Source organism: Arachis hypogaea, chromosome 11 (genome assembly GCF_003086295.3).
Source record: "Arachis hypogaea cultivar Tifrunner chromosome 11, arahy.Tifrunner.gnm2.J5K5, whole genome shotgun sequence".
NCBI classification, from domain to species: domain Eukaryota; kingdom Viridiplantae; phylum Streptophyta; class Magnoliopsida; order Fabales; family Fabaceae; genus Arachis; species Arachis hypogaea.
Genome location: NC_092046.1, coordinates 128165782 through 128237870, shown reverse-complemented (window position 1 = coordinate 128237870; position 72089 = coordinate 128165782). Strand labels below are relative to the sequence as shown.

Here is a 72089-nt window from a genome sequence, read left to right as displayed (position 1 = left end):
TTGGTCTTAAATTTTTTGAAAAATTAGCTGTCAGGAGTATATTTGATGCAAATCGAAAACTTTTGGGACAGAATTGGAACAAAATAAAACTTAAGGATATTATTGAAATTTTTATCAAATTTTAGGGACAAAAAATATACTTTATCCTTTATTAAATGATGTAGTTTTAGTGAAATTTACGGTGACCGGGTTAGGTGAGCCCAATATTTGTCATTTTAAGATGGCACTTCATGTGCCACATAGGCATGCTCCGTTAACCCCAGAGACAGATTATTGACAAAGAGACTAACCAGTCACACAAAGTTAATTGTAAGAGGCCGAAAAGGGAATTTATTTTTAATAGGGGCCTAATTGTCTTTTGGTGTAATTTTTAGGAGTCGTTTAGGATTTTTTCTCCACACAATAATAGTAGAACTTGTTGTGATAAGGTTGAATAGGTGGATGTCCATTCTCAAGAGTGAATGAATTTAATGAGAGTTTGAAAACAAGGAATTTTTGCATGTATAAATAGAGGACAAATCGTCAAGCAATATACACTACAATCAATAACAAATACTATTCTCTCTCTCTTTATACATAGCAATAATACTCTTTCTATACATTACTAATATTTTTTTCTTTCTTTTACGTTGCTACATATATTTAAATATATGAATTATTTTTATTATATTGAGTAATTATATTGGTAGATATAATATTAATATTAAGGCTATCTATTTATGTTTCATTATTTTATATCTATTTCCTCTTCCTTATTTATTTATTCTACAACAGAACTAATCATTATAGGAATTAATAAATAGGGATGCGTTTGTTTCTGAGAACAGGACAGGACAAGATACTGAGAATAAAACAGGACAAGATACTGAAGGACAGAGACATAAATTTTTGTGTTCTTGTATTCTGTTTGGTGAAAAACTAGAACAAATTATGAAAATTCAACTTATTCTCAGTTTTTTCATTTAAAAATTTGAGATGAAAAATATAATAATAAAAAATATAATCATGAAAAATTAATAAGAATAATGAAAAAAATATAAAATAAGTTGTGTCTTTGTGTCCTTTCTGTCAGGATGGACACAAAATGCACTAATTCAGTGTCTCTGGACACATTGTCTATGTCCATGTCTCTTCTGCCAAACATGATTATGTGTTTCTGTGTCATTGTTTCAGTGTCCTGTCTCTGTAAACAAACATAGCCTAAGAGACACTTTGATACAAAGTGAAAGAGTGCAGAGATATAAAAAGGGTAAGAATAACATATTTTATAAGCCTCTTTAGTTTTTTCAATAGGTACTATACTATAATCTTTATATCCTATATATGGCATAAATTTGTATGTGAGTATAGCTCTTAATAATTAGATATAGAAAAAATTATGTAACCGACACTACCTTAAACTTACACCCACCCAAACACTACTCTAACATATACTCATACTCGCTAATCAACTACATCTTCTTCCAACTCTCTAATGACATAACCCCTTCCCTCTACAACTTTACCTAATACCTACTCTCTTCTATAACCACCATAGATTGAGCTTGGTTATTGGTGATACCCGCCCACTGCTGCTTCAATTTTACACTTATCACAAAAAAACCAAATGGGTATAGATAAAATCAGAGAAGCAAAGGATGCTCCCTAAGGACGAAGACGTCCTCTCTGACATGGGCGCTCCACCTCAAAAGACGGGATATAAAAAGAAGTTGTATGAGTGCTTCGAATAAGTCTGAATCTCTTCTTATGTTTTCTTTAATTTCACAAATTCCTCCATCTGTTGATATGATGATCTTCACACTGAATTTGGTGTAACCAAATTTCTTGGAATTGGATTTGCTCCTATCCCACTTGGGCATGGTTTGTTAATGAAGGAGAAAGGTGCTTCTTTGGCTTCGGACATGATGATGTTGCGGATAGGGACAGGCAGTTCCGTGCACCACTATTGGCCTAGATTTTCCGATTCTGCTCGGATTGCCACCTCATGTACCAATTTATTTTCCTGCCTCGAAGTTCATGTGAATCAACTATTTGAAATTGAGCTGGACAAATCCTTGATATCCCCTAGTATTGGTTGGATATCTACTATTGATCCCTTTGACTTCATCGCTTGAACCAGGTTTAAACTATCCAATTCAATAATCACATTATGTAACTGCATATTTTTTTGCCAAAATTAAAGCCTCTCTAATTGCTAATGCTTCTGCAGCTAAGGTTGATAACACATCTACTTTCAATGCAGAACTATGGAGTACCTTCCATAAGTGATCTCTAAAAACTACACCAACAGCCACTTCCAAAGTACTCTTTTTAAACGAAGCATTAACATTTTTTTGATCCAGTCTCTCGGAGGAGGCTTCCAGGTAATATTTCTACTGCTATTTCTTAATTCTATTGTGTTGTTCTGTGCTAATTTGTTGCTTTATTATCATATATGATCTGTATACTCAAATTCCATTAAATTAGCTCTAAAAATTGTTAATCTTGGATTAACTTCCACCCTGTTGTGAATTGCTTGATTCCGTGTCTTCTATATCTCCCAAGTTAGGAAGCCAGCTTTGCATATATATGATTTGTGATGGTCTCCCCCACCTGATTTTATTTTCTGAATAATTCCAAAAGCCAGTTTTCAAATGTTGAGATCGTCTGGGCACTAGGGCAGATTTGTAGTTGGGATCCAAACCAAACTGTTCTTGTCCAGAGACACAACAGTAAAGTATGCTCTACAGTCTCCTATTTCTGCAGACATAAAGGACAGATTGAGGTGTTATTAATTTTTTTAATGTTAATTAGTAAAAACTAAAATTATATTGTGAGAAGCTCTCCATAGGAAAATCCTAATTTTCTGTGGAACATTTAGACTCCAAATCTCATCCTATTACTCTCTCTCATATCCTCACTTAATGAAGGTTTATAATTTTCTCCTGTCCTCTGTTCATCTTTGGGAATATGATATCATGTTCGCGCTGAATATTTTCCATCACTTCTATGCAGCTAGATAAATTTATCCCTTTTATTGACAGTGTTTTAAAATAGTGGCCATGGCGGCGCTATGGCGGAATGGCGTGGCGGAATTTGGCCTCGCCGCCATACATAGGCCACTGCAACGTGCTTATCATGGTGGGGCAAAAGGCGGCCGCAATTGCGGTGGTGCCATGGCGAACCACCATGAAAATGGCAAAAATGGCGGGTTTTTTCGGATTTTTCAAAAAAATTCGAGGCTAATTGGGTAAATTAGCAAAACCCTAAATGATATATGTAACCCAGTTCAGCCGATGTAATTCAAAAATGACTCTTCCTCTCTGAACGTCCAAAACGGCTCTTTATCTCTGTTCTCTTTCTCTCTTCTCTCTGCCTCCCATCACCGCCGATCTTAGCCACCGCCTGTCGTCGTCTGTCGCCGCTGCCTGTTGCCGTTCGTCGCCGACCGTCGCCGCTGGTGGTCACCGCCCCTCATCACCACAGTTCCCTCTTTTTTCTGGTTCGTAGAAGGTAGAAGTTACAGTTCCTTTTTTTCATTCAGTTCACTCACTTCACTGTCTCCTTCTCTTCCCTCATAAACCTCTCTTGCTCTAATTTTTTCCTTTCAGCTCAGTTCACCATGTTAACTTCTAGACCAGCCCATAATTCTGATGCCCCTGCCTCTGCCCCTGCCCCTGCCACTACCTCTGCCTCTGCTGGCCATGCTGCTGGAACTGCTGCTCGTCTTGCAGCTACTGTCCCTGCCACTAGGATTGATCCAGGGTGGAAATATGTTAGTGCTGTAGAAGAAGGAAATACCAATGACACCATATGTAATTTTTGTGGAAAAATTATGAGAGGAGGAATTACACGGGCAAAAGAGCACTTAATGATTAAGCCTGGGAATGTTGTTGGATGAAAAATGGTCCCAAAGGATGTTATTGTTGAATTATGGGAGTTTTACAACCAGAAAAAAAAATTGAGGAAGACAAAGTTCTACGTAGGCAAGCACCAAGGAACATAGTGTCAATGCTAGGGAGCTTGATTTAGATAGTTTGGTTTTGGATTGTCAGAGGAAGATGCTCAAGAAATTGATGAAATTCCAAATCCAACTCCAATGGCAGCAGCTAAAGGGGGGAAAGTTCTATGAGAGGTCAAATGGACGTGTTTATGAAAAGACCCGAAACTACCATTACAAGAAACAAAAAGGAGAAATTGAGGCAACAGAATATCAAGGAAGCATGTAATAAGGAAGCGGTTCGTAGAGTTCATCGATACATAGCCCGGTGGTTCTACCAAGATGGGATTCCATTGAATCCAGTGAGGTTGAAGAGTTTTCAAGAAATGTTGTGGGCTGTTGGAAGCTTTGGTCCTAATTTACCTGCTCCCACTTATCATGCTCTAAGGGTTCCATTCCTTAATGAGGAATTAGAATACACCAAAGACTTGTTGAAGGGTCATAAGGAACAATGGAAAAAGTATGGCTACTCTATTACGTCAGATGCTTGGACGGATAAGAGACAACAGAGCATTATCAATTTTCTTGTAAACTCTCCTGCTGGAACAATGCTTTTGAAGTCTATTGATGCCTCTGATTATGTGAAGACGGGTGAAAAAATGTTTGAGCTTCTTGATGGTATTGTTGAGGAAATTGGGGAGCAAAATGTTGTTCAAGTTGTAATTGACAACGGGAGCAACTATGTTCTAGCTGGTAAGTTGCTGATGGAGAAAAGACCGAATCTGTTTTGGACCCCGTGTGCTGCCCATTGTTTGGATTTGATGCTTGAAGACATTGGGAAGTTACCATTAATCCAAAAAACCATAAAAAGTGCCATTTCTTTGGTTAGCTTCACTTATAGCCACTCTAGCACTTTATCCATGTTGAGACAATTCACAAATGGCAAGGAATTGGTGAGGCATGCAGTCACACGATTTGCCACTTCATTTCTCTCTTTGGAAAGGCTTTATAAGGAGAAAGGAAATCTAAGAAGAATGTTTACTTCGGATGAGTGGGTAAGGAATAAGTTGTCAAGGGAGGCAAAGGAGAGGGAAGCAACAAAGATTGTTATTAGGCCCTCCTTTTGGAATCATGTCAAGTACACCCTTAAGATCATGGGGCCTCTTATTCGGGTGCTTCGACATATTGATGGGGAGAAGAAGCCACAAATGGGTTATATATATGAAGCAATGGAGAAGGCAAAGGAATGCATCAAGAAAACATTTTCTAATGATGTGAGAAAATATTCTGAAGTTTTTAAAATCGTTGACAACAGATGGAATTGCCAACTTCATTGTCCGTTGCATGCAGCTGGTCATTTTCTGAAGTTGTTTTATGAGTGTAATGAGTGGTTAGTGGGATAAATTGGGACTGCCACCTTTCGAGATGTGATAATATGGATGATGATACTGATTTGGTTCATCAAGATGACAACACTTTAAGTTGGAACCTTGTTTTTGAAGCAATGGGAGAACATGAGCCTATGACATATACTAGAAGACAACAAAAGAGAAAAAGAAAAGAACCTGTAACTGCAAGAGGTGGTGCAAAGGGTGGACCAAGTGGGTCTAAGGCTTCAAAAAAAAGAAAAGGAAAAGCAGTAATTGTGGAAGAGGAAGAAGAACCAGAATTTGAAGATGAAGAGGATTTTGAAAATGAAGAAGAACAAGAAGAGGAGATTCAATTCAATGATACTAAATCAGAGGATGATGAGGGGGTAGAGGGACACGATAATAATCGTGTTAATTTGGATGAATTTGATGAGAGCTAGAATGTAGATAGTTTATAGTTTTTATGTTTTATGTCTTCTATTTTATGGCTTGCTTATGATTTTTGAGTTATGATTTGAACTTGATGTTATATTTATTTGCTAAATTTGCTACTATATTTGCTATATTAATTAGATATTTTATGACTAGAAAGTTGCTTATATAGATAGATTTTATAGTTTATTATATTTATAATTTTTCTGCATGTTTTTTTGTACATATATGTGTATTTTAGGTAATCCGCCATTTTCGCCATTTTCCGCAACGCCATCCGCTATAACTTTATGGCGGATTTTTGGCTCACCGCCATGAGCCGCCACCCGCAATCAAAAACTATGTTTATTGGTTAGGCTGATAGGAGTTCTTTTTATTTTTTCCCAATGTCCTCTGTGAAATTTGTGTTCAGCTTGTGGATATTCCAACCGTTTCCTTCATTAATCAACTCATTCACTAATTTAGTATTCTCATTTTTTCCTTGAATTTTTTTCCGCTCCAAGCACCCACCTATCCTTCCAAATTCTGATCTTTTTGCCATTTCCTATAGCTCATCTCCCATTTCTAAGTAAGAACTCTCTTCCTTCTATGATACTCTTCCAAACGTATGATGAAGTTGTCCTACTTTTTGCTTCGGTGAAGTTGCAAGATTGAAAATAAGTTGCCTTTAATACCTGCACCCATATTGCATTGGGTTCTCAAAGGTTCTCCAAGGTTACTTTGCAAGAAATGCTAAGTTTTGAGTGTGTAAAGCCCCCATCCTATTTTCTTATACATAATTTTGTTAAACTTCTCCAATGAATGTCCCTTTCCTTGCCACCTAAATCCCATAAAAATCTAGCTACCTTGTTTTGAGCCTTTGATAGAGCTCTTTTAAAAATCTAACTATGTTCGTGGCGTAAGCCGGGCTACCCTGAACAACTACTTTAATTAAGATTTCCTTCCCTGCTTGATTGGGAAGATTTCCTTCCAACCCTCAATTTTATTAATGACTCTTTCCTCAATCCATTTTAAAACCTTGTTTTTAGATCTATCCTACTGAGTGAATAATCCTAGATACTTTTCAGGTTTGTCCCATGTTGGCATACCAAGAATATCCTTAATGTTTACTCTAGTTTGGATAGAAATATTCTGGCCAAAGGTGATCTTAAATTTTTCTAAATTTATTTTTTGTCCCAATGTCTCTGTGTATAAGTTGAGCATATTAATGAGTTAGTAAACGTCCTCTTCGTTTATCCTAAAAATATAATACAATCATCAGTAAAAAGAAGGTGAGTAATAACTAGAGCAGTAGGAGCTATCTTTAAACTTGAAATCTTTTCCTCTTGAAAAGTGTCATTCATAAGAACAGTAAAAATCTTAGCTGCTATGATAAAGAGATAAGGCGAAAGTGGGTCACCTTGTCTCAGACCTCTTTGAGGTCTGGTTTCTCTAGACAAAATACCATTAATCTTAATTTGATAATTTATCTTCCTAACACATTCTATTAGCAAATTGATCCAATGTTGATTAAGACCAAAGGCCTTAAGGGCTGCTTCAATAAAATCTCACGCTAACTTATCACATGCTTTATTCATATCAATCTTAACAACTAGGTTATTGGATATTTTTCTACCTTTTTCATTGAGATAATGAAATATTTCTTGCACAATGAGTATGTTATCTTGAATTAATCTACCCCTAACAAAGTATTTTGTATAGGAGAGACAATTTAGCAATGATCTTTTTCAACTTTAATACTAGCATTCTAAAAATAATCTTATCTATCAAGTTACAACAATTAATTGGCCTAAGCTGATTTAGAGATTCGGGATGTTTAACTTTTGTTATCAAAACTATGGTAGTTTCGCAAATGTTACCTGGCAAGGATCTTTCCTGAAAAAATTGATTCACTACATCATATACCTCTTTGCCGACAGTGTCCCCATGCTTCTGGAAGAAAAGACCATTGAGCCCATCCAGTCAGGAGCTTTCAGTCCCCCATCCTACTACTTGCTCTCAGTTAGCTATTCTTCCTGTAAATTAAGGATCTCTCTCTTCAGCTTGTTGATCTCCATATCAGCCTAGGAGTGGAAATGGGTAAGATATGGTAGGATTTGGACCCAACCCTAACTCTACCCATAGGTTAAAAACAACCCAACTTTAACCCTACCTACACTTTACCCGCGGGTATCCGACCCTATCTGCGGGTTAACGAAAAATACAATATTATTATATAACCTAAAAAGCATACAAATTAAAAATTTAATATAAACAACACAAATTATCCCACAAACAATACAATCATCCCATATGCAACATAACCATCAAATCTTCAATTTCACATAAAAAATATTTGCTTAAATTAATAACATAAACACAAATAAAATCATTTAACTCCATGTCTCCATAAGCATTCCATTTGCTGCAACAACACCATCACTAATCTATGACTTCAAATACAACAGCAACATCATCATCATTTGTAGTTTAATAATAAGGTTTTTTACCTAAAAATAAAAGATAATAAATTTATTTATTAATTAATCTCTATATAAATTTAGAGTTATGCAAAGTGTACACTAAAATCAATCACCAAAATCAGCCACTAGTATAAAAATACATCTATACACTACAGTATTCTAAAACTAAAAACTCAAGCCCTCCCTAAAGGCCCAAACTACGCAGTTGTACACACAAAACACAATGAAGACACTTTCTCCTACACCTCCTCTCTCGGCCACTATTTTCACCGTGATTGCATATTTTTTGTTATTCTTCGCCGCATTTGTATCTTCGTCTTTGTTGTTCTTCATGCTTCATGGTCTTCTCAGGCCTCTCTGCTTGCTTTTTGATACATTCACGCGAAGAAGTTACCAATAAACAAAACAAAACCTTTGTGAGATTTTTCTCTTCTCGCTGTTTGATTTTCACTCAAAAAACACTTCATACAGTTTTGCTCTGAACCAAGTGTTATCATGTTTAGTTGTTTGATTCACAATTATTACAGCATAAGAAAATACAGGGAGGCATTGGCTATAGTTTGGGAAAAGGAGGCTTCAAACTGTGTCTTCGATCTTCCGGCTTATTGTTGTTGTTTTGAATGATATACCTAGAGACGTGAGATAGTTTTCAAAGCTTAAAGAAGCTGGGTTTTCTCCCACTTATGACATATGCAAGAACTTGCTTGGAATCTACATGGCCTCCGGGAGAACCACGAAATGCAAGGATATTTGGAAGGAGGCAGAAGAAGCGGGATTCAAGTTGGATAAATATTTGGCTTCACATGATGATTCGATGAATAAAAAGCAATAGATTTTAATAATCTTAAAGCTTCTAGTTGTTTATATCATTTATCATACCTTCTTCATAATGTAATAGTTACTAAGTTATTATGAGCTTCCATGTACATTTCATTATCAAGGGAGAGAGGTAGAGAATTTTGTTGTATACATGTAGCTATTGAATTGTGAAAACCATTTGTATCTATTGTAATATTCATATCCTAAGTATGTTTGGTTATTATCTTTAGCAATGTTTGATTATAATGTTGTTATGAACTTTGATTTGTATTTGAGTTTGATTATTAGCATATTTGACACCTTTATTGTGAAAGTGGTTATTATGAGCATTCTGTTGCACTTGAGCACCAAATACTTGTGAAAATGTTTGAACTAAGATATGCCTTTCTTTCTTGTGATTTTGATTTTTGACCTATTAATAAACTTGGCCTAATCTTGTTTCATATCAAATATACATTAGATTACTTTGATTTAGGTCTTAGTGTTTGGTTATAGTTGGATTTCGAATTATGATATAAAACGAATTTGATTATAATTTGATTTTTGAACTTTGATTTGGATTCTTAAGTTTAATTATTATCTTTAGTGTGTTTGATTATAAATGAATTTCAAATTATGATTTAGACGATATTTGATTATAATATATTTTTGGATTTTGATTTAGATTTGTGAGTTTGATTACAACCTAGAGCATGTTTGATTATAATCAAATTTTAGGGTATGATTCGGTGCGTGTTTGATTATAATCTATAAATACAGAACGAAGTTTTTTTAATAATTTTTTTACACTTTTTAAAAACAATATTTTTCTACATTTTGATACCTTGCTTTCTAAAACAACAATGTTCATATTTTGCTTTTGTGTCTACTGCTATTTTTTTAGAATTTGGAGTATCATTCCATGTTAGTTTTAGAGGGTCACTATTTCATTTCTTTGTATTCAATTAATGCTTTTAGCCATATGATTACACTATTTTTACCCATGGTTGGTGTTGGCATTCTCAGCCTTCCTTATGCCATGGCACATATGGCATAGTAGGTACGTGCGTAACGATTCTAGTTAGTGTGTGTGTGTTTGTCTATATATATATATTATATATATATATATATATGGTACTTGAAATAATAAAATTGTTGAACATGTAGGGGTCTTAAGGAGAAGTGGAAAAGTGGAAGGAAGAGACTCAAGTAGAAGGAAAAGTGGAAAACTCTAGGCAAACTACAATACTCAAGGAGAAGTTGAAACAGTTGCGGACCATGGCCAAGGAGGAGCTTTGCGAGCCAGAACCTCCTGCCATGGAAGAGAAGCGGTGACAAAGGAGGAAAGACCAAGACAACTTAGTGAACCAGATCTAGAACTAAGTAAGGAGATCGAAACCAGCAATCGAAAATAAGTAGAATAGAGACGAAGGAGGCGGTTTGACATGGAGAAAGATGAGGTGACAAGCGACGAAAAAGCAAAAACGACCAGGAGGAGCGGCAAAAAACCAAGAACGACCATTGTCAGCGGTGAGCTGTCCGACCTCTAGCATGGCGGTGATACAAGGATGATGGTGGTCGACAAAGAGACGGATCAAGGAAGCAAGGATCTGAGGGAGGCGGCAAGATCTGAAAGAGAAGGGAAGGCATGAGATCTTATTTTAGTGTACATATAGTATTTTTGATAAATTTAACATTAATATAAACAAATAAAAAATATTTATGTAACAGAAACAACATGAAGCCATGAACTCCTCTCTCTCTAATTTCTTAATATTTAAATAAATTTTTGAGAGAAATATAAATTTATGACAAATAATTTATATGTATATAACAGAAATAGCATGAAGTCATGAACTCCTCTCTCTAGTTTCTTTACTTGTTAATTATCTAATTTGCATATGTACTTAGGCTAGGTTGATAAATAATCATTGATTAATCAAATTCTCAGTGTTTTAATAAGTTCCCACTCCACAAATTAAATTAAATCAAATTAAATAACCACTTATCTAATCTGCATATGTACTTAAAAATTTCAGTGATCAAGGCAGAGTAACATACTTTCAAGCAAAGCGAGCACGATGAGTAGATGCTGAAGTCTGAATGAACATGGTGGCAGGAGGAGCGCTGAATGGCAAAACAAAGTACGCGAGCAAGCCGACGGATGGTGGGGACATGAGCAGCGCCACAACGAGAGTGGGGCTAGACGCTAGTAGGGTACAGTAGCGCCGATGATGCGAGTGAGGGTAGACATGGGCAGGGTGCAACAGCGACAGCGACGTGAGTAGGGCAAATGCAGCTAAGGTGCAATAGCGCTGGTGACGGGAGTGGGGGCAAATGGGGGTAGAGTACAACAGCGGTAGGGTGCATAGAGATTGAGATTTGAGAGAAGAGGATTAGGGTTCATTGTGTTCTTGGGGAGCTGTGAAATGTGAATCTGTGATCCGAGGACTAAGGCTAGGGTTGATGATGTTTTATTTAGGGAAAAAAAACAAATAGGTCCCTAACTTTTTGTTCCGCAGACATTTTTATCCCTGAAGATTGAAAAATACATTTAAATCCCTGACCTCTTTAAAAGGTGGACATATGTATCCCTCCATTCCATTGGGTCTGTCAGACTCAACAGAAAAGTCTGACGTGGCTCTTGTTACGCTGACCTGGCTGTTGTAGATGCACATGTGGAGGAAAACCTTTTAAAATGGGACAAATTAGTCCCCATAATTCAAAACGGCGTCGTATGCACTCACAGCATCGAAGCTGAGTTTCCCAAACAACAAGAAGCAATCTTCAATCCCTTTTCTTCTCAGAAGACCCTTGCTCATTCTTTTTCCTTCTTCCAATTTCCATTCCTTCTATCGCTGCCTCAACGCCTCTGCTCCGACGATGCTAACAGCACCGACAACGGCAGTGGAAACAACTTCTGATGGGACGCCATCCAGGACTTCGTCAGGAATGCTATCAAGCAGTTCGATTCTCTTATCAACTCGCTCTTGAAGGAAAATGCGGTGATTGAGGGTAGTGGTAAGAAGGAGAAAGAGTGGGATTGCAACCGGTGGTGGCTGTACTTATGTAAGTTTTATTTAGTTTTGGTAGGGCAAAAAAATAGAGAAAATGTTGTAAGGTTTTCTTTTAAGGGGTTAAAGCCAGAGAGGTATATTAGGTTTGAAATTGCAGCAAAACCGTTTGAGAGCCCTTCATTTCCCTTAGCTGTAGAGAGAACAAGAAGAAAAGACCCTCTTGATGGCTTCGAAGTCTATACAAATAGATGGAATATCACTGACCACCATTATTGGACTATAAGTTCATCAAAACTTTTATTAGTAGTTTGTTTAATTCTGTGTTTGCTAAGCATTGTGACTTAAGTTTCTTGCTCTTAGACTTGTATATGAATTTTCCTTTTATTAAAAAGGGTGGAGCTTTTTAGGAAAAGTGAGTAAGAAAGGATCATTCTTGTCTTTGAAAGGGTTACATGGAATGATGATAACCATATTTTCTTTGGGGCCTTTTGTAGCTTTATGCAAAATGCAAATGCCTAGATGATGAGCGGATAATTTATATGCTTTCTGGCATTGTTTTTACATAGTTTTTAGTATGATTTAGTTAGTTTTTAGTATATTTTTATTAGTTTTTAAATAAAAATCACATTTCTGGACTTTACTATGAGTTTGTGTGTTTTTCTGTGATTTCAGGTATTTTCTGGCTGAAATTGAGGGACTTGAGCAAAAATCAGATTCAGAGGTTGAAGAAGGACTGCAGATGTTGTTGGATTCTGACCTCCCTGCACTCAAAGTGGATTTTCTGAAGCTACAAAACTCCAAATGGTGCGTTCTCAATTGCGTTGGAAATTAGACATCCAGGGCTCTCCAGAAATATATAATAGTCCATACTTTTCTCGAGTTTAGATGATGCAAACTGGCATTAAACGCCAGTTCCATGTTGCATTCTGGAGTTAAACGCCAGAAACAGGTTGCAAAGTGGAGTTAAATGCCAGAAACAGGTTATAAACTGGCGTTCAACTCCAAGAAAGACCTCTCCACGTGAAAGTTTCAATGCTCAGCCCAAGCACACACCAAGTGGGCCCCATAAGTGGATTTCTGCATCATTTACTTATTTCTATAAACCCTAGTAACTAGTTTAGTATAAATAGAACTTTTTACTATTGTCTTTACATCTTTAGTTTCATCTTTAGATCACATTTGGGGGCTGGCCTCTCGGCCATGCCTGGACCTTCATCACTTATGTATTTTCAACGGTGGAGTTTCTACACACCATAGATTAAGGTGTGGAGCTCTGCTGTTCCTCATGGATTAATGCAAAGTACTACTGTTTTTCTATTCAATACAAAATTATTCCACTTCTAAGATATTCATTCGCACTTCAATGTGAATGTGATGATCATGACAATCATCATCATTCCCAACTTATGAACGCGTGCCTGACAACCACTCCCGTTCTACCTTAGATTCAATGGGTATCTCTTGGATATCTAATACAGGGGACCGAGTTCGAGATATTAGAATTTTCGTGGTATAAGTTAGAACCCATGGATGGCCATTCCTGAGATCCAGAAAGTCTAAACCTTGTCTGTGGTATTCCGAGTAGGATCTGGGAAGGGATGGTTGTGACGAGCTTCAAACTCGCGAGTGCTGGGCGTAGTGACAGACGCAAAAGGATCAATGGATCCTATTCCAGTATGATCGAGAACTAACAGATGAATAGCCGTGCTGTGACAGAGCATCTTGGACCATTTTCACTGAGAGGATGGGAAGTAGCCATTGACAACGGTGATGCCCAGCATACAGCTTGCCATGGAAAGGAGTAGGAATGATTGGATGAAGACAGCAGGAAAGCAAAGGTTCAGGAGGAACGAAAGCATCTCTATACGCTTATCTGAAATTCTCACCAATAAATTACATAAGTATCTCTATCCCAATTTATATTTTATTTATGTTTTTATTATCAATTCACCATACCCATTTGAATCCGCCTGACTGAGATTTACAAGGTGACCATAGCTTGCTTCAGGCCGACAATCTCCGTGGGATCGACCCTTACTCACGTAAGGTTTATTACTTGGACGACCCAGTGCACTTGCTGGTAAGTTATGCGAAGTTGTGATAAAGAGTTGAGATTACAATTGTGCGTACCAAGTTGTTGGCGCCATTGATGATCACAATTTCATGCACCAAGTTTTTGGCGCCGTTGCCGGAGATTGTTCGAGTTTGGGCAACTGACGGTTCATCTTGTTGCTCAGATTAGGTAATTTTATTTTAATTTTAAGCTTTTTGTTTTTATTATTTTTATTTTCGAAAATTCTTCAAAAAATACAAAAAAAAAATTATTCTATGTTCTTCAGAATTTTTAAGAATGAATTCTAAAGTTTCATGAAGCACGTTGAAGCCTGGCTGGCTGTAAAGCCATGTATGATTCATTTGGACCGAGGCTTCCACTTATCAGCATATGAAGTTGGATGAAGTATCAGCTGTTGTATTTTTTATTTGTATCTGCTGAAGCTTGGCTGGCCATTGGCCATGTCTAGTATTTTGGACCGGAGCTTTCACTGAAAGCTTGGCTGGCTAGTGAGCCATGTCTAATTCCTGGACCGAAGCTTTAGACTAACATTGCAGATTCCTGGAATTCTTATAAAAAATTTTGAAATCCTTATTTTTTATTTTTTAAATTAATTTTCAAAAAATCCAAAAAAATTAATAAAATCATAAAAACCAAAAATTTTATGTTTCTTGTTTGAGTCTAGTGTCAATTTTTAAGTTTGGTGTCAAATTGCATGTTGTTACTTTTCTTTCATTTTCGAAAATTCATGCATTGCATTCTTCATGATCTTCAAGTTGTTCTTGGTAAGTCTTCTTGTTTGATCTTTAAAATTTCTTGTTCTATGTCTTTTCTTGTTTTTCATATGCATTTTTAATTTGTTAATGTCTAAAAATTAAAAATCTTTAAGTTTGGTGTCTTGCATGTTTTTCTCTTCTTCAAAATTTTCAAAAATAAGTTCTTGGTGTTCATCTTGACATTCAAAGTGTTCTTGGTGTTCATCTTGACATTCATAGTGTTCTTGCATGCATCATGTGTTTTGATCCATAATCTTCATGTTTTGAGTCTTTTTGTTGTTTTTCTCTTTCATCATTAAAAATTCAAAAATCAAAAAAATATCTTTCCCTTTTTCTTCTCATCAAATTCGAAAATTTGAGTTGACTTTTTCAAAAAATTTTAAAATCTTGTTATCTCTTATAAGTCAAATCAAATTTTCTATTTTAAAATTCTATCTTTTTCAAAATCTTTTTCAAAAATCAAATCTTTTTCAGTTTCCGTTTAATATTTTCGAATTCCTTTTTAAAATTTTTCGAAATATTTTTCATTTTTTTTTAATGTTTTCGAAAATATTCAAATTAATTTTCAAAATCTTTTTCTTATTTTATTTTATAATTTTTGAAATTACTACTAGCATTTAATGTTTTGATTCAAAAAATTTTCAAGTTGTTACTTGCCTATTAAGAAAGGTTCAATCTTTAAATTTTAAAATCATATCTTTTAGTTTCTTATTAGTCAAGTAATCAACTTTAACTTCAAAATTCAAATATGTTTAATTTTCTTTTCAAATCTTTTTCAAATTAAGTTTCAATCATATCTTTTCAAAATTAATTTTCAAATCCTTTTTTTTTTGTAATCCTATCTTTTTGTTTTAATCATATCTTTTTCAAAACTACCTAACTAACTCTCTCTCTAATTTTTGAAAATCCCTTCCTCTTTTTCAAAAATTCCTTTTTAAATAATTAATTGTTTTAAATTTAATTTAATTTCATTTTTCTTTTTAAATTTTTGAATTTTAATTCTAACTTTAATTAAAAACAAAAATATTTTTCTTTTCTTTTTATTTAATTTTTGAAATTCTCTCCCCCTCATCTCTTTCTAATTATTTTATTTATTTACTAACACTTCTCTTCATCTAAAAATTCAAACACTCTCTTCCTCCTGGTGTTCGAATTTCTTTTCTTCTACTCACATAAAGGAATCTCTATACTGTGACATAGAGGATTCCATATTTTCTTTGTTATTTCCTTCTTTGTCATATGAGCAGGAACAAGGATAAGAAAATTCTTGTTGAGGGTGATCCTGAACCTGAAAGGACTCTAAAAAGGAAGCTAAGGGAAGCTAAAGCACAACTCTCTGGAGAAAATCTGACAGAAATTTTCGAAAAAGAAGGAGACATGGCCGAAAATAATAAAAATGCAAGGAAGATGCTTGGTGACTTTACTGCACCCAATTCCAATTTACATGGAAGAAGCATCTCAATTCCTGCCATTGGAGCAAACAATTTTGAGCTAAAACATCAACTAGTTTCTCTGATGCAACAGAACTGCAATTTTCATGGACTTCCATCTGAAAATCTTTTTCAGTTCTTAACTAAATTCTTGCAGATCTGTGATACTGTTAAGACCAATGGGGTTGATCCCGAGGTCTACAGGCTTATGCTTTTCCCGTTTGCTGTAAGAGACAGAGCTAGAGTATGGTTGGACTCTCAACCTAAAGATAGCCTGAACTCTTGGGATAAGCTGGTCACGGCTTTCTTAGCCAAGTTCTTTCCTCCTCAAAAACTTAGTAAGCTTAGAGTAGATGTTCAGACCTTCAAACAGAAGGAAGGTGAATCCCTCTATGAAGCTTGGGAGAGATACAAGGAACTGACCAAAAAGTGTCCTTCTGACATGCTTTCAGAATGGACCATCCTGGATATATTCTATGATGGTCTTTCTTAATTATCTAAAATGTCATTGGACCATTCTGCAGGTGGATCCATTCACCTAAAGAAAACGCCTGCAGAAGCTCAAGAACTCATTGACATGGTTGCAAATAACCAGTTCATGTATACTTCTGAAAGGAATCCTGTCAGTAATGGGACGCCTATGAAGAAGGGAGTTCTTGAAATTGATACTCTGAATGTCATATTGACTCAGCAAGTCAATATAATTTCTCAGAGTCTGAATGGATTGAAGGAATCATCCAACAGTACTAAAGAGGCCTCTTCTGAAGAAGAAGCTTATGACCCTGAGAACCCTGCAATAGCAGAGGTGAATTACATGGGTGAACCCTATGGAAACACCTATAATCCCTCATGAAAAAATCATCCAAATTTTTCATGGAAGGATCAACAAAAGTCTCAACAAGGCTTTAATAATGGTGGAAGGAACAGGTTTAGCAATAGCAAGCCTTTTCCATCATCCACTCAGCAACAGACAGAGAATTCTGAGCAGAATCCATCTAGCTTAGCAAATATAGTCTCTGATCTATCTAAGGCCACTTTAAGTTTCATGAATGAAACAAGGTCCTCTATTAGAAATTTGGAGGCACAAGTGGGCCAACTGAGTAAAAGAGTCACTGAAACTCCTCCTAGTACTCTCCCAAGCAATACAGAAGAAAATCCAAAGAGAGAGTGCAAGGCCATGGATTTGACCATCATGGCCGAACCTACAAGGGAGGGAGAGGACGTGAATCCCAGTGAGGAAGACCTCCTGGGACGTCCAGTGATCAATAAGGAGTTTTTCTTTGAGGAACCAAAGGAATATGAGGCTCACCTAGAGACCATAGAGATTCCATTGAACCTCCTTCTGCCCTTCATGAGCTCTGATGAGTATTCTTCCTCTGAAGAGGATGAAGAAATTACTGAAGAGCAAGTTGCTAAGTACCTTGGTGAAATCATGAAGCTGAATGCCAAATTATTTGGTAATGAGACTTGGGAAGATGAACCTCCCTTGCTCATCAATGAACTGAGTGATCTGGATCAACTGACATTTTTTCAGAAGAAACAGGAACCTGAAAAGTTCTTAATACCTTGTACCATAGGCACCATGACCTTTGAGAAGGCTCTATGTGACCTTGGGTCAGGGATAAACCTCATGCCACTCTCTGTAATGGAGAAATTGGGAATCTTTGAGGTGCAAGCTGCCAGAATCTCATTAGAGATGGCAGACAACTCAAGAAAACAGGTTTATGAACAAGTAGAGGACGTGCTAGTAAAGGTTGAAGGCCTTTACATCCCTGCTAATTTCATAATCCTAGACATTGGAAAGGAAGAGGATGAATCCATCATCCTTGGAAGACCCTTCCTAGCCACAGCAAGAGCTGTGATTGATGTGGACAGAGGAGAGTTAGTCCTTCAACTGAATGAGGACAACCTTGTGTTTCAAACTCAAGAATCTCCTTCTGTAACCATGGAGAGGAAGCATGAAAAGCTTCTCTCACTGCAGAGTCAACCAAAGCCCCCACAGTCAAACTCTAAGTTTGGTGTTGGGAGGTTCCAACAAAGCTCTGATTATCTGTGAGGCTCCATGAGAGCTTACTGTCAAGCTACTGACATTAAAGAAGCACTTGTTGGGAGGCAACCCAATGTTACTTAATTATTTTATTTTATTTTTATTTCTATGTTTATTTCATGTTTTATTAGATTGATGATCATGTGGAGTCACAAAAAAAACTACTGAAAAATCAAAAATAGAATGAAAAATAGAATGAAAAAACAGCACACCCTGGAGGAGAGCAGTCTGGCGTTTAAACGCCAGAAACAAGCATCAGTCTGGCATTTAACGCCAGAAACAGGCACCAAGCTGGCATTTAATGCCAGAAACAAGCTACATTTGGGCGTTTAACGCCAGAAACAGGCAGCAGTCTGGCGTAAAATGCTAGGATTGCACAGCAAGGGCGTTTTACACGCCTAATTGGAGCAGGGATGTTAAGTCCTTGGCCCCACTGGATCTGTGGACCCCACAGGATCCCTACCACTTCTTCTCTCATCTTCACACCTTTTCATAACATTCTTCCTCAATTAACCTCCACTAATCACCTCCATTACTCCTCCAAAACCATCATACAACCCACCTGCAACCACCCACTTAAATTCAACCCATCACTCCTTCCTTTTCACACATCATAACCACCTAAAACCCCCTTGACCGAACCATTTACACACCTCCATCTCCTCCATTTTCTTCTTCTTCTACTCACTTCTTTCTTCTTTTGCTCGAGGACGAGCAAACATTTTAAGTTTGGTGAAAAGCATTGCTTTTTTATTTTTCCATAACCACTAATGCCTCAAGGGATGCACTTCCCTCCACAAAACTATTGGGAGTAAATCAACACCTCCCTAGGAGAATTAAGTTCCAACATGGGACAACTAAGGGTGGAGCACCAAGATCACTCCATCATCCTTCATGAAATTAGAGAAGATCAAAGAGCCATGAGGGAGGAGCAACAAAGGCAAGGAAGAGACATAGAGGAGCTCAAAAGTACCATTGGTTCTTCAAGAAGAGGAAGACGCCACCCTCACTAAGGTGGACTCATTCCTTAATCTCCTTGTTTATTTATTTTCCTATTTTTCGATTTTTGAGCTTTATGTTTATTTATATTTGTGTCTTATTACATGATCATTAGTGTCTAAGTGTCTATGCCTTAAAGTTATGAATATGAATCCATCACCTCTATTAAATGAAAAAATGTTTTAATTACAAAAGAATAAGAAGTACATGGTTTCGAATTCATCCTTGAAACTAGTTTAATTATTTTGATGTGGTGACAATACTTTTTGTTTTCTGAATGAATGCTTGAACAGTGCATATGTCTTTTGAAGTTGTTGTTTATGAATGTTAAATATGTTGGCTCTTGAAGAATAAGGAACAAGGAGAAATGTTACTTGATAATCTGAAAAATCATAAAAATAATTCTTGAAGTAAGAAAAAGCAGTGAATACAAAAGCTTGCAAAAAAAAAGAAGAAAAAAATAGCGAAAAAAAAGAAAAGAAAAAGAAAAAGAAAAAGCAAGCAGAAAAAGCCAAAAGCTCTTTAAACCAAAAGGCAAGAGCAAAAAGCCAATAGCCCTTAAAACCAAAAGGCAAGGGTAATAAAAAGGATCCAAGGCTTTGAGCATCAGTGGATAGGAGGGCCTAAAGGGATAAAATCCTGGCCTAAGCGGCTAAACCAAGCTGTCCCTAACCATGTGCTTGTGGCGTGAAGGTGTCAAGTAAAAACTTGAGACTGAACGGTTAAAGTCAAGGTCCAAAGTAAAAACAGAGTGTGCTTAAGAACCCTGGACACCTATAATTGGGGACTTTAGCAAAGCTGAGTCACAATCTGAAAAGGTTCACCCAGTTATGTGTCTGTGGCATTTATGTATCCGGTGGTAATACTGGAAAACAAAGTGCTTAGGGCCACGGCCAAGACTCATAAAGTAGATGTGTTCAATAATCAACATACTGAACTTGGAGAATCAATAACACTATCTGAACTCTGAGTTCCTATAGATGCCAATCATTCTGAACCTCAATGGATAAAGCGAGATGCCAAAACTATTCAAGAGGCAAAAAGCTACAAGTCCTGCTCATCTGATTGGAGCTAAGTTTCATTGATATTTTGGAATTTATAGTATATTCTCTTCTTTTTATCCTATTTGATTTTCAGTTGCTTGGGGACAAGCAACAATTTAAGTTTGGTGTTGTGATGAGCGAATAATTTATACGCTTTTTGGCATTGTTTTTACATAGTTTTTAGTATGATTTAGTTAGTTTTTAGTATATTTTGTTTTTAAATAAAAATCAAATTTCTGGACTTTACTATGAGTTTGTGTATTTTTCTGTGATTTCAGGTATTTTCTGGCTGAAATTGAGGGACTTGAGCAAAAATCAGATTCAGAGGTTGAAGAAGGACTGCAGATGCTGTTGGATTCTGACCTCCCTGCACTCAAAGTGGATTTTCTAGAGCTACAAAACTCCAAATGGCACGCTCTCAATTGCGTTGGAAAGGAGACATCCAGGGCTTTCTAGCAATATATAATAGTCCAACTTTGCCCGATTTTAGATAACGCAAACTGGCATTAAACGCCAGTTTCATGTTGCATTCTGGACTTAAACGCCAGAAACAGGTTGCAAAGTGGAGTTAAACGCCAAAAACAGGTTAAAAACTGGCGTTCAACTCCAAGAAAGACCTCTCCACGTGAAAGCTTCAATGCTCATTCCAAGCACACACCAAGTGGGCCCCAGAAGTGGATTTCTGCATCATTTACTTATTTCTGTAAACCCTAGTAACTAGTTTAGTATAAATAGAACTTTTTACTATTGTCTTTACATCTTTAGTTTCATCTTTAGATCACGTTTGGGGGATGGCCTCTCGGCCATTCCTGGACCTTCATCACTTATGTATTTTCAACGGTGGAGTTTCTACACACCATAGATTAAGGTGTGGAGCTCTGCTGTTCCTCATGGATTAATGCAAAGTACTACTATTTTTCTATTCAATACAAACTTATTCCACTTCTAAGATATTCATTCGCACTTCAATGTGAATGTGATGATCGTGACAATCATCATCATTCCCAACTTATGAACGCATGCCTGACAACCACTCCCGTTCTACCTTAGATTCAATGGGTATCTCTTGGATATCTAATATAGGGGACCGAGTCCGAGATATTAGAATCTTCGTGGTATAAGTTAGAACCCATGGATGGCCATTCCTGAGATCCAGAAAGTCTAAACCTTGTCTGTGGTATTCCGAGTAGGATCTGGGAAGGGATGGCTGTGACGAGCTTCAAACTCGCGAGTGCTGGGCGTAGTGACAGACGCAAAAGGATCAATGGATCCTATTCCAGTATGATCGAGAACCGACAGATGAATAGCCGTGCTGTGACAGAGCATCTTGGACCATTTTCACTGAGAGGACGGGAAGTAGCCATTGACAACGGTGATGCCCAGCATACAGCTTGCCATGGAAAGGAGTAGGAATGATTGGATGAATACAGCAGGAAAGCAGAGGTTTAGGAGGAACGAAAGCATCTCTATACGCTTATCTGAAATTCTTACTAATGAATTACATAAGTATCTCTATTCCAGTTTATATTTTATTTATGTTTTTATTATCAATTCACCATACCCATTTGAATCCGTCTGACTGAGATATATAAGGTGACCATAGCTTGCTTCAGGCCGACAATCTCCGTGGGATCGACCCTTACTCACGTAAGGTTTATTACTTGGACGACCCAGTGCACTTGCTAGTTAGTTGTGTGAAGTTGTGATAAAGAGTTGAGATTACAATTGTGCGTACTAAGTTGTTGGCGCCATTGATGATCAAAATTTCGTGCACCACTAGATGAGCTTCTATCAAAAGATTAAACATTAAAATTATTTTTTTGTGATGTTTATGGGAGTTAGGAAGGAAAGGTAAAGGGAGAAATAAAATTTTTATTTCAAAATTTAGAAAGGATAGAACTATAATTTTATGTTTTGATCATCTAAAACTCTCTATTTGGAACAAGCTAAAATTTAACTATAACATGCTATAGAATTCACAAGAGACAGAAGGATTGGTAACCCTATTCAACCAGATTGGGTTGGGTTGGTAGAATGTGTGATGCCAGGCTTATATCAACCCTTTTGAAGGTTCTTTTACTCCATCTCGACAATTCTCTTTTGCACTCAGTTATTTTTTGTGTCAAGTCTACTCAATTATCTCCTCCTTCTTTCTTTTTGTTGCTCCAACCCTTCTTGACGATGTACTCACAATCCTCATGATCCATCCAATAAGCTTCAAATTTGAAAGACTTTGTTATTCAGCTTTTTGGTTCAAGATCCAGTAGCAAAATACTGTGATCAAAACTAATAGCAGGTAACCCATACAACACCGCATGTTGAAACCATTTTCTCCACTTCCAATTTACTAGAGCTCTATCAAGTCTCTCCTTAGTGACAAAGTCATTTCTGAGATTACTAAACCAAGTGAATTTCATGCCTTTTAATTCTATATCCATGAATTCATATTCATCTACAAAAGCTCTAAAAGCCTGAATTTGATTTAGAGGCTTGGGGTGCAAACCAATTTTTTCATCTTGAGACAAAACATCATTAAAATCACCCAAAAATAATTTAGGCCCCTGCAGGTTCTGGCTTCTCATAGTAAGCTCCCTCCATAGCTCTTTTCTTCTTTTAGGATTGAGGTGCCCATAGGTAAATATCCTCTACCAATAATCAAATCCATTATAATTAATATTAGCTATAATATAGTTATGGCACCATTCATAAACATTAAGATTTATATTAGCATTCCAAAATAAATGGAAGCCCCTGGACAAGCTCCAGGGTTCCACACAAAACATCTTGTCATATTTTAAAATTCTCCTAATCATATAATACTATTACTATAAGCTTTAGTTTCTGAAAGAAAAACTATATACAGGTTAAATTTTTTACACAGACTCAAAAGCTCTTTAACTGTCGCAGGTGCTGTCAACCCACGATAGTTCCAACTCAAGATCTTCATGGCTGTGGGTGGGGCATGTGTTGGCTCGCTTGCTCAGCCATAATAATATCTTCTAGCTTTATCCTTGTCTTGCTTGCTTCCTCTATTCCAGTAGTCACTATATTTAGCTCCTCTCCCTCTTTAAACATAAGCTGGTCCTTTGGTTCTCTCTTTCTCTTCAGATTTAGGCAATTCTCTATGTTCTGAGCTAGCTCTATTTCCCAGTTTTTTCCTGTCCTCTCTATCACCGCATTACTCCTTTCCATTATATATTCTTTTACTGCTGCCATATCATCCTCTTCCTCTGCCAATTCCAGGAAATAAATTTCACCTTCCTTAGTTACGTGTGTTGACGCTTTACCTTTCTTTTTCTCTACACTCTTCAGTTTTGGTCTTCCTCTAATGCTCCAAATGATTTTTTCTGTCATATTTGATTTTTTGTTGGTCTCCAGTGCTACTTCTTTGCTTGGATTCCCCTCCTCAACTTTCTTCCTGGCTCACATTGTTTCTCTTAAAATTTCTATTATAGTTTTGACCTTATTATTGCCTAAGCCTTGAACCACATTTTTTTGGGCTTCCTAATGATTTTTCTCTTCTCCAGCAATAGGGCTACCCTTCGTTGTATGTAGTTAGGCTTATTTGTTCTTTTTCCTCTGATCCAAAGTGTGTGAAATATTGGGCATATTAGCCTAGAATCCATGTTCTCTATTTTCTATCCCAGCTTTTCTTTCCTTGAACCTTCCCATAATCTCTTTTTTCTCTTAACTAAACCTAATTCTTTCTTTTTATCTTTTATGTCATTTATTAGCATGATTTTTGGAATTACATCCACCTACTCCCTTGATCCTTGACTTTCCTCACCTACTCCTTTTAGATTGTCGTGCATAGCCTCTCTTAGTCCTTGTTCTCCTGCTTCTACTCCCCACCCAGTCCCACTTTCTTCGGTTTATTGCTTTTCTTTACTCTCTTCCACAGCATGTGCAGATTCACGCGCCTGCTCTGCCATTTTTTTGCTTCTAAGTTCTTCTTTACTTGTACGTTCCTCACCCTTTGGAGAAAGCAGTTTAACTCTGTTGACTCTTAAACCTGGTCCATACCTTGGAATGCTTGGGTTCCATACTGCCATAGCTATGGGTCTGTTGCAATCTTTCTTTCCATGGCCAAGTATACCATAGTTTAAACAATAACTATCTTGTATTCTTTCGTATTTGAACTCTACTAGGCTTTTGGAAGTTTATCTCTGGACAGCTATATCCCTGTGGGTAGAGGTTCATTTATATTAATCTCTACCTTGACTCTCAAGAAGGTTCTTTCCAAATCATTACCCCTTCTAGGATTCTTGGATTCCACTATTGGTCCTAGCTCTTTGCCAATGATTTCAGCTGCATTTGCACCCATAACAGCATGTGGTTATGCTTCACATCATAAACTGATTGATGTTGATCCCATATTTGTAGGTTGATGAGTTAGTCTCGAATGCTCCATGTACCTCCATCCAATATTTGAATACCCCTCTTCTCATTGCTGAAGCTAATCACCATTTTGTTTTTGCCTACCTCAGAGAAAGCCACTCCTTTCTTATTATCCCACATCCCTAGCCGAACGTTCTTGCTTGTCTTGAAGTTTATCTCTTTGTCAGAGATTATTTTTCCTACCAAATTGAGGCTTTCCTAACTGTAAGTTTCCTCCGATATGCTTTTAATGGATAACACTTTGCCCTCTATAATTTGATTTCCTTCATTTTCCATAATGCTTCTCCAATTCCTGTAGTGGTAAATATGCTAGTGTATGTTGAAAAGTTTGTTGATGCCATTAACTAAGCGAGCAGGTGTAAAGATGATGTAACTTGTATGCTATTTTTCAAACTTTGAATTTCTATTACTGATATTATTATAGGTTGTGTGTGAAGATAAGTGAGAACGCTAAAATAAGGTAAAGAAGTTGGAAGACAGAACCTTTAGTTTTGTGTGGCTCTTCTACAAAGAGAAAGGACTCTCAATAAAGAACTCTCCTCCAGAGAGAACTCAATACTCAAATTTTTTCTTCATTACCTCTATTTCATTACTAGGGGTTGATTGGATAAGATCCGTGGATCTACGGTATTTATCCGCATCCGATCTACACTCCATTGGGATCAGATCATGGATATCACACCTGTATTTGCAAATCCGCACCCCATAATTAAAAATAAATTAATAAATATATACTAACATAGCAACAAACCCTAATTTCTTAAACACCCCTCTTTTGGTTCTAGACGGCGCTTCTCTCTCTCTCTCCCTATATATATATATATATATATATATATATATATATATATATATATATATATTGCTGGCATCAAATTCAATTGAGAAAGTCATATCAAACAAAAAATTAAACAAAATAAAATAATATAGAAAATCAAAATCATTATGCTGGAGCCGGACCCCTCACTTCTAGCACTCTTCCTCTTGTCAACCTTGTCGTTCGAATTTTTTTCATCATCGTTCCATTTCTCTTTTGCGGTGTTCGTTGATAGCATTTCGCGTCGTGGTTCATCTATTCTCACCCCATTCCTCCAGTCCATTGCCTTTCACCGCCTCCTTCATCGTCGCACCATCACCTCCTTCCTCGTCGCCTCACCGCTACTTCAGCTTGCCATCCGTATTTTGTCCTCTTATCTTACCCTCTGATCTATCCCCTGTTCATCATGGTTCTTCTGTTCTTGTCATCTTTTTGTCTGATGTTAATTTTTAAATTTTTAATTTTAGGATTGTCTTGTCCTTCTGATAAGTGATTTTAATTTTTTACTTGTTAAGTTGCTCCTATGGTTGATTTAATTTTAGGATTGTCTCGGATGTCTAAAAGTTTAAATTAATAATTATTGGTTATATATGTTGTATTATTTTGATTTTACTATAAAAGTTTGTTTAATAATATTTTAGGATTAATGAAAAAAGGTTTTAATTTTTTTAGCAATAAGCTTTTTAATATATTTTTTTCGTGGATATATCTGATATCCTATCCTATTCGCAAATGTGCGAGTCGAATATAAGTTTAAAAAGTGTGGATATTAGATCTGATCTGATCCAAAAAATCTAGTGCGGATCGGATCGAATTTTTACCCATATCCAATTCGATCCGATCCGTGTGCAACCCTATTCATTACACAAGAGTCATGCATGATGGAACCATGCGAGCCAAAGAGTATAGAAGCCCAAGTTGAAAATTATTTGGATCAGACCTGCTACACATACAAGCCTTTTTGGCTTACAAGTCCTACAAGTTGGGCCAAGCCAAACAAAAAGGACACTCACCCATACGAGCGTGTTAACACGCGTGCTACTCAACCATTTCCATAGCGCGTTAACTCACCATTATGAAGGACGCTTCTTCTTCCTCGATCAAAACCACAACCGTCAAGATTCAAACCACGTTCGAAAATTTTGAAGAAACTGTCAAAATCGTCGCCAACACTCGAGAAAATCAACAAGAAAACTTCCAAATATCCATAAAAAAAACCAAAATATTATTCAAGGTACTGTTTCACTAATCTTCCATGTTTTTCACTTTTCTGTTCATTTCGAATGCGAAACATTATATCATCATATTTCTATTTATTAAGTAGATTCATTATGTGTTCTTGGTTGAAAATACATGTTACTGATAAACTCCATTTTTAGGATTTATCTTGTGTTAAATTTAGAGGGTCTTGTCAACTTTTCTCCCATTAATTCACTAAAATAGCACGGTTTTGTAAGTTCTCCTTTAATTGTGCTTAAGAGTGAAAACATGCTTTTTAGGTCTTAAAATAGCTAAATTTAATTCACCTTGATTCCATTAGATTCCTTGATATGTTTGTTAAGTGATTTCAGGTTTAGGAGGAAAAGATTGGATTGAGGGAATGAAGAAAAAGCATGTAGAAATGGAGAACTCATGAAGAAATGAAGGAATCGCAAAGCTGTCAATCCTGACCTCTTCGCACTTAATAGATTATAACTTGAGCTATAGAGGTCCAAATGAGGCGGTTCTAGTTGCGTTGGAAAGCTAACATCCGGGGCTTCAAAATGATATAAAATTTGCCATAGTTGCCTAGCGTATAGGGATGCGTACGCATGGGGAAGCTGCACGTGACTCACTAAAGGCAACTCATGGCCAGCAATTTCTGAAGCATTTTGGGCCCAATCCAACTCATTTCTGATGCTATTTAACCCAAATATTGAAAAGGGATGAACCAATTAGTTACCAATTAGTTTTAGTTTGAGTTTTGGAGGGAAAGTTAGTTTCTAGAGAGAGAAGCTCTCTCTTCTCTCTAGAATTAGGATTAGGTTAGATCTAGATTAGGATTTCTTAGATCTAGGTTAATTTCATGCTTTGATTTACTTTTCCTTTATCAATTCTTGTTCCTCTACTTCTCCTCTCTCTAGTTTTGTATTTTAATTCTTGTAATTCTCTACTTTTATGTTGATGCACTTTTGTTTCCTCTATTTTTCTTTTAATGCAAATTATGATTCATGTTCCTTTATTGTTGAATTGCTTTGTTGTTGTTTAATTCCTTGCAATTGAGTAGTATAGATTTACTTTTCTTGCAATTTTACTATGCTTTCCTTTTATGCCTTCCAAGTGTTTGTCAAAATGTTTGGTTGAATTTTAGAGTAGGTTTTTCTCCTCTTGGCCTAGGTAGAGTAATCAGTGACTCTTGAGTTATCTAATTGTTTTGTTGATTGATAATTAGAAGTTGCTAATTGACTTGAATGCCACTAAACCTAGTCTTTCATTATAATTTGGCTAGGACTTGTGGAATCAAGTTAATTCATCCACTTGACTTTTCTTCATAGTTAGAGGTTAACTAAGTGGAAGCAATGGACAATTCTCATCACAATTGATAAGGATAACTAGGATAGGACTTCTAATTCTCATACCTTGCCAAGAGCTTTTCTAGTTGTTAGTTTATTTGCCATTTACATTTCTTGTCTATTACCTCAAAAATCCCAAACATACTTCATAACCAATAACAAGAACACTTTATTGCAATTCCTAGGGAGAACGACCCGAGGTTTGAATACTTTGGTTATTAATATTATGGGTTTGTACTTGTGACAAACAAATTTTTGTATGAAGGGATTATTGTTGGTTTAGAAACTATATTTGCAACGAGATTTCATTTGTGAAATTCTAAACCGTCAAAACTTCATTCATCAGTTACTGTTCTCATCAAACTATTCAAATCGATGATAACTGGTTTATGTACTCTTTCCCGAATAATGTATATTTTAATGTGTTTTTTGCATGTTTGGAAACTGAGTTTGTATGAATAGAAACTTTCGACTGTATTTCAAGTAAATTCGACTATAATTGGTGCTATTATTATTTAATATTATGTATGTGGCTAGTATTTGGGTGTATATCATACGTATTTGAGTGTAACTGGTGATGTTTTATGTGTATATCATGCGTATTCGAGTGTAACTAGTACTATTTTGGGTATATATCATGCAAATTCGAGTGTAACTGGTGTTGTTGTCCTATACCATGTGTAACAAGAAATAGAGTATTGTCCTTGTACTTCTGGTGTCATTTTATACATGTTTGGTTGACTTGAATATCATTTTAAACTCATATAATGTTGTGTAAATCCAAAAATTAATAGAGGTGTATGTTGCTGGTATTTGGGTGTATATCATGCGTATTCGAGTGTAACTGGTGCCGTTGTCCTATACCATGTGTAACAAAAAAATAGAGTATTGTCCTTGTACTTCTGGTGTCGTTTTATGCATGTTTGATTGACTTGAATATTATTTTGAACTCATATAATGTTATGTAAATCGAAAAAATAATAGATGTGTATATAGCTGGTATTTGAGTGTATATCATGCATATTAGAGTGTAACTGGTGCTGTTTTGGGTGTATATCATGCAAATTCGAGTGTAACTGGTGATGTTTTTATCTATTAACAATATTTTTTATTTCTTATAGTAAAAATGGCAAGTAAGAACCCAGCTGGAAAAAAAATACAATGTAAGCACATATATCTTAGACCAACTCAATTTTTTCTTTTATAAATATAGCTTATTTAAATGATTTTCGTTTGGTTTGTTTACAGCAAACCAAGGATTTGAGATGCTCCATAAGACTACTGAATGAAAAGTTCCAAAAAATGATTAAAGTAAAGAAGGCCATCGTCCGGGAATTAGGATTTGATGATTTGATGCACATCCCTCTGATGAATGTGCCACATAAACTCTTGAAGGAGTTGGCATATTCCTTTCATTTGTCAAAAAACAAATTGGACACCCGGCACAATGCATTGAGCATTAAACCCAAAATAAATAGGAGCTGCCCTTGGCTTGAATGCATCAGGTAACTGATTATACAAAACCTTCATACTTGCATTCTTTGTAATATATTCTTCTGATCTCATGTAATCATAAAATAAATTGAGGTGTATATGGCTGGTATTTTGGGGTATTTCTAGTGATTTGGAGTGTAATTGGTGATCTTTTTTGCTACTTCTGTAGGGGGCCTATTTCCCCAAAAATTTAGTTTTAAAGAGCTATCTGAGGAGAACAAAGAACTTTATAGAAAGTTCCAGGGGAAAACTTTGAAGAATCTGAATGATGAGATGATAGATATTGGTGTTGACACAGATCAAGATCGCTTGATGTTCAAGAGGATTTTCATTCTTTATATTCTAATGGCATTCTTGTTGCCGACTACCATAAACAAAGTATCTCATATCCACATGCCTCCAATTTTTTGACTGGACAACATAAGGGAGTGGAACTGGGGTAGCCGTGTCCTTGATTTCATCATCAAGGGCATAAGCCAACACTACTTGAAAAAGAAAAAATTCATTGATGGCTGCCTCTATGCCTTGATGATTGTATATTTTCATGAAACAAAACACAGAAACAAGAAAGCAGATGCAATCCTTGGACCACCCTGGGTGATGCATTGGGATATGGAGCTACTAGTTTAGAGGATCAAAGCTGAAATTGATGGTCATATGGTAACTGAACAGAATACTTTCTCTAAATTGAGTGTATTTGATTTATGTAGATGGTGTGAACTAATATTTTAACTATTTCAGGGCATCGTCAAGAGGGTAGAACTGAAAAAGAAATTGAAAAAAATGAAAAAAGAAGAAAAGAAAGAAAAAAAGAATAAGGAAAGTTCATCATAGAGTGATATTGCTATTTCCTCTGAGTCTGAGTCTGAACAAGACTCAGAGGAAACAACAAAAACAAGAAAACAACTAACCAGAACAGCAAAAAGGTAAGTAACATTTTTGGGTGTATTTTGTCATTTTTAGGGTATTTTTTGCTAGTGATTGTTTGCTGTTCAGAATGGTATCCAGAAAGAGGAAGCAGATTGTGGAGGATTCCTCTTCAGAAAGTAAAAGCGGATTGATGATGAATAAAATTCTGAATTGTCATTGCATTACTATATTTTCTGTTTATATCTAAATTTTATGTATTAACAAAGTGTTTCTCATTTATTGTTAGAAGTGAAGAATTGGAACTAATAATTAAAAAAAAATCAAAGAAAAAAGTTCAGACTCCACCAAAAAAGTATGCATTGATTTTAGGTGTATTTTATCGTCAATTTTGTTGTGTTTGTCTGATTGATACTTCTTTGATTTCCAGGAAGTAATCCAGAAAAAGAAAGCACATTGTTGAGGATTCCTCTTCTGAACAACAAACTGAATCCTATGATTTGTAAGATACGTTGTAAAGCTATCTTACTCTTTTTCATCAAAATTTTATTTCTTTAACATATTCTTTTGCATGTACTGTCAGAACTGAAGAAATACAAGAATATTTTAGAGAATCAAAAAAGAAAAAAATAAATGAAAAGACTGCACAGGGGTATGTTGAATTTGGGTGTATATTGCCACTTTTAAGGTATTTTTGTTGCTGGTGATAGTTTTTGCTTTCCCAAGATGAACGAAAAAGGGCAGACATACCAGAAGTTGGGATCCCCTCGACAGAAGCTCACTATGATTCATCCAAAACGTAAGATCCTTTATTTAATAGAATTTTATAGTTTCTGATGTAATTAAATAGTCTACTTATACTTAATGATGTTTATTTTATATTTAGAATGCCAGAGGTGAACTTGGAAAGTGAAAATGATCCTGTGTTTCAAATACAGACGGAATAAAGCAGTGTAAACAAACCCAGTGATAGCATGTAATTTCTGTTTCTATTGCCATTTGCTTAATTTTTGTGTTACCATCTTCTGCTTCTGATTGTGTATATATTTTTTAGAAAAAAAAAAGCCCTTTAATATTTTATTCAAGAAAAAAAAGACAGGAAAAAAACAGAGGTTGTGTTTCTATTTAATGTTTCAGGTGTATTCTGACATGATTTTGGTGGATTTTAGGTTTGGTGTAGAAGAAGAATCATTCAGTGACCCGGCTCAACAACAGATGATCATTGTTCAGAAGGAGACACATTCGCAATCTAAACTGCTTAAGATGTGAGTTTTACAATTATATTTCAACCTTTTAATGTTCTATTTTAAGAGAGTTTGTTAAATTTTTATTTTTGTCTTGGTTGGAGTTTCGCTTTAAGTACGTCTGCCTCCGTCGGAGACGAGAGCACCAAGCCCTATGGAGAGTGAACCAATCCCTCTAAAGTCTCCGAGCAAAAAAATTAGAGAAGAAACAATTAAGGGGTAAGAAATAATATTTGGTTACATGTCTTTTATATATAGGTGTATTTGGTTCTTATTTGAGTGTATCTCTAGTGAATTAAAGTGCATTTGGTTTTTTTCTTATTTAAAACCTTTTCTTTAACCGTGTAATACTTCACAACCCCATCAACCTGTTGATGGCACACCTACAATGCCAGCAGCTCCTTCTAAAATATAAGTTCTACACAATATATATAACTCTCTTTTGATATCATTCATCTATTCTTATTCTTATAGTATTTTATATGTCAACATGCAGTCAACTAGCTCCTCAAGTCACTGCTGCATTGATGATGATGGCTAGGGCAGTATCCTTTGTACCGAAAGAATTTCCCGTGCCATCATTCAGCCTTGCCTTTACTGATTCAAGTCAGGAAGAGACACTGACTCAGGAGGAACGATCGACGTCTGAAAAGGGAAAGAGTCAAGTGAGTCCGATTCTGGTTGAAGATTTAGAAGAACTGGTGGAGCAAGTTGCAAACACAGGGGTTGCGGCGGCTTTGAATTTTGTAGAAGATAGAAGTCCCCCGCTCCAAAAGTTTGAAAAGTTTGAAACTCCTGCGAGGATGACTGAGGTGTCGGGGGACCTAAAAAAAAGTGCTTCCTCTGGGCTACTAATATAAAAACCTATGCAGATGGAAGCACTAATGAGTGGGAGTCAATGTGCATCCTCAATGCTCAACAACTGATGGAAATAACAAAAGGCCACTTTGCGTCTTTAAAATCTAGTACATATTGAAGCTAAGGCAATCTTAGAATAAGATTAATGATTTTATTATGAGTTATGACTACAATGTTGATGTAATTAATTTGAATTTTTTGTTTTTCTAGATTGTGACTACAATGTGTCTAATTCTCAACAAAACAAGAATAAAAAGATTTGAAGAACAAGTTTACTGCTTTCCCCCTGATATTGTGGTAAGGTGTATTAAGCTCAAATTTTGGTATATTTATGTAATGTACTGTGTGTAGTAACTGTTTCTTTCAGTGTTATACAAATTCTGCAGAATATGGCTTTGGGGAATCATGGCGGTGGCGAGTTCTTACATTCAAAAACAAAAAAGCCCTTCGACATTCAAGACTACTCAATGTTCATCCCTTATTTGGACATGCGAAAATTGGCATCTCATTCATATGTAAGTTTTCGTTTCTAAAACTTATCACAATTCTTTCGTTAGGCGCCAATTAAACTAAAACATCGTTCTGTCAGGCCAAACTTCAGATATTTACCCCGGTTTGCTATTTTATTTTGCTAATTTATTTTTGTTTTTAGCTTTGATTGTGCTATTTATGTAATGAAATGGCTCGAGGTACTTGAACTGGAAAATATTAAAAAGGAAAAATACGACTGGGAGAATTGGACGCAGGTAATTATGTTTAAAAATATATAATTCTGTATTACTTTGCTAAATTAACAGAGTTTAGTAAAAAGAAATTTTTTTAAACTGTAGGCGGAGGTGGACCATTTCAGAGTTGAATAGCTTCGCAGATTCTGTTTCATGAGATGAATCAAGATAGAGATAGAGCCATTCGAGAAATTGAAGGAATCAGATTGTCCAAGCCTTCTGCAGCATTGTTGAGTCCATATTGTCAGTTAGGTTCAAATGATATTGACAATGATTGAATGTTGTATAGTTTGTGATTAGTGATGGAAGAAAAATGTCGGTAAAGATTTTTTCACAAAAATTATCATGTTGCAAGTATAGTTCTAAACCGACAATTAACCCTCAATCAATGTTTAGATTGTTTATCACAAATACAAACCCAATAAAATTAACCGAAGTATTCAAATCTCGGGTCGTCTCTCAAGAAATTGTAGGGAAGTATATTTATTATTGGTTATGAAAAAGCATATTTTTGGGGTTTTTGTAATAAGGAATAAGAAAATATAGATTGCGAGAAAAATAAACTAATAACTAAGAAAGCTCTTAGCAAGGATTGAGAATTAGAAGTCCTATCCTTATTATCATCATCAATTGTGATGGTAAATATGAATTGCCTTCACTTAGTTAACCTCTAACCAATGGAGGAAAGTCAAGCGCATACAATTAACTTGAGTTCACAAGTCCTAGTCAATTCATAGTGAGAGACTAGCTTTGGTGAAGTTCAAGCTAACCGACAATCTTCAATCGCCAATCAACAAAAGACTTTTGATAACTCAAGAGTCTCTAAATAATCAATCCAAGTCAAGAACATAAAAATCTAAATTAAAATCCAACCAAATATTTTATCAAACACTTAGAAGGCGTAAAATAAAAACATAGAAAACTAACAAGACATAGCAAAATCTAAGACTAACAATTGCAAGAGGAAACAATAACAACAAATTAAAGAAAGCAATCATAAATATAAAAACATAAATTGCATTAATATGGATTAAAGGAAACAAGAAATATTCATAAACTAAATTGGCAACATAAGGAAATCAACAAGAGAAATAGATAAACTAAAGTACTAGAACAAATAAAAGTAGAAGAAAATTAAATTAAAGTAAGGTAGAAATCTGAATCTGAGAAGGAACAAGACTAGAAACCTACATGTAAAACCTAAAATTGTGTGAATGAAAGTTAGTCTCCCTTCCAGCTCCACTCTGCAGCCTCTAATCTGTATTTTCGGGGCTGAAACTGGGTCAAAAGCAGCCCAAAAATCGCCCCCAGCGAATTCTGTTTAATGCAGCATGTGACGCTCGTCACGCATACGCGTCGAGGCCAGCTTCCCAATACTTCACTTTCTTGTGTTCCTTCCACTTTTGCATGCTTCCTTTTCATCCTCTAAGTCATTCCTGCCCTATAAAATCTGAAAACACTTAACACACATATCATGGCATCGAATTGTAATAAGAGAGGATTAAAATTAGCAATTTTAAGGCCAAAGAAGCATGTTTTCAATCACAGCACAAAATTAGTAAGGAAAATGTAAAACATGCAATTTACATGAATAAGTGTGAGAATAATTGATAAAATCCACTCAATTCAATACAAAATAAACCATAAAATAGTGGTTTATCAATTAGTTTAAACACATACTTTTTGTATAGATTGTGAATATTCAATCCAATCTTATTATAAATTTTGTTTGCATTAATAAACTTCTATGGAGCTGTCTGTGCTCTATTCAAAAGGTGTTAATTATAGGTTCCAAAAAATCAAGGGAAACAAAGATCAAATATACTAATACGCCCCTTTTATAATACACCAAAAAAAATGGGGAATACACCCTTATTGCATGCTTACATATTTCTCTTTAAAATCTAACCAGGAGTTATGGCAATTCAGAAATTTGAATTATTACCCTCCTTAGGTATTGAATTGTATATGTATTGTAAATTTAAAACAAACAAATCCTTTCAGGACACTAATTTCCAACACAAACAACAGCATCTCACTAATTTCCAACACAAACAACAGCATCTCAATATATATATATATATATATATATATATATATATATATATATATATATATATATATATATATATATATATACACACATAAGAGAATGTCAAAAATAAGAGCATGCAGAATACACCAAAAAATATTCATCGGTACACCCAAATAGTGTCACTTTACACCCCAAATCATGTCCTGTGCTACTGAATCTCTGAACTAATAATTCATAACATGTCCATGATATTGGTTGGAATTTGATTGCACCACTGATCCCCTATAAAAAAAAGGTTCAACTGCGAAAAAATAAACTCACATATTAGCAAAACTATTAACAATATTAAACTAAATTACCCACCCTGTTTAAAGAACATCACTTTTACCTCGCTTGCTTAGAGCTTTTGTTTTCCTTTTCTTTGAAGCATTTGCAATCTGTTTTTCCATCTTTAAACCTAGTTTATTTTTGGGAAGTCCTCTTGTTCTCACACGTGGAGGGCTTTGAAGCTCGTTAATAGCTTCAAGTTAGCATCTTCGTGAGATAACGAATATTTTTCGTTGCTTTTGGCTTTGTGTTCTTGCATCTCAACCATGGCATTATCGTATGTGCGGTGCAAAATCGTAGTGAACTCCTCGGGTTCTGATGCAAATTCACATATATTCTGTGAATGAAACACCAATTTGTCAAATCTCTTGCTTCTTGGCTCTAACAAAGGCTCATCGTGGCTGCTCTTGATGTGTGTGTGTCTCCTCTTTATGTTCTTGCTCTATCGTTCCAATATGTATCTCGGTGACACTTTGTTTACTCGTTCAAAGCTTAACACGCTTAAAGCGTGACGGCACAATATCCCTCTTGACTCGAATAAGAAGCACTCACATTTAACTTCGGCTGCTACCGCATCATATGTAACCCCAAACTTGTTGAATATTGAGTTAAAAATTTGTTCTACAACTTCATATATCGTATAACCTAGAGCGGAGTGCTTTGATCTTATGATGCAATTCACCTTTCCTCTGAATTGTGCTTGAAATTCCTTAAACTTATCGTGAGTATACACGTGTTGAAACTGAGCTTCTATTGAGGATTTTGTTTCACACGGTATGATGGTATGAAAATCTGCAGCATCCGATTCTCTCTTTCTTTGCTCCCTGCTTCCTAGGCAATTGTCGTATTGTTTGACGAATTGGATAAGTGAGCTGTTTTGTGTAATGAACTTGTTAAAAAAAGCATGCATGCTCTCGCTCCTTTGTGTGCTTCTCATCCCGGTCCAGAAGTGGTGATCGAGATAAACTGGAATTCATATATGACAGTCTTCGAAAAGCTCTGCAAAAAACACCTAAATCAGAACTAGGATACACCCAAAAACTTGCAATGTACACCTCTGCTACAGAATTAAAAAAAAATATTACCTGAAAGCCACTTGTTGTCCCCAAGACCGTACTTCATCAGAAAATCATTCTAATTCTTATCGAATGATTCTTTCGTAAGAGAGTTCCAAACAACATGGCTCATCTCTTGTTTGATTTCTTGGTGTCTTTTATAGCTGTTTAATTTGCTTGGAATATTCTTCATAGTGTGCCAAATACACCACCGGTGAATTGATGTCGGTATACAAGCCTCGATGGCCCTTTGCATCAATGCGCATTGATCGGTGAGAATGCCTTTCAGAGCATTTCCTCCCATGCAACAAAGCCAACATTCGAATAACCATTTGAATGATTGAGTATCCTCGTTTTTCATCAAAGCGCATCTGAAAAGTGTTGACTGACCGTGGTGATTCACCTCGACAAAAGAACCAAAAACCATATTATACCTGAATATGACGAAACAGAAAATAAAATAGTTAAATCCGCCGAAATAATCTCTCTCTACACCCAAAAACATGCAATGTACACCTCTGTTGTAGAATTGAATATTACCTGTTTGTATTGTAGGTGGTATCGAATGAAATAACATCTCCAAAATACTCATAGGCAGCCCTGCTCCTTGCGTCCGCCCAAAAGGAAATCTTAATCGACTGATCGACCTCAAGTTCGAGCTCGAAAAAGAAATTCTGATTCTTCTCTTTCATTCTTAATAAGCATTTTCCGAATTCTTTTGCATCCTCTAGTTCCGAAACATTCCGTACTTCTCTTGTGATGTAACTTCTCACATCTTTTTCAATAAAATTTGACTCGCGGTGACCCCCGACTACTGCGACAAATGATTGGTATGTTTTGCTTGGTCTGATTCCGGCTTACTCGTTATTCTCTATTGTACGACACACGGACATGCTTAGTTCCCTGTGCTGTTTAAGCATCTCTACTTGATTTGGACAGCAGGGATGTGAATGATGCAACACGACCTTCGAAATGATCCAAACACCAATGTCATTCAATATGTGTATATAAATTCTTATAGGACAATTTAAACCAGCTGAGAGATTTGTCTTCTCGGTCGGAGATATTTTCAATTTTCATTTTCCCTCTCTGCTACATGTAATCAATTGGTTCTTAATTTCATTACCCTTCTTATTTGGGTTCCGAGCTCTTGTAGAAAAACCTGCAACTTTCGAATAATCTTTGTAGAATTTTGCAGCATCTTCAAGCATCTTAAAAGTCATCCTAACCTTTAGAACAAACTCCTGATCAACATCGCACAGAAACTGCAAAATACACCCAAAAAAGACCACAATACACCATATTAAAAGCTAGGATAAACTATAGAATGCAACAACAACTATTCAATAAGCATCAAATAGAAACGATTCAACTATAAAATCTTAAACTATGAACAAACTACATTGTCTAGATTCAAACTACACCTCATTACTTGATTCGAGTCAAAACAATAATACAATTCACGATCGTTCAATTGACAAGTCAGAACCTGTAAATACACCCAAAATCTTATTACACCCAAATATGTCTGATTTACCCCAAAAAATACGATATAAAATGGACAACAATGGACAGCAATTTTCATCAGAATAACTACATTACATTCAATTTAAACAATCAACAATGAACAATAATTTTCACAAGCAAGGTTCACAATATTATTCACCTAGATAATCATAAACTACTAACAAAAACATTAATTAGAATTCAATCACACCTCAGGCACTTCATTCGATTCAAAACAATAATCCACTTCGCTCTAGTCTAGCTGACAATCTGAACTTGAATCATTCATTATCTTCAAAACGATTTCAGAGCTTAATTTCAAAAACGAACGTAGAGAACAAAGAAAATCGAAAAAAACGCAGAAAGAGAACACAGAAAGAAATGCACGAAACAACGAAAGAGAACGCAGAGAGAACGTATGAAAACAAATGAAGAAAAACGCAGACAAATTCAAAAAAAGAAACGAAATCCTTTTAAAAAAAGAAATTATATATTCGCGCGTTGATTGAAATCTGTTAAATTAAGAGGCGCGTGGAATGGGCGTGTGTAGACGCGTGCATGAGGGTGGTTTAGAGAAAAAAGAATTGTATGAACTTGTATGATAAAATAACTTCTATAGTAAAATAGCTTGTACGTAAAGAACAATTATATCTAAATTTAGGAGAATTTGAAGTTGAATTCAATAAGGATAGATCCTCTAACACTTCATGTCCCCTTTCCACCAGGCTTTGGGCCTTGTGTGGATGGGATCCATATGCATCACAGCCCAATGAATACTCTTCAGGTAAGAGAAAGAAAGGGTCCTAAAAGGAATAATATCTCTAAATCGGTGGAGTCCTTGGAGACTATAAAATAAAATATTCAAACTAAGTGTAAGTAAAAATAAAATAAAAAGTAATTAAAATTAACTAAAAAAAATTAAAGCCCTATACTCTTTTGAATTAGTTATACATCTAATAAATCACCATTTGATCAAAAGAATATCTATATTAAAATCGCGCGTACACAATTTTACTACAAATTTCGTTTATTTTTATTTACGCAACATTCCACACAAAACGAAACCAAATCAGTTACGACGCCCACCGCAATGAATATTGTTTGTTTTCTTTTGAGTCACATGGCTCGCTTTGACTTAAAATAGAGCATACTTAAAATTAAAGTTAACATTTAGTTTGAAATTAAAGTACTCTAAAGACATTTATTTATTACATTTTTACTATTTTCTTTTACTATCAACCGGCATCCTTTAATAAAATCTAATTAGATACGACCATCATTCAATTTTTGAATACATATTAGCTCCCGTTAATTTTAGCGAATATTTATAATATATGAAAAATGTTAGGTAAACAATGACTATTTTGAACAATATGAACAATCACTAATCAAATAAAAATACATTACATCCTAATTTAATGCTATTAATTAAATTTATTTTTTTAACCCTATTAATTCACATTATTTACATATTGTTCAAAAATGTTGTTGGTTACCTATACTTTTTCATAATATATAGCTGTCCTAAAATAATTATGACAAAAAAACACATATTAAGAAAAATAGCAAAATATATAGCTTGAACATTAATCAAATTACAATATATGAATATAATAAATTAATCTTATATATAAAAGGTAAATTTCATTTAATACAAAGATACTTAATATAAAAAATATTTTAAATTTTATAAATTACAAACAAGTACCTTGGACCCAATTGGCAAACCCTTAGCTAGGCTTGGTGATACAATAACACATTAAAATAACTTACTTTGCTACCCAAAAGTGGTAACATTTTTCCATTTGATCCTTCCAAGTTCCAATAGAACCACTTAGCTTTAAAATATTTTTCATTTCCATATATAATTACTATAGCATAGTATGATATATGATATGATAATTAATAATATTCATGATCCATACCACACACATTATTCTGTTTGCTTGCTCAGTGAAAAATATGAGGTGTCATTGATTTAGCAAAGATAGGAAAATGAAATGACAGCGTTGTTCTTCTCTCTTCTCCCCCACATTTCAACCAACACACCAACACACAAATATATAGATATATTATTTATTTTTATACGTCACACAATCTTTATATTTCCAATCTAATAATCCACCACCATGGATTTGTTATGCAACCTATAATACCTGCCCTTACTTAATCTACCTTCATTCTCTCATATAATCAGATAGATGATCCAACAAAACCTACATTAATCATCTTCATCAATTATTTCTATATAATCATATACATTAGTCCACACACCCATACCAAACCAAACACACATACACATATATATACAATGTATTATATTAATTTAATATTATTATCCTTTCTTTTACACTGGAACAAATTGAAAACCATTATTGTCCTTTCTCTTTTCCCTTACTCAACCACTCAATTCCAATAAAGAAAATTCTACACTACTACTCCTACATGAAAAAAATAATATAAATAAAATAACAAAAAATATATACAATTATTGCCAATTTGCTCGTGCATTATTTGTAGCAACATAATTTAGCTAGCTAGCTATAGTTTTCTTTATCTCCTTTCATGGGTCAATTTTTGAGTGCAATTATTATTATTCAAGTGAAGACTTTGTAATGATCCTTATAAAAAAAAAAAAAGAAATTATTCACCTTCTTTCTCTGAAACAAAAATACATTATTTTCTCTATGCTTATTATTATTATTAGGGAAATGCGAATGAAAATAATAAGCTAATTAAGACACAACATCATCAAAGAGTTTCTCAAAACGACCCAACAACAATGGATAATGTTCATCATGTTCAAGTAGAATCAAAAGCTCCTCATCATCAGCATCATAATCATGATAGTCATCATCGTTCTTCTCTCATTGCTCTCATGAGAGCATCACCATCTTCTTCATTGACTCCCTCCTCCTCCACCTCATCTTCTTCTTCTTCTTCTTCTTCTTGGACCCTTAAGAAATACCTCCTCTACGACCACCCGGGTCCGACCGGGTCCAATAATGTTCCTCCTCATGATGATGAAGATCATCAAGAACACCAACTACGACCACCACACGTGGCAGAAATCCACGAACTTCAGAAAAGAGTGTTCATCGATGGCATTGTCGGTCACAGTGGGATGCAATGGAACCATGTGAACAGCCGGTTCGACCAAGTTTCCTCCCCCAGAACCAGCCCTGAACCGGTTGTAGAATGGTCCAACTTTGCCTTCTGCATTGGTGAGAAAAATTGTTTTGGTTTAACTAAATTTTTTATTTTTTTATTTTTAAATATTTATAATTTTTGTCGGTAAAATTTAAATATTTTTCTATTATATGCTAATATAATATATTAAATGAAGAAATTAAAAAATAATAATTTTAATTTATATTGACTAATACTTTTAGCTAGCAGATTCAATATTTTTAGTTTAACAGTTCAATATTATATTTTTAATTAATATTTTTAAATATTATAAATTAATTGGTCAAAAATAATAAATTATTATAATCATATAGTAGAAATGTACAATTCTATCAAATATTAATATTTTACATTTTGCTACATTAGTATTTAATAAAATAAATAATATCAGAGACAAAAATAAATCATTTTTATATGTTAATAGATGAAACTAATTTTTTTATATGAACAAAAAATTTATTTAGTATTATAAACAAATAAATTTTTAATCTACTTGTTACTTTACCATCATAAGATAAATATGAAAACAAGACACTTAATATAAAAAAAAAATTCGCATAGATATTTCTTTTTATAAGAAACAGAAAGTCAAACATTTCTTTTTATTATTATGTGTAATTTATAATATTTCAGTAATCACTTTATTGAGTTGTTTTCATTATCTTTAATCATAAAAATTATTATGCGATGCATGATTCTTAGAAACGACACCGTTTTGTGTGCCTTAAATTTCGGTGGCTGCTTTTGTTTGCCTTATAGTACCAATCAACTAACACACAAGAATCATAGGGTGAGCAAAGCATAGTAGTTAGCCACCTTAGCCACGTTCTTCGCATATGCTATAATGTCTTACATTACAACACAGTTTGTATAATCAATTACTCGTTCCTTAATTTGGTTCAGTTATCAATGTTTAACATTTATTTTATTTTGAATCCTCCACTTGGGTTTCTTTTAATTTAAAGGTATTGCTTTTATTTAAACCAACTTAATCTGATTTTGAAAGTTGTTTGTCTCATTGATTCTTTTGCCAATCATTATTGTTATTGTTCATTTTTCAATAGGGATGCAGTCTTCACCAGAATTTGCCAATGAATTGCTAAGAGCATTAAGAGGAGGAAAGCATTGGAAATTCAACATCACTAAAACTGATTTGTACCGTTTCTGGCTTCGGATTAAAGATGATTCTTTTGATTCAAGAATGCGAATTTTTTTTTACATGTAAAAAATTTACACTAAATTATCATACTCGCATCTTCAACTATACTAGGTGTATATTAATTAAAATTAGCTATTAAAATCAGTCACTAATATAAAATATATATTAGAATACAAAATATAAATTGAAAATAAGTTAAATAATACATATATGAATACATAATAACTGGTTTTAGTAGCTAAATTTAGTATATAAGTAGCATTTTTGCCACACCTTAACAAGTTTATTTTACTTTTGACTGTAATTTTTTCTTTTACTATAGGTGTAACAGAAACAATGATGGAAGAATTACCAAGACGGATATAAAACAGGTTAATTAATAATTAATCTTAAGATGATTGAAGAAAAATCATGTTACTATTTGTCATGTTTTTGAATGTTCATGTTAGATTTATGGCACCTAGTCCTACCGGGACAAGTGTATGATTAGTAAAATATAGTAGGTGTGTAAGAAACAGTTAATTGGTTCTAGTAAGCATGGGCATGTTCTTTGTATTTTTGACTAATAATTTTGGCGCTTGTGTAGACAATTGTATTGGCTGCATCTACAAATAAGTTATCCGTGACACAAGAAGAAGCCGAGAACTCTGCAGCTTTGATCATGGAATCACTTGACCTCCAAAACAAAGGCTACATTCAGGTACTAATTTTAATTGAATAAAAATCACATGTTTAACTCTTAAAATTTTAAAAGTTTAGTTAGTTTTGTGTCTTTTTAAGAGTTTAGTTAACATGTATTTTCAAAGTATATTTAGTAGAAGTTTTTAAGTTTTTACTAAATAAATAAATAATAAATGCAAGTTAAGTCTCAAAGTAATTTTTGAGATTGATTATATGCATAAAAATAGTTTCTAATATTTCAATTGCACTAATTACATCTTTAAGATTTCCTATGTACCATATAAGTCTCTGAACTCTTTTTAATCAAGTAACTCATCACATGGTTAAAGATTAACGTGGGGCACTTTTGACAATTTCAAAAATATAATTGATGTAATTAGAATCTCAGAAACTATTTAAATGCACATAATCAATGTCAGGGATTATTTTAGAGCTAAATTTTGTATTTTTCTTAATACAAATTTTTAATTGGTAACATTAACATGTGTCTAAGGACAAGTATTAGCTAAACTCAAGATTTAAATATTGATAATTCAAGAGACACATTATTCATTATGCATTGTTTTTTGTTTTCTAGATATCTCAAATGGAGTGTCTCTTGAAGTTAATCCAAAGTCCATCAAAGAAATCATTAGCAGCAGGAGATACAGAGAAGCAAAATAATGTGGAGAGCAACAAGAATGGGTTCCTTAAGGAGCAAGAAGCAATGTCGAGGGCGGAAGTGTTGTTCCGAACGAACTGGCGGCGCGCTTGGATGGTTCTGGTTTGGGTAATGGCTTGCATTGTGCTGTTTGGGTGGAAATTCTATCAGTACAGTCATAGATCAGGATTTCAAGTGATGGGTTATTGCCTTCCAACTGCAAAAGGTGCAGCTGAAACATTGAAACTCAACATGGCTCTCATTCTCCTCCCTGTTTGTAGAAACACAATCACTTGGCTCCGCAAGGATCCTAGGATCAACTATCTCATTCCTTTTAATGACAACATTAACTTCCACAAGGTACACCCTCGTCTAATTTTGCCTGCATTTCGGTTAATTAATTGTCCACTCTGAACAACATGGTACATTTTGTGTCTAGGCTCTATACATTAGGACTATTTTTAAAACTTATTGCAAATATTAGGCTAGTTTGTTTGTTTACTATCCCAAAATCCACATATATACACATAAATATATGCATTTTGTTTGTTATTAAGATACTAATAAGGAGACATAAATAAATTTGTCATAAAAAACAAATTTACTACTAATAAGGAGAAAATTGTTAGTAAAATATGCGTGTTATGTCTAATATCTGCATCTTAATCTTTTGACAAAATACTAAATACATGTATTTTGTGTGTTGTTGTATGTCAATATGTTCTTATTTTACTAAATAAACAGTGAATATGTATCACTGTAATTCATATCTCGGATAGATATAAACAGCAACCAGAGTCTTAACAACAAAAAAACATACTTTGTCTTTCTGTTTGTTAAACTTATGATGTTATTGGAATTTATATGCAGCTTATTGCAGCAGGAATAGTGGTGGGTGTGGTCTTGCATGGCGGTACACACCTTGCCTGTGATTTCCCAAGAATCAGCGGCTCGAGCACGGCGGTTTTCCAGCAGACTATAGCGGCGAGATTCGGGTTCCGGCAGCCAACGTACTTGCAAATTTTGGCCACAACAGAGGTGGCAAGTGGGATAGCCATGGTGTTTCTAATGGCCATTGCATTCACACTTGCAACAAAGTGGCCGAGACGTCGCTCGCCGGCGCTGCCGGTGTCCCTAAGAAGGGTCACCGGCTACAACACATTTTGGTACTCACACCATTTGTTTGTTATTGTCTATGCATTGCTCATTGTCCACTCCATGTTCTTGTTCCTAACTAACAAATGGACCGAGAAAACGGTTAGTCTTTTCTGTCTTTCACCAAATTTTGATACAAAATTATTTTTTTCTCACTGATAATTTCTTTTGTACGTGCAGACTTGGATGTACATTGCTTTTCCAGTTTTGTTATACACTGGAGAGAGGATCTTTAGAGCTGTAAGGTCAGGATCTTATGAAGTTGATATCTTCAAGGTAGTATTTGATCAACTTTTTTAGCAATAGTAGAAACATTGAACTAATTCTCCGTTAACTTTATCATTCTTATGTAACCGTCCAAAATTTGGAAATTTCCAATTTCATTTTTGTTCTTGTAAGTATGATTAAAAATTGAGCAAACCGTCATTTTTGTTCAAAAAGATTCAATTTGGATATGGTGACCCATGAAAATAAAATGACATTATGCCTTTCAAAGATTAATTCAGTTCTAAAGTGTCTTGATTTTTTATAAGCATGTTTAGTAAAAGGCGAATACTCATATGAAGATGTTTTGATGTGAAGATAATAGTGGACAATCGTGGGATAAGTTGACATATTTGACTAAACAGTTTAATATAAGACTAACATCTTAACTAGATATCTTCGTGATTAGCTACCATAAAGTGAGTTATTTTTATCCTTTCAAATTTTGTTATTTTACGTCGAGGGAATATTTTTAACAATTTTTTCATGTTCAAATAACTTGTCAGATAAAGTTAATCTTCAAGGGATTATAATGTCATTTAGCTATGATAATTTGCATGCAGGTAAGTCTGTGTCCCGGAAAAGTTTTGTACCTGAAAATGCAAAAACCTGAAGGCTTCAAGTACCAAAGTGGCATGTATATATTCCTTCAGTGCCCACAAATTTCATCCCTTGAATGGTACTTCAATTTCTACGACATTAAACACTGCTACATTTTTAATTCAGTATTAATCCATTCCAATCTTGCAATATTTGCAGGCATCCATTTTCCTTAACTTCAGGACCACAAGATGATTACCTTAGTGTGCACATTAGAACTCTTGGAGATTGGAGCTACCAAATATACGACCTATTCCAAGAGGTACACGTATATATTGTCAAATGTGAGAGAAAACGTGTCGGTGTCAAAAAAGACGTTGTATAATAAAAGATCACACTTAGCAACATTACTTAAGAGAAAAATTAAAAAGATTTATTTTCATAAATAATTACAGCATTGAATTTCTAAAAAAGAAGGTTGTGGGATATGAATGCAGGCAGTGTTAACAAGATCAGAAGTGTGTCCAAAAGTGTACATAGATGGGCCATATGGTTCTGCTTCTCAAGATCATGTTAAGTATGACATTGTGATGCTGATTGGCCTTGGTATTGGAGCCACACCTTTCATTAGCATCCTCAAAGATGTAGCAGCTACAACACACAATGATCATGTTCATGTAGGCTTCTTTTTTTTTTTTTCAAAAAAAAAATATATATATAAATTCTACTGTCTATTTTCTTATTACTACACATCTGTAGCTATTCCATTAAACAAACACCAAAACTTTGGCATTTGAAATAGAGTGGTGTGAGAGAATACGGCAACTTAACAAAGTGTCCGCAAAAGGCATATCTCTATTGGGTCACAAGAGAGCAAAATTCCCTTGATTGGTTTAGAGATGTTATGAATCAAATTGCAACTTCAAACAAAAATCAGGTATGTCTAAGTCTAACCACAACCCCATTTAAAAATATCACAAAACCATATTCTCCTGAAAAATGTTTGACTAACTGGGTTCCCATATAATTGGAATGACTCACATTCTCACTTAAAGGTGTGAGTCAATACCATATACAATACAAAATGAATAAATCTATCATTACTCTTTTTCTAATCGTTGTATTTTTTTGGTAATCTGTGTTTTAGTCGGTGGTGGAAATGCACAATTTCCTTACTAGTACCGTGTATCCTGCCGGAGATATCCGTGCGGCGCTGCTAAGTGTCATTCAAGGGTTGCATCACGCCAAGAATGGCACTGACTTAGTTTCCAGGAGCCCAGTAAGTTCATCTTCTTCTTAGTTATATAGGCAGTTTATGTCAGCAACAACAATGTAGGAAGAGTGAAATCTGAGATATATTTGAGTATTAAGTAAATTAGTACCTTGTTACATGAATTATAGAATAATTTTGTCACTGAATTATTTATCAGATATACACTCATTTTGCTCGTCCGAATTGGTTCAACATATTTGCTAGATTAGCTCAAAGGCACAGGGGAGCTAAGATTGGTGAGAATCTCTATCTCAAATTCTTTACTTATTAAGCTCAATGCATTGAATACATAAAAAATATTAAAAATTTTCTATTATTATATTTTTAAAATATACCCGGCACAAGTTAGTTAAATTCTACTTATAATACCATTCATCACATTGGTTATTGTGATATATGTAGATAAAATTGATGTTTAATAATTGAAATCCATATATTATATATTTTGCCCCAACTAATGCTGTTACTAATGTGAGATTTCCTGTTACAGGGGTTTTCTATTGTGGCTCATCTAATTTGGCAAGGGAGTTGAAGAAGTTGTGCACCGAATTTTCCACCAAAACCACAACAAGATTTGTTTTCCACAAGGAAAATTATTAAACCTTGAATGATTGGTGTTGTGTCAAATTCATAGTGAAGAATGCAAATTAAGTCAGGTTCAAAGCAAATCATCAACTATCTACTCTAGAGTCTAGAGAGTGTGTTTGGTGCTATTTTGGTAGGAATTAAGAAAGTATTAGTTATATACCAAGAAAAAGAAAGAAAGAAAGTATAGTTATCAAAAGGAAGGGAAAAACAAATTGAAGAGTTATATATTTATAGTAAGGGAATATTGTTTTACCAGATATAGAAGTAAATAGGAAGAGAATATTTTTTACTTATATAAGGCATGTTGCATATTTTTTTTCCCCAAAGATATGTAATTGCATTACTTTGTAAAAAAGAAATACTCAATTAAGAAGTCGCGGGTTCGAGTCACATATCTTTCCAAATACCAATGAGTTATAGTTCAAATGGCATAGACTCCCCATACTCAATTAAGAGGTCGTGGGTTCGAGTCACATATCTTTCCAAATTTTAAAGCCAATGAGTAATAGCTCAAATGGCATAGTCTCCTCATACTCAATTAAGAGGTTGCGGGTTCGAATCTCCTATCTTTAGTAAAAAAAAAAAAGAAAAAAATACATTGTCTATTATAGAAACAAAGACAAAAGAAAAAGATTGGATATCTCTCACTTTGATAAATATCTAGTACTAGCAAAAGGAGAACTAACAAAAAAAATTGGGGATTTATTCACAAAGAATAATGCTCTATAACTTGAGTCATTCCTTGCTGGAGTTTCCTTTTTGTTTCCATAATTACTGTTGCCGCCAACTTCTAACCTTCATAGACTTCTAAATTTTTCGCATTCGACAATGCTGAACACAAAAATGCAAAGAGAGTCATAGAAAATTGTCCTCTTCCAATAAAACATGTTGCATATTAACTAATATCCATGAATCAAATGTATATTTAATCTTTTTTTTTCTTCAAAAATGATAATGTATATATAACTTTTATTATTTAAAACAATAGTAAGAAAAATACTAAGAGTGGTCTAAATTTTAAGAAAAATTAGACTGTCGTGCAATGCGTGAAATAGTAAATTAGTAATAGTATATAATATATTTTAATAAGTATTATATTGTTTAAAAATTAATTAAAATATATACAAACTAATATTAAATTTGATGGGTTTTATTATTTAAAATATTTTGTAATATAAAAGTTTTTTATATTGAAGTTGTACAAAACTACATCTTCATTTGGTGTTTTGATTTTTACATTTATTTTAGTTGACAGATTTAGTCTTTTTATGTAGTATTTGTCCTTTTTTTTTTTTATTATTGTTAGAGTTATTTCTTTTTTTCCTGTCATATATTTTTGTGAAGACGTGATTTTTTAAACTGATGACTTGTATGTATTTTTTATTATTTTTTTATCTTTGTATGCATGTTCTTCATTTAAAAATATCTCTTGGATTTGTTTGTTTCTCCTTAATTCTTTGATTGGTATATCATATAGGTCTAATTATATTAGTACCAGTGAAGTTGGTTCCTATAATCAATTAAGAATATAAATGAACAATATAAATACTATTTTGAATAATTAAAATTTTTGTAGTATCACATATTTTATTTGTTGTAATATGAGTAAGGTCTTAGTAATATTGTATTGTTGAGTGCCTTCTTTAAAGTTAAAATCATTTACTTTGACTTCAAATATAAGTGTGAGGTTGTATAAATTTTTCAATTAGAATGATACCTTAGTGTCATTGCTATCTTGGAGTGTCATTAGATTTAAGGCAGTTGTGCTTAACAATTTTCTTGTTTTTCTATAAAATAGCATGAGTTAGTAATTTATAATTTGGTAAAAATTTTTATGATAAGTATAATTTGATAGAATTTGATAAAATTTTTTATAATTTAAATCTGTAATAATTTTTTATGTTGTAGTACAAAAATTTTATTTTTAGTATTTTTTGTAGGTTTTTCTTTGACATTTGTTTATTTATTCTTCACCTAGTACATACAGTTTTTCAATAACATCTATAATAGTAAGAATAAAATTTTTAGAATATTTTTTGTGTATATGTGTATGTGTGTATATATATATATACTGAATAAGTTATTTTTTATAAAAATAATTTAAATAGCATAAAGTAAAAATACTTGTTAATATTTTTTTAACCTATTCTATCAGACAATATCTCAAGTGATACAAACCCAAAATAGTATTGAAAAATAATCAAAATTGATTCTTTGATTTCATTCCCAACTATTGTGAGTAAAAAATATACTTTCATTGTACCATAAACTAACTTGGGTTGGTCGATTGGTCAACTCACTCATCCACTTAAACAAGTATCAGGACTTCGAATCCCACTTTATACATGCAGAAGCCTATTAGGCTAGAAGATATCGTATGCAACAAAAAAAAATTGGTCTATATAAATTATTTGCATTTTCTATTTTCAAAATTTTAGTATAGACTTTTTCTTTTTATAACAAATGTTTGAATTTGTTCATCGTATTTTTTTTTACAATTATATGAAAAAGTATTCCTTACAGTATTAGTAAATCATAGTTAAAAATTAATAAACAAAATTATTAAAATTAATTTTTTTTATCATATTTTTTCTTACAATTATATAAAGAGGTATTCGTCAAAGTGATCTTTTATCCCCATACCTTTTTCTATTTTGTGCAGAAATAATTTTTCTTTCTACTAAATAAGGCAGAGTAAAACAATATTAGCTCAGGTATTCAGATTAATCGTAGATGTCCAGCAGTAAACCATTTTCTCTTTGTAGATGACTCAATTCTCTTTTGTAAGGCTACTGAGGAGAGTTGTGACAAGATCTTGGAGCTATTGCTTAATTACGAGAATGTGAATGGGCAAAAAGTGAACTTGGACAAATCATCTTTGTTTTTCAGCAATACTACACCTATGGAGACTTGGTTGTCTATGGCCAAAAGACTGAATATTCATGATATAGGGGCCCAAGATAAATATCTACGGCTATCCTCTACTATCCAATGTTCTAAGAAAGCAATCAGATATAATACTATTATGACAGCAGAGACAAGAACCTCACCTTCCTGCGGATGGCGAAGTATTTTGGGAGGTCATTCTGTGCTGGAAAAGCAACTTATATGGCAAGTAGGCAATGGCAATTACATCCAAATCCTTTCTGATCCTTGGCTCTCTCCCAATCACCTATTTTTTAATCCTCCATCTATGGCCATGGAACTTCAGAGACACAACGTTATTTGGATTAAAGACTTAATGTTATCCAAGGGAATGTGGAATCAGCATCTAACCATTCAACTCTTCTCACCTGAAATTAGTTAGAAATTCCTTGCTATCAAAATATCATAGGAAGAAGATAGACTCCAGTGGAATGCAACCAGAAGTAAAAAAAATATGAAGTTAGCTCTAGTTATCAAGTAGCATATCATTTCAAGCACCCCTCAATAGAATTTTACCTAGTGAATATGCAACGTAAAGAGATTTCGTGTCAAATATGGAAGTTTTCCCTCTTATCAAAACTGAAGATTTTTCTCTGGAGATGCATGCACGAAAAACTCCCAGTACTTAATTTGTTACACTAGCATCTCCCATTTGTATCCCCAATTTGTCGCCATTGTCAACAAGGAACAGAATCACTCAGTCACTACTTATTCATGAGTGAAAAGGCTAAAGATGTATGGAATAAAAGTCTCATTTCAATGACTTTTAATGATAACAGCTCACCTTCCTTCTGGTCTTCCTGGTCAAAGAGAGAATGGAGTTCTTCAAGAATCGTCAGGATGGGTTGTTGCAGCTTGCATTGGTAGTGACCCTGTGTTGGGGGATTTGGAGGGCAAGAAATAACTTCATCTTTGAACGAGATTTGGTGACCACATAATCGACGTTGGAGTTTTACCTCAAGCTTATGAATGAAATGAACCCCAATAACTATATGTCTAGATCTATACTTACTTTCCCTTCTTAGATTTATTCTCTCTTCTTCAAGTTTTATTCTCTTTCTTCATGTTTAGTGAACATTTGAAAAATTCTCTTGCTTTTGTTTGCGTCCCAAAAATAGACCACATTGTATTTTTTTTTTTGTTCAATGAATAAATACCTTTATCTTTAGAAAAAAAAGGTATTTTTGAACCAAATTTTTAACCAAATCCGCGTGCTTCTTCTCTTTACACACGAGCACTTCTTTCTCTTCTTCCACCTCTTTCGTAATTATCGTCGTCATCATCTTCTTCTTCTTTTGTGCGCTTCTTTCCTGGACGTCATTGTCGTCATCACTACTGCCACCACTCTTCTTCTTCTTCTTCTTTTTCTTCTTCTTCTTGATATTGTTGTTGATGTTGTTGTTGTTGTTGTTTAATTTCTTCTTTTTTTTTCTTTGTCATCCTCTTTTATTATCATTATCATCGTCCTTGTCGTCTTCATCTTCTTTTTCTCCTATAAATGTTAAGAAAACCATAGCACATAAATTTGATGCATAACACATAAGTTTTGGTGCACACAAATTTTAGTGTACATCACTAAATTTTTTTAGAACTACATGTCCAAAATATTGATACACAACCAATAAAATATGCACAGCACATAAATTTTGGTGTACTACACAAAAATCTTGATACAAAGTACATAAATTTTGATGTGCAGCATACAAATTTTTGGCAAACTATATATTCAGAATATTGACTCACCCAACAAACAAAATACATTTGCAGCAAATTGTGTGCTATGTGTAAAACTTTCTATATTATGTGCAAAAATGTGTGTGCTATATGCAAATATTTATGTGTTATATGCAAAAATTTGTATATTATACCAATAAAATACGAACAACATATAAATTTTGGTGTACAACACAATTCTTGGTGCATAACACATAAATTTTGATGTACGGCACATAAATTTTTGGAGAACTATATACCCAGAAGTGACTCACCGAACTAACAAAACACATTCGCAACAAAAATTTGTGTGATATGTGCAAAATTTTATGTGCTATATCAATAAGTTTTCGTACTCTCCAAAAACAATTTGTGTGCTGCAAAAGGAGCAAAAGAGAAGAAATGATACGTATGTCTAACGTATGCTCGCATTTTTTCACTAGGCTTGCACCAACTTAGTTGGACTTGGCTACAAAAATACTTGTATATGTAGCATCACTCATATATGGTTAAAGAATTATGAATAATATGAACCAACTTAGGCTGGTCGAGTGGCCAGCTCACTTGTCCGCTTATGCAAGTGTCAGGGGTTCAAATGCAGCCTTGTGCATGCACCAACCCATTGGTCAACGACAGACCCTTAAATAGAGTTCAAATTCATGACGAATTAATCTTTAACCTGTCGGGTTGGGGATACTGTGGACAACAAAAAAATAAATAATATGTATAACATATTTATTTAAAATTTATTGTCATTAATGCAGAAATAAATAAATAAATAAATAAATCTATTGATAATATAATACTTAGACTTGTTTTTAGAAAAAAACATCTTACATTATATTGTAAATAAAATAGGCTCAATTATTTTATTAATCCCGATAATTTTACTAAATTTTTAATTATATTTATTAAGTTTAAAAATTTATAATTAAAATATTATATTAGATAAATTATTTCAATAATTTTTCTTAAATTTTTATTGTAAAAATAAATTAATTATTCTTACAATATTTATTTTAGCATTTGATATAAAATAAATAATAAAATATTTTAGAAGCAAATATTTTAGAATTATTGTATTTATTCTAAAAGGTAACAACTATTAAAATTTTAACAAAATAATAGAGTAGAATAAAATAATTAAACTATTATAATATTAGAAAAAGTAGAGAACATTCACCCAAATATATAACAAGTTGTTCTTGTAGAGGTTGGCCGGTGTATAGCTCGTCCGCCGATGAGTATCTGTAAGCTTTCTGTCGGGATGAGTTAGACGTCGGCAAGGGGAGAACAAGGGAATGAGTACCTGCAAAAGGCACTTCGACGCTCAAGTCAGTAAGTGAGTAATAAGCTTTGTAGAAAATGCAATGAATCAAATAAATGTTTTACCTCCCTTTTATATTTTGGGATGAAGTATCGGCAATTATACTCTCAATAGTTCGTATTAATGGAGAGTAATAGCATATCAAGGTGTTACAATATTTCTTTTGGTGCCCGTTGTTGATAAATGATCTATAACATATGCTGCCGAGTTATAATATTAAGGACGAGTTATAACGGCTTGCCGAGTTATAGCATTAAAGACAAGTTATAACGGCCATATAACGTATACTGCCGAGTTATAGTATTAAGGACAGGTTATAGGCTTATAGTGGCCATATCACAGCCCCCAAACTTAGCCTGGCTATATTTTGATAAAGCAGGTTGAGCTTTTTTAGTTATAACTCGGCGGTTTGAGTTATAGGTATGGATCCCCCAGATAAACTTACTTTATTAAAATAAGGAATAAAATAATTTGAATTTCAGATGTGATTTGAAGTTAACGTATATTGGAAAGTGTAGTAGTCTTGTCATTGATTGTGCCTTTGGTTTTTCCAATCTAATTTTGAATCGTTGATTTAATAGATGCAATGATTAGGGTTTTTCATGGAACTGAATAGTTTCATTAAATGTGGCATTGCTTTTCTATTGAAGCATTTTGGAGTCTTAAAGGCATGAGTAAAAGAGGTTAGTTTGTGTTACTGCTACTGTTTCTTCTTCTTTTCGCTTTTCTGAAAGAATCGTAAGTAAGGAAAAATATAAAGCTGAGGATCATGGCTCCTATAACTGGGTAAGTGAGGATGTGAGGATTCGGGGTTCACTGTTTGTTGATGAGGGTAGTGTTGGTGAGATTGATTTGGTTTAGACTGTTTGAATTCAACTTGATAAATATCTGAGTAATTGATAGATTGATATTTGATTTAGGCAATAATTGCCGTTGGTATGTTGGTCCCTTATGTTTGTTAGGGATGTGATAGTAGGGCGAGAATATCTTGTCTTTGTTTGATAACTGAGTTAGACAATGGCTTGTTTTAGATTGCCATTGATGTATGGGTCCCCATTGCTGAGACGGATTTGATAGAAGTGAATTGGTTAGGCAAGAATATCGCGTTAATTCACCTTTGTTTGTTGATTTGATTGATGATTGAGTTTGATTGTGCATGTGTAAACGATGCGCTTTTGAAATGAACCGTTAACGCGAATGGATAAGTGTTTGTGCTTGTTTGATATTTGATTGAATTTGTTGACTGTTGATAGTCATAGTTCGGAAGATAGTTGATACAGATTTGACAATGATTGATATAAATCTGATAATGAATGATAAAGATCTGATAATGATTGATACATATCTGAAAACAAAGATAATAGATATAGATCGAAAATAGAGATAACAGATATAGATCGAAAAACAGAGATAATAGATATAAATCAGAAAATAGAGATAACAAATATAGATCAGAAAATAAAGATAACAGATATAGATCGAAAAATAGAGATAATAGATATAGATCAGAAAATAGAGATAATAGATATAGATAAGAAAATAGAGATAACATATATAGATCAGAAAATAGAGATAACAGATATAGATCAGAAAACAGAGATAATAGATATAGATAAAAAAATAGAAATAATAGATATAGATCGAAAAATAGAGATAACAGATATAGATCGGAAAATAGAGATAACAGATATAGATCAAAAAATAGAGATAACAGATATAGATAAAAAAATAGAGATAACAAATATAGATCGAAAAACAGAGATAATAGATATAGATAGGAAAATAGAGATAACAGATATAGATCAAAAAACAGAGATAACAGATATAGATCGAAAAATAGAGATAACAGATTTAGATCAGAAAATAGAGATAATATATATAGATAAGAAAAAAGAGATAACAGATATAAATAAAAAAATAGAGATGACAGATATAGATAAAAAAAATAGAGATAATAGATATAGATCAGAAAACAGAGATAATAGATATAGATTAAAAAACAGAGATAATAGATATAGATGGGAAAACAGAGATAATAGATATAGATAAAAAAATAGAGATAATATATATAGATAAAAAAATAAAGATGACAAATATAGATAAAAAACAGAGATAACAGATATAGATCAGAAAATAGAGATAACAGATATAGATAAAAAACAGAGATAATAGATATAGATCGAAAAACAGAAATAACAGATATAGATTAGAAAATAGAGATAACAGATATAGATCGAAAAATAGAGATAACAGATATAGATCAAAAAATAGAGATAATAGATATAGATCAGAAAATAGAGATAATAGATATAGATCGAAAAATATAGATAAAAGATATAGATCAGAAAACAAAGATAATAGATATAGATCGAAAAGTAGTGATAATAGATATAAATCGAAAAACAAAGATAATAGATATAGTTAAAAAAAACAAAGATAATAAATATAGATCAGAAAACAAAGATAATAGTTATAGATTGGAAAATAGAGATAACAGATATAGATCGAAAAATAGAGATAACAAATATAGATTAGAAAATAGATATAGCAGATATAGATCGGAAAACAGAGATAATAGATATAGATCGGAAAACAGATACAACAGATATGATAAAAAAATAGAGATAATAGATATAGATCGGAGAAAAAAGATAATAGATATAGATCGAAAAACATAAATAATAGATATAGATCAGAAAACAGAGATAACGGATATAGATAAAAAACAGAGATAACGGATATAGATTAGAAAATAGAGAGAATAGATATAGATCGAAAAACAGAGATAATAGATATAGATCGGTCTTTTTTGGGCCATAATGATTTATTATACGACCTTTGTTTACAAAGGTGCAGGTAAGCTTGAAGCCACTAGAAGGGTTGGAAATGGGGCCTATAGAAAGAAGGGTTTTTATTTCGAGGCCCCACAGTGGGCGCCAATTGTTCTTGTAGAGGTTGGGCAGTGTATAGCTCGTCCACCGATGAGTATCTGCAAGCTTTTTGTCGGGATGAGTTATACGTCGGCAAGGAGGAAACAAGGGGTGGGTACCTATAAAAGGCACTCCGACGCTCAAGTCAGTAAGTGAGTAATAAGCTTTATAGAAAATGCAATTAATCAAATAAATGTTTTACCTCTCTTTTATATTTTGGGATGAAGCATCGGCAGTTATACTCTCAATAATCTATTAATATATAATAAGCAACTAGTGCTTGGTCCATTGCTCGACAAGTGTATAGTCTATTTGCTCAACAAGTGTCGAGTCTGTTTACATGACAAGTGGCATAAAAAAAGTTGGACAAAATAGGTATGCAGTGAGAAGATGTTTTGGTGGATTCTTCCCCAAAAAGGATAAAAATTTGAACACAAAATCTGAGTATTTAAAATAAAAAATTGAGTGAACAAATTTTGAATTCTTTGCAGTTCTCTCTTTTTCTTCTTTCTTTCTCGCGCGCTCTCTCTATCTGATTGATGCAAATGTGGAGTAAACAAATGGAGTGATAGTTCAAAATGCACAAAGATTATCACCGGCAAATAGTTCAAACGCTCTCCCATTTTGAACTATCACTCTCAAGTTTGACGAAGAAATGATAAGAACGCGGCAGAGGCTTCAAGTCTGTTTCCTCTTGCGAGTAGCAGAGATGAAGAACAATTAGTCATACGTGACGGTGGCTGTTGATATAGCGTCGAGTAGAAAGAATAGCGGCAACGGTGAGTGGTGTTGCAGCCATCAGTGAAGAAAGAGCATCTGACAATAAGTTGATGACATTAATGTAGAGAACGGAGAATTCTGAGATCCTGCCGTCGGTGGTGTTATAGAGGTAATTTCTTTAAAAAAATAGAAATTTATTTATATATATTTTAAGAAAATAGAAAAATATTTATTTATGTTTAATCTGCTTCTGTTTTGGCTGGAGGTTGAGGTTGGACTGGGTTGGGTTGGCAGAGGAGCTAATGGTGGTACGGCTGATTTGTAGTGATTACAACAGCACCCCCTCCAACAGCTTCGAATCATCTTCAGCTGGAGCATATAAGGTATCTATTTTTATTTGCTAGGGTTTTATTGCTGTTTTATAATTGAAAATCATGTTTATGTTTTGTCCATGTGATATTAGATGATTTTATGGTTTTTTTTAATTGTATCATATATTACAATTACAATTTTAGAAATTGGGAAAGAAAGATAGTTAGAGGATAGTTTACTCTTAATTATTTATTTAAACTTGCTAATTTTGTTATCCATTTGTGTAGATTGCTGATGAAGCTAAGTTCTTTTCATTTGGAACTAATGACCTTACCCAAATGACATTTGGGTATAGTGGAGATGATGTTGAAAAATTTCTTTCCATTTACCTATCAAGTGACATTCTGCAGAGTGATCCATTTGAGGTTAGTTATCTAACATTTGTTTGCTCAATGAGGATATGTGAAAGATGGTTGCTAAAATTTTTGAACTGTTTGACAATAATATTAGGTACTTGACCAGAAAAGAGTGGGTCAACTCATCAAGCTTTGCCCAGAAAAAGTCGTGTTGTCAGACCAAACTTAAAAGGAGGATTATGAGTAACTGACTAATTGAGATTTTTTAACCAAACAAATATTATTGTATAAACTTAAAAGCATGTAGCTCTTCTATTCTATGCACTATTGTACCTCATCAAGGTGCTGCAGCAATTAACACCTTCAGTTGGGTTATCAGGTTGGAATATGAGGAGAGCATGGTGTCAGCCATCTTCTATTGCATTCTTTGCTCAAATTGGTCTTGCTCTATCTCATACTCTTCTTTTAGGTTAGATTTTTAGTTTAAAAATAAATTAGAGTTTTAAATGTTCAACTATTAAACTGAAATTTGAAGACTCTTACAGGGTTCCAATTGAAAAGCTTGCAGCAGCTCAAGTTGCAGTTTAAAAAATTTGTTAATCTGGTGTAAGAGGGTTGAATGACTAGCTTCTAGATCTTTTATTACTCTGTTGTTAGAGCTCCTTTCAGTCCTTAACTGTTTTGTTACATTTTAGCTTCCAGTCCTTAAGTGCTTCCATTACTTTATGGTTTTTGTTACAAATTGATACTGAAAGCTTGCAAAGAATTTGGCCCAATTTTACTAGATTCAAGTATTGTTAGTTAAGTTGAATCAGATAATTAGTAATGTTCTTGCTTCTGTTTTCTTGAATAATATTTTGGCTTTATTTACAAAATGCAATTTCAAATTCAACTTTATTAACAAACTTACATTGTTTTCTTTTTATCTGGTCAAAGACTCAAGAGTTCATTTATTTTACATATATTGGAGATTTGTTAAGCTTAGATTTAAATATTTTATCATTCCTTCAGTATATCAAGTAACTTTTGCAAATAAGTTGTGCTTATTTTTTATCATAGAATTCTTATCTTATCATAACTTGATCTATTGTCATGTTTTGCAATCAATGTTCTAAATCCTGTTGTTCTTGACATTTATGTTTGTGCAGTGGGGGATGAGTATTGGAATTATATATTATTATACAGATTGCCTAAAAGCTAGGTAATGCCAATATGAAAATAAATTTGTTAGGTACTCATAAAGATGTCTTATGCCTTTGAATGATTAATTTAAATTCTTAATTTAATAAAAAAAAGTACTACAAAAGCATTATGTTGTTTTTTAGCATAAAGAATGAGAAAATGGATGTGGAATGAATGATTGATGTGACTTGGTATTCTATATTAGTGTCAAATGGTGGTTCTATTTCACTTGGTACAATAGAATATGCAAATGAAGACTAATGGCCTCAATAGAGTTTACTTATTGGTGCGCAGAAATTTTGATTACACTTTGATTATGTAAAATTTATCGCTCTTTCTTTCCCTGGTAATGGCGCCAAAAACATGATGCCAATACCATGGTTCACAACTTCGCACAACTAACCAGCAAGTGCACTGGGTCGTCCAAGTAATACCTTACGTGAGTAAGGGTCGAATCCCACGGAGATTATTGGTATGAAGCAAGCTATGGTCACCTTGTAAATCTCAGTCAGGCGGATATAAAATAGTAATGGGGTTTTCGAAAATAATTAATAAAATAGTGATAGAAATACTTATGTAAATCATTGGTGAGAATTTCAGATAAGTGAATAGAGATGCTTTCGTTCCTCTGAACCTCTGCTTTCCTGCTATTTTCATCCAATCAGTCTTACTCCTTTCCATGGCTGGCTTTATGTAATGCATCACCATTGTCAATGGCTACTTTCGGTCTTCTCTCGGGAAAATGATCCAAATGCCCTGTCACGGCACGACTAATCGTCTGGAGGCATCACCCTTGTCAATGGTTACATCCTATCCTCTCAGTGAACATGGTCAACGCACCCTGTCACGGCACGGCTATTCATCTGTCGGTTCTCGATCATACTGGAATAGGATTTACTATCCTTTTGCGTCTGTCACTACGCCCAGCAATCACGAGTTTGAAGCTCGTCACAGTCATTCAATCATTGAATCCTACTCGGAATACCACAGACAAGGTTTAGACTTTCCGGATTCTCTTGAATGCCACCATCAATCTAGCTTATACCACGAAGATTCTGGTTAAGAGATCTAAGAGACACTCATTCAATCGAAAGTAGAACGGAAGTGGTTGTCAGGCACGTGTTCATAGGGAATGATGATGATTGTCACGTTCATCACATTCAGGTTGAAGAGCGAATGAATATCTTAGAAGCGAAATAAGATGAATTGAATAGAAAACAGTAGTACTTTGCATTAATCTTTAAGGAACAGCAGAGCTCCACACCTTAATCTATGGAGTGTAGAAACTCTACCGTTAAAAATACATAAGTGAAAGGTCCAGGCATGGCCGAATGGCCAGCCCCTCTGATCTAAGAACCAGGCGTCCAAAGATGTCTAATACAATAGTAAAAGGTCCTATTTATAATAAACTAGTCACTAGGGTTTACAGAAATAAGTAATTGATGCATAAATCCACTTCCGGGGCCTACTTGGTGTGTGCTTAGGCTGAGCTTGAGTGTTGCACGTGTAGAGGTCCTTCTTGGAGTTGAACGTCAGCATTTGTGCCAGTTTGGGCGTTCAACTCTGGTTTTGGATCCTTTTCTGGCGCTGGACGCCAGAATTGGGCAGAGAGCTGGCGTTGAACGCCAGTTTGCGTCATCTATTCTTGGCCAAAGTATGGACAATTATATATTGCTGGAAATCCCTGGATGTCTACTTTCCAACTCAATTGGAAGCGCGCCATTTCGAGTTTTGTAGCTCCAGAAAATCCACTTTGAGTGCAGGGAGGTCAGAATCCAACAGCATCAGCAGTCCTTCTTCAACCTCTGAATCTGATTTTTGCTCAAGTCCCTCAATTTCAGTCAGAAAATACCTGAAATCACAGAAAAATACACAAACTCATAGTAAAGTCCAGAAATGTGAATTTAACATAAAAACTAATGAAAACGTCCCTAAAAGTAACTAGATCCTACTAAAAACATACTAAAAACAATGCCAAAAAGTGTATAAATTATCCGCTCATTACAACACCAAACTTAAATTGTTGCTTGTCCCCAAGCAACTGAAAATCAAATAGGATAAAAAGAAGAGAATATACTATAAATTCCAAACTATCAATGAAACATAGCTTCAATCATATGAGCGGGACTTATAGCTTTTTGTCTCTTGAATAGTTTTGGCATCTCACTTTATCCATTGAGGTTCAGAATGATTGGCATCTATAGGAACTCAGAGTTCAGATAGTGTTATTGATTCTCCTAGTTCAGTATGATGATTCTTGAACACAGCTATTTTATGAGTCTTGGCCGTGGCCCTAAGCACTTTGTTTTCCAGTATTACCACCGGATACATAAATGCCACAGACACATAATTGGGTGAACCTTTTCAGATTGTGACTCAGCTTTGCTAAAGTCCCCAATTAGAGGTGTCCAGGGTTCTTAAGCACACTCTTTTTTTTCTTTGGACCTTGACTTTAACCGCTCAGTCTCAAGTTTTCACTTGACACCTACACGCCACAAGCACATGGTTAGGGACAGCTTGGTTTAGCCGCTTAGACCAGGATTTTATTCCTTTAGGCCCTCCTATCCACTGATGCTCAAAGCCTTGGGATCCTTTTTATTTACCCTTGCCTTTTGGTTTTAAGGGTTATTGGCTTTTTGCTCTTGCCTCTTGGTTTTAAGAGCTTTTGGCTTTTTCTGCTTGCTTTTTCTTTTTTTCTTTCTATTTTTTTTCGCCTATATTTTTTTTTTTTTTTTTGCAAGCTTTGTTCTTTGCTGCTTTTTCTTGCTTCAAGAATCATTTTTATGATTTTTCAGATTATCAAATAACATGTCTCCTTGTCATCATTCTTTCAAGAGCCAACATATTTAACATTCTTAAACAACAACTTCAAAAGACATATGCACTGTTCAAGCATTCATTCAGAAAACAAGAAGCGTTGTCACCACATCAATATAATTAAACTAAGTTCAAGGATAAATTCAAAACTCATGTACTTCTTGTTCTTTTGAATTAAAACATTTTTCATTTAAGAGAGGTGATGGATTCATAGGACATTCATAACTTTAAGACAAAGTTACTAACTACTAATGATCATGTAATGAAGACACAAACATAGATAAGCACATAACATAGAAAACGAAAAACAGAAGAAATGAGAACAAGGAATGAATCCACCTTAGTGATGGTGGCGTTTCCTTCTTGAGGAACCAATGATGTCCTTGAGCTCTTCTATGTCTCTTCCTTGTCTTTGTTGCTCCTCCCTCATTGCTTTTTGATCTTCTCTTATTTCATGAAGGATGATGGAGTGATCTTGATGTTCCACCCTTAGTTGTCCCATATTGGAACTCAATTCTCCTAGGGAGGTGTTGATTTGCTCCCAATAGTTTTGTGGAGGAAAATGCATTTGAGGCATCTCCGGGATCTCATGGTGATGAGCTTCATACGCCTCTTGAGCTATAAACCTTTGAGATGAATCTTTCCATCTCCCATGACTTGGAGGTGGAAGCCTTTGTCTTTCCTTCCCCTTTTCTAGAGGTTTCTCTGGTCTTAGGTGCCATCAATGGTAATGGAAAAACAAAAAGCTTATACTTTTACCACACCAAACTTAGAATGTTGCTCGTCCTCGAGCAAAAGAAGAGAGAATAGAAGAAGAAGAAAAAGATATGGAGGAGATGGAGGGATGTGTGTATGGATGTGAGTGGTGAATGGAAAGCAGAAGGGATGATCAAGAATGGAGAGAGAGGGGTGAGGTGGGTGGGAATCCTGTGGGGTCCACAGATCCTGAGATGATCCTGTGGGGTCCACAGATCCTGAGATGTTCAATGATTTACAACATTGCACCAAATTAGGCAGGTAAAATGCCCTTGCACACAACTCTGGGCGTTCAGCGCCAGGTTGGTGCCCATTTTGGGCGTTCAACGCCCATTTGTTGCCTATTTCTGGCGTTGAACGCCAGAACCATGCTTGTTCTGGGCGTTCAGCGCCAGCTCCTCTCCAGGGTGCAATTCTGGCGTTCAGCGCCCAGATGATGCCCATTTTGGGCGTTCAGCGCCCAGATACTGCCCATTTTGGGCGTTCAGCGCCAGAACCATGCTCTATTCTAGCGTTGAACGCCAGGCAGATGCTTCCTCCAGGGTGTGATTTTTCTTCTGCTGTTTTTGATTCCGTTTTCAATTTTTATATTTATTTTGTGACTCCATATGATCATGAACCTATAAAGACATATAACCAAGAAAAATATAGTTAGATAAAAATTGGGTTGCCTCCCAACAAGCGCTTCTTTAATGTCAATAGCTTGACAGTGGGCTCTCATGGAGCCTCACAGATGTGCAGAGCTTTGTTGAGACCTCCCAACACCAAACTTAAAGTTTGGATATGGGGGTTTGACACCAAACTTAGAGTTTGGTTGTGGCCTCCCAACACCAAACTTAGAGTTTGACTGTGGAGGCTTTGGTTGACTCTGCTTTGAGAGAAGCTTTTTCTGCTTCCTCTCCATGGATGCAGAGAGAGATCCTTGAGTTGTAAACACAAGGTTGTCCTTATTCAATTGAAGGATCAATTCTCCTCTGTCCACATCAATCACAGCTCTTGCTGTGGCTAGGAAAGGTCTTCCTAGGATGATGGATTCATCCTCTTCCTTTCCAGTATCTAAGACTATGAAATCAGCAGGGATGTAAAGGCCTTCAACCTTTACTAACACGTCCTCTACTTGTCCATAAGCCTGTTTTCTTGAATTATCTGCTATCTCTAATGAGATTTTAGCAGCTTGCACCCCATAGATTCCCAGTTTCTCTATTACAGAGAGGGGCATGAGGTTTATCCCTGAACCAAGGTCACACAGAGCCTTAAAGATCATGGTGCCTATAGTACAAGGTATTATGAACTTTCCAGGATTCTATCTCTTCTGAGGCAATGTCAGTTGATCCAGATCACTTAGTTCATTAGTGAACAAGGGAGGTTCATCTTCCCAAGTATCAATGCCAAATAATTTGGCATTCAGCTTCATGATTGCACCAAGAAACTTGGCAGTTTGCTCTTCAGTAACATCCTCATTCTCTTCAGAAGAGGAATACTCATCAGAGCTCATGAATGGCATAAGGAGGTTTAATGGAATCTCTATGGTCTCTAGATGAGCCTAAGGTTCCTTTGGTTCCTCAGAGGGAAGCTCCTTATTGATCACTGGATGTCCCAGGAGGTCTTCCTCCTTGGGATTCACGTCCTCCTCTCCCTCATTGGGTTCGGCCATTTTGATTATGTCAATGGCCTTGCACTCTCCTTTTGGATTCTCTTCTGTATTGCTTGGGAGAGTACTAGGAGGGATTTCAGTGATCCTCTTATTCAGCTGGCCCACTTGTGCTTCCAAATTTCTAATGGAAGACCTTGTTTCATTCATGAAACTTACAGTGGCCTTGGACAGATCAGAGACTAAGTTTGCCAAATTAGAGGTATTTTGTTCAGAATTCTCTGTCTGTTGCTGAGTGGATGATGGAAAAGGCTTGCTATTGCTAAACCTGTTTCTTCCACCATTATTAAAGCCTTGTTGAGGCCTTTGATCCTTCCATGAGAGATTTGGATGATTTCTCCATGATGGATTATAGGTGTTTCCATAAGGTTCACCCATGTAATTTACCTCTGCTATTGCAGGGTTTTCAGGATCATAAGCTTCTTCTTCAGAAGATGCCTCTTGAGTACTGTTGGATGCAGCTTGCATTCCATTCAGACTCTGAGAAATTATATTGACTTGCTGAGTCAATATTTTGTTCTGAGCCAATATGGCATTCAGAGTATCAACTTCAAGAACTCCCTTCTTCATAGGCGTCCCATTACTCACAGGATTCCTCTCAGAAGTGTACATGAACTGGTTATTAGCAACCATGTCAATGAGTTCTTGAGCTTCTGCAGGCGTTTTCTTTAGGTGAATGGATCCACCTGCAGAAGTATCCAATGACATCTTTGATAACTCAGATAAACCATCATAGAATATATCCAGGATGGTCCATTCTGAAAGCATGTCAGAAGGACACTTTTTGGTCAACTGTTTGTATCTTTCCCAAGCTTCATAGAGGGATTCACCATCTTTTTGTTTGAAGGTTTGGACATCCACTCTAAGCTTGCTCAGCTTTTGAGGAGGAAAGAACTTGGCTAAGAAAGCCGTGACCAGCTTATCCCAAGAGTTCAGGCTGTCTTTGGGTTGAGAGTCCAACCACACTCTAGCTCTGTCTCTTATAGCAAAAGGGAAAAGCATGAGCCTGTAGACTTCAGAATCTACTCCATTAGTCTTAACAGTATCACATATCTGCAAGAATTCAGTTAAGAACTGAAAAGGGTCTTCAGATGGAAGTCCATGAAACTTGCAGTTCTGCTGCATCAGAGAAACTAGCTGAGGTTTCAGCTCAAAGTTGTTTGCTCCAATGGCAGGAATGGAGATGCTTCTTCCATGTAAATTGGAATTAGGTGCAGTAAAGTCACCAAGCATTCTCCTTGCATTATTATTATTTTCGGCTGCCATCTCCTCTTCCTGTTCGAAAATTTCTGAAAGGTTCTCTCTGGATTGTTGTAATTTAGCTTCTCTTAGTTTCCTCTTCAGAGTCCTTTCAGGTTCTGGATCTGCTTCAACAAGAATGTTCTTGTCCTTGCTCCTGCTCATATGAAAAAGAGAGAACAGAAAAATAATAATAATAGGGGTCCTTTTTACCACAGTATAGAGGTCCCAGTGTGAGTAGAAGAAAAGAAGAAGAAGAAATTCGAACACAGATGGAAGAGGGGGTTCGAATTTGGGTGGGATGAAGTGTTAGTAGATGAATAAATAAATAGAAGGAGATGAGAGAGAAGGAGAATTTTCGAAAATAATTTTTGAAAAAGAGTTAGTGATTTTCGAAAATAGTTTTTGAAAAATGTTAGTAATTTTCGAAAATTAAGATTTAAAAATTGAAATAATTAGTTAATTAAAAAGAAATTTTGAAAAAGGGGGAGATATTTTCGAAAATTAGAGAGAGAGAGAGAGTTTGTTAGGTAGTTTTGAAAAAGATAAGAAACAAACAAAAAGTTAGTTAGTTAGTTGAAACAAATTTTTAAAAGATAAGAAGTTAGGAAGTTAGAAGAGATATTTTGAAATCAGTTTTTTTTTTTTTTTGAAAAAGGTGAGATAAGAAGATATTTTTGAAAAGATATGATAGAAATTAGTTTTTGAAAAAGATTTGAATTTTTAAAATCACAATTAATGACTTGATTCACAAGAAATCACAAGATATGATTCTAGAACTTAAAGTTTGAATCTTTCTTAACAAGTAAGTAACAAACTTGAAATTTTTGAATCAAAACATTAATTGATTATGATATTTTCGAAAAGATGATGTAAAAATAAGAAAAAGATTTTTGAAAAACATTTTTATAATTTTCGAAAATAACTAAGAAATTTGAAAAAGATTTGATTTTTGAAAAAGATTTTGAAAAAGATGAGATTTTTAAATTGAAAATTTGATTTGACTCATAAGAAACAACTAGATTTTTAAAAATTTTTGAAAAAGTCAAATCTAATTTTCGAAATTTTAAGAGAGAAAAAGGGACAGATATTTTTTTGATTTTTGAATTTTTAATGATGAGAGAGAAAAACAAGAAAAATGATGCAATGCATGAAATTTTTAGATTAAAACAATGAATGCATGCAAGAATGCTATGAATGTCAAGATGAACACCAAGAACATATTTTTGAAAAATTTTTAATGCAAGGAAAACATGCAAGAGACCAAACTTAGAATTCTTTAATGCTTAGACACTAAGAATTCAAGAATGCATATGAAAAACAAGAAAAGACACAAAACATGCAAATGCAAAGATCAAACAAGAAGACTTACCAAGAACAACTTGAAGATCATGAAGAACACTATGAATGCATGAGAATTTTTGAAAAATGCAAGATGCACATGCAATTGACACCAAACTTATAACATGACTCAAGACTCAAACAAGAAACACAAAATATTTTTGATTTTTATGATTTTATGATTTTTTTGTCTTTTTATTTTAAAATTTTCGAAAATCATTTTGAAAAAGAAAAAAAATAAGGATTCAAAATTTTTAATATGAATTCCAGGAGTCTTGCCATGTTAGTCTAAAGCTCCAATCAAAGGGTCAGGCATGGCTTAATAACCAGCCAAGCTTTGGTATGCTGTTGATACCTTCCATGTATAGAACAACTAAGTGTGTGAGAATCAACAAGCTCTTGTGATGATAAGTTGAAACCTCAGTCCAAAAGATCAGACATGGCTTACAGCCAGCCAGGATTCAACAAATCATCATGAAACACTAGAATTCATTCTTAAAAATTCTGAAGAAAAATATATTTTTGAAAACATTTTTATTTTTTTTTTCGAAAACTGATGAGAAAATTTTTGAAAGATTTTTTGAAAAAATTTTTGGAAATTAAAACAAAAAGAAAATTACCTAATCTGAGCAACAAGATGAACCGTTAGTTGTCCAAACTCGAACAATCCCCGGCAACGGCGCCAAAAACTTGGTGTTGTTGCCGGATCAAACTTGGCACTGATGTTACCGGACCAAAAGCTTGCCGAAAACTCAAACAATCCCCGGCAACGGCGCCAAAAACTTGGTGCGCAGAAATTGTGATTACACTTTGATTATGTAAAATTCATCGCTCTTTCTTTCCCTGGTAATGGCGCCAAAAACATGATGCCAATACCATGGTTCACAACTTCGCACAACTAACCAGCAAGTGCACTGGGTCGTCCAAGTAATACTTTACGTGAGTAAGGGTCGAATCCCACGGAGATTGTTGGTATGAAGCAAGCTATGGTCACCTTGTAAATCTCAGTCAGGTGGATATAAAATAGTAATGGGGTTTTCGAAAATAATTAATAAAATAGTGATAGAAATACTTATGTAAATCATTGGTGAGAATTTCAGATAAGTGAATAGAGATGCTTTCGTTCCTCTGAACCTCTGCTTTCCTGCTATTTTCATCCAATCAGTCTTACTCCTTTCCATGGCTGGCTTTATGTAATGCATCACCATTGTCAATGGCTACTTTCGGTCTTCTCTCGGGAAAATGATCCAAATGCCCTGTCACGGCACGACTAATCGTCTGGAGGCATCACCCTTGTCAATGGTTACATCCTATCCTCTCAGTGAACATGGTCAACGCACCCTGTCACGGCACGGCTATTCATCTGTTGGTTCTCGATCATACTGGAATAGGATTTACTATCCTTTTGCGTCTGTCACTACGCCCAGCAATCGCGAGTTTGAAGCTCGTCATAATCATTCAATCATTGAATCCTACTCGGAATACCACAGACAAGGTTTAGACTTTCCGGATTCTCTTGAATGCCGCCATCAATCTAGCTTATACCACGAAGATTCTGGTTAAGAGATCTAAGAGACACTCATTCAATCGAAAATAGAACGGAAGTGGTTGTCAGGCACGCGTTCATAGGGAATGATGATGATTGTCACGTTCATCACATTCAAGTTGAAGAGCGAATGAATATCTTAGAAGCGAAATAAGATGAATTGGATAGAAAACAGTAGTACTTTGCATTAATCTTTGAGGAACAGCAGAGCTCCACACCTTAATCTATGGAGTGTAGAAACTCTACCATTAAAAATACATAAGTGAAAGGTCCAGGCATGGCCGAATGGCCAGCCCCTCTGATCTAAGAACCAGGCGTCCAAAGATGTCTAATACAATAGTAAAAGGTCCTATTTATAATAAACTAGTCACTAGGGTTTACAGAAATAAGTAATTGATGCATAAATCCACTTCCGGGGCCCACTTGGTGTGTGCTTGGGCTGAGCTTGAGTGTTGCACGTGTAGAGGTCCTTCTTGGAGTTGAACGTCAGCATTTGTGCCAGTTTGGGCGTTCAACTCTGGTTTTGGATCCTTTTCTGGCGCTGGACGCCAGAATTGGGCAGAGAGCTGGCGTTGAACGCCAGTTTGCGTCATCTATTCTTGGCCAAAGTATGGACTATTATATATTGCTGGAAAGCCCTGGATGTCTACTTTCTAACGCAATTGGAAGCACGCCATTTCAAGTTCTGTAGCTCTGGAAAATCCACTTTGAGTGCAGGGAGGTCAGAATCCAACAGCATCAGCAGTCCTTCTTCAACCTCTGAATCTGATTTTTGCTCAAGTCCCTCAATTTCAGTCAGAAAATACCTGAAATCACAGAAAAACACAAAAACTCATAGTAAAGTCCAGAAATGTGAATTTAACATAAAAACTAATGAAAACATTCCTAAAAGTAACTAGATTCTACTAAAAACATACTAAAAACAATGCCAAAAAGCGTATAAATTATCCGCTCATCACTTATCATAGCACATTATAATCCAATGAGGGAAACCAGAGGTAAGCATATTTTTCAATGTGAATGCACTATATTATTGATGCTGTTTCTATAATGCATGTGCTTTAATATGCTTTTGGACCATGTATATTCTTTTTTTTTTCTTTTCTTTTTGCCATTTGTGTTTTTAAAAAGTTTCTTTTCTTTTTTTTTTCTTTTTGAGATGTAGATTTGGATAGTATAGTAGGACGGATAATAGCCACTTTAAGTATTTTATGTCAATGTTAATGAATTATGATCTTTGGATAGAAAGAGATGTGAATTGTTCAATTTCTACTTATATGGATATGCATGCTTTCTTTCCTATCATGCACACTTTTATTTATTTATTTATTTATTTATTTATTTTGCACCCATTCAAAGCATGTTTATTCTTTTGGCCATTGTTATCAAGAAACAATCCATACAAAATTTAAAAAATGTGACTAAATTGTAATGATCTTATTTTTTAAATAAATTAGTTATATTTAATACAATGACCCTTTTGCAATCTATTACTTTTCCTTTGGTAATGAGTATGTGGTTTTCATGCATTTAAAGTTCATGTTTTCTGTTTGTCTTTATCTCTAATATATATTCAACAACTCATTCAAAAAATTCAGATTATGAAAAGCTATGACTAGGCTTTTGTTCTAATTTTTTTCAGGAGTCTTCATCTCTTAAAATGCTAACCAGTGGTGATGAATCTATGTTTTTGGAAGAAAAATATTCTAAATTTATGATGAATCTCTGAATTATGAAGGAATACTTCATTGGTTAGCTTCCAAATTTCTACTAAAAGATAAGTTCTCTTTTATTTAATGGTATACCCTTTTGGCTTTTTTCAACTATAGCTTCCTGAAAAACAAAGAGTTGGCAACTATAGTGGATTTATGATTATCACCAATTTTTTATTATTATTTTTGATGCTATGCTTTGTGGTGCCATGGTGTTGTAAGTTATTTTCTAAAATCTAAATACATGTTTTGTGTTATAGCTTCAAGGTAACGTGTGGGATGAATTTTTTGAAACTAATGATAATTTAATGCCCAATGCTGGTGATGATGACCACAAGGTGCAATTTGCATTACAGGCTGAGAGCTGTGATGCAAATTCTAGCAGCGTGGATGATACTATCTTAAGAGACAAGTGTTGGTGGAGTATGATGGCCTGTCTCAATATCAGGTGTTTTTTTTATTTCCTTTGTGGTGATTGCCAGTTGTTTTATGAAGCATATGGACCAATAGTGTCCAACAATTAATAAAAATCATGTTGAATGTTCCCTTAGAAGTCTTTGCTTCGATATACTTGCAATGAAGGTTGCAGAGTAGCTCTCTTTTTATGGAATGATGAGCATATTGTGAGTTTAATTTCTTAAAATAGAGTTGTAATATATCCAATAATTGGAATCAGACAGTTTAAGGACTCACTTTGAATATTCGCAAGATGTTCTTAGAAATAGAGGTTGAGTTATTCGAACAGTGCCAAAGACAACATGCAGAGAAAGAGGCCTAAAGCAAAGATATTAAATAGTAGAAGGAACCAACTTGGAAGAGACTAGTAGATGTTGCCAAACGAAATGGAAATAGAGTAGTAGTAGGTTCTTTACTCGACAAGTGCCCGTTCATGAGTTGTGTTAGTTTTTTCTTATTTCATTTTATTAGCTTAATATGTTTTTCTTGAATTCTATTGTTTGGCGTTTGAAAAATATAAATTGGTAATAGAATTTTATGATTTGCTAACAGAATTTTATGATATTGTCTTAAGCATGCTTTTTATGTGTTTTAGGCATTTCTTGCTTTTAATCACTTTTGTTGTCATTACTTGATCAAATCTAAATGCCATTGATTTCTCTTTATTATGAACTATAAAGCTTATGATTGACGTCAAAAAAATTTTCATAACTACATAATTTGCTATATCTATTGGAGATTTTATAAGAGTGAAAAATATCTAACACTTTTGATGGTATATGGGCAAAATATCTAGAGAGGAGTTATGAAATTATTTTCTTTCAATAGATCTCCAAAGTTCAATTATTTGTTACAAATTATGTTTTTTGTTTTTGGCAGGGAGGATAAGTGGAGGAGGGAGTGTTCCAGCACCAAAAGCATCTCATGAGGCTTAGCAAGGATTGTTATGATGTTCTTAGAGGAGAATAAGAATGTTGATGCTTTGACAACTAAAGCTAAGGTCAGAAAGTTGTCAGTTTTGGAAAGCGCTGAAAAATCCTTGAGGAAAGAGGATTTATAATGTTAGGTATTTCCTTACTTCTTTTATTATTGTATTTAAGCTTTTAGTAAATTTCAAAACTAACTTATTCCAACAATATCTATCTGTTTATGTATCTGATGGAAAATTATTGATTTAGTATGTGTGTGTGTATATATATATATATATATATATATGTGAAATTTTAACAATAAATACTTAAAGTGCTAAGGAGATAGGTTCTTTCATATGCACTGATGCAGTATGCTTTTGTTTGTGTGAAGATGAATCTCAATTCATAATAACACTGTTGCTTCAAAAAAAATCATCATTAACCCTGTCGCTTTATGGTTAAAACAAAGATAACACTGATTAACA

At 34.4% G+C, this 72089-nt stretch overlaps 2 protein-coding genes, 2 long non-coding RNA genes and 2 other non-coding genes across 9 annotated transcripts in view; 5 read left to right on the top strand and 1 right to left on the bottom strand.

Annotated features, from left to right (window-relative positions):
* The first annotated feature begins 4119 nt into the window (after nt 1-4119).
* On the top strand, nt 4120-5322 carry LOC112721786 (uncharacterized). Its single transcript, XM_025772816.1, has one exon. The coding sequence runs from the start codon at nt 4120-4122 to the stop codon at nt 5320-5322; it is 1203 nt and encodes a 400-aa protein (XP_025628601.1).
* Nucleotides 5323-9894: 4572 nt separating this feature from the next.
* On the top strand, nt 9895-10855 carry LOC140175973 (uncharacterized). The gene is made up of 2 exons (XR_011867092.1): nt 9895-10041; nt 10149-10855. It is a non-coding gene; the product is annotated as an uncharacterized lncRNA (long non-coding RNA).
* Nucleotides 10856-16597: 5742 nt separating this feature from the next.
* On the bottom strand, nt 16598-16705 carry LOC112724577 (small nucleolar RNA R71). Its single transcript, XR_003163733.1, has one exon. It is a non-coding gene; the product is annotated as a small nucleolar RNA R71 (small nucleolar RNA).
* A 24059-nt stretch (nt 16706-40764) lies between these two features.
* LOC112722584 (respiratory burst oxidase homolog protein A) lies at nt 40765-48100 on the top strand. 4 transcript variants are annotated; one of them, XM_025773666.3, is made up of 14 exons: nt 40765-41445; nt 42475-42631; nt 42892-42940; nt 43156-43269; nt 43828-44250; nt 44761-45147; nt 45226-45321; nt 45873-45988; nt 46069-46171; nt 46347-46526; nt 46652-46786; nt 46997-47128; nt 47280-47358; nt 47613-48100. In XM_025773666.3, exons 1-14 carry the CDS (start codon nt 41004-41006, stop codon nt 47720-47722), a joined length of 2523 nt encoding a protein of 840 aa, XP_025629451.1. In that variant the 5' UTR covers nt 40765-41003; the 3' UTR covers nt 47723-48100. The 4 variants fall into 4 exon arrangements, with proteins under 4 accessions (XP_025629451.1, XP_025629452.1, XP_025629453.1 ...); XM_025773667.3 differs by having other exon boundaries at nt 40869-41445; nt 42475-42565; XM_025773668.3 differs by lacking the exon at nt 40765-41445 and adding an exon at nt 41801-42375.
* Nucleotides 48101-65161: 17061 nt separating this feature from the next.
* LOC112724404 (small nucleolar RNA R71) lies at nt 65162-65269 on the top strand. The gene has a single exon (XR_003163568.1). It is a non-coding gene; the product is annotated as a small nucleolar RNA R71 (small nucleolar RNA).
* Nucleotides 65270-69722: 4453 nt separating this feature from the next.
* The window catches only part of LOC112724052 (uncharacterized), a 3321-nt gene continuing 954 nt past the window's right edge, over nt 69723-72089 (top strand). The window contains exons 1-2 of the long non-coding RNA XR_003163283.3: nt 69723-70685; nt 71573-71759. This is a non-coding gene — a long non-coding RNA (uncharacterized lncRNA). The remainder of the gene's footprint in view (nt 70686-71572; nt 71760-72089) is intronic.

What these genes read in the sequence shown, in the direction of transcription:
- LOC112721786 (XM_025772816.1), top strand. Translation starts at nt 4,120, where the DNA reads ATGGACGTGTTTATGAAAAGACCCGAAACTACCATTACAAGAAACAAA.
- LOC112722584 (XM_025773666.3), top strand. Translation starts at nt 41,004, where the DNA reads ATGGATAATGTTCATCATGTTCAAGTAGAATCAAAAGCTCCTCATCAT. An exon ending in AAAACAAAGGCTACATTCAG is followed by an intron (nt 43,270 to 43,827) that starts GTACTAATTTTA and finishes TTTGTTTTCTAG; the next exon opens with ATATCTCAAATGGAGTGTCT. An exon ending in TATACGACCTATTCCAAGAG is followed by an intron (nt 46,172 to 46,346) that starts GTACACGTATAT and finishes ATATGAATGCAG; the next exon opens with GCAGTGTTAACAAGATCAGA.